The sequence below is a fragment of the Scyliorhinus torazame genome, chromosome X, assembly GCF_047496885.1.
Source record: "Scyliorhinus torazame isolate Kashiwa2021f chromosome X, sScyTor2.1, whole genome shotgun sequence".
NCBI lineage: Eukaryota > Metazoa > Chordata > Chondrichthyes > Carcharhiniformes > Scyliorhinidae > Scyliorhinus > Scyliorhinus torazame.
The window spans coordinates 27,367,126-27,439,214 of NC_092738.1; the positions used below are offsets into that span (position 1 = coordinate 27,367,126).

The 72,089-nt window shown below is 47.0% G+C and overlaps 1 protein-coding gene across 2 annotated transcripts; it reads right to left on the reverse strand.

Annotated features, from left to right (window-relative positions):
• Nucleotides 1–29,743: 29,743 nt before the first annotated feature.
• Nucleotides 29,744–55,686, reverse strand: pa2g4a (proliferation-associated 2G4, a). Of its 2 annotated transcripts, none has more exons than XM_072493848.1 (13): nucleotides 55,554–55,686; nucleotides 47,880–48,008; nucleotides 46,953–47,058; nucleotides 45,245–45,314; nucleotides 43,766–43,858; nucleotides 43,168–43,231; nucleotides 41,051–41,129; nucleotides 40,597–40,675; nucleotides 36,211–36,344; nucleotides 35,958–36,052; nucleotides 32,798–32,925; nucleotides 31,520–31,579; nucleotides 29,744–29,964 (listed from the first exon to the last, which is right to left on the reverse strand). In XM_072493848.1, the coding sequence occupies exons 1-13, from the start codon at nucleotides 55,636–55,638 to the stop codon at nucleotides 29,899–29,901; spliced, it is 1,188 nt and encodes a 395-aa protein (XP_072349949.1). In that variant the 5' UTR covers nucleotides 55,639–55,686; the 3' UTR covers nucleotides 29,744–29,898. The 2 variants fall into 2 exon arrangements, with proteins under 2 accessions (XP_072349949.1, XP_072349950.1); XM_072493849.1 differs by lacking the exon at nucleotides 55,554–55,686 and adding an exon at nucleotides 50,447–50,483.
• Nucleotides 55,687–72,089: the final 16,403 nt, after the last annotated feature.

The following is a 72,089-nucleotide window of genomic DNA, read 5'->3' on the forward strand; positions in this document are numbered from 1 at the left end:
TCAAAGGGCAGTTAGGGATAGGTAATAAATGCTGACCTTACTGGCGGCGCTCACATGCTAAGAATACATTTTTTAAAATAATAATCTTGAAGACTCCAATTAGGCTGGTCCAATTATGTCTTTCCTTCCAAAGAGAATATTTCTTAATCTGTTGTATTTTTCAAAAAGTCACAAAAACAAGTTCTATCCTGAGCATCCGGTGGACATTGAAATAAATACATTCACACTTAAACCCAAGTCCTTGAACCAATTTAACACACAAATTATAGGTGGGATCCGAGTTCCCACCACTGCCAGTGAGAGCAGAGAATGTGGCGCTCACCCAGAACTCCATTCACTGCATTGGGACTGAAGAATCCCGCCATCGTAAACGGACAGAGAATCCTGGCCTAAATTTGCAAAGATCACTTTGCCAAAGGCCATGCACCTCGTGTGATCAAACAGACTTTTTTTTAGCCGTCGCAAAACAAAATTGAATCTTTAAATATTTTAGCAGAACATTTTTACAAATCATTTCCTGTACATCAACTACAGAAAAGTTTCTAAGTGGAACATTCCTATTGCATGTTCTTGTCTGATCTGGGGTCAAGTTCAGAATTGTTTTGAACAAGACATTTTTCATCACAATTCCACACTAGTCATTTACAGGATGTGGGCATCGCTGGCTAGGCCAGCATTACTTGCCCATCCGAGCTGCCGTCTTGAACCGCTGCAGTGCCTGTGGTGTAGGTACACCCACGGTGCTGTTAGGGAGGGAGTTCCAGGATTTTGACCCCGTGACTGTGAAGGAACGGCTGATATATTTCCAAGTCGGGGTGGTGAGTGGCTTGGGGGCAACATCCAGGTGGTGGTGTTCCCTAGTGTTTGCCGCCCTTGTCCTTCTAGATGGTGGCAGTCGTGGGTTTGGAAGGTGCTGCCTAAGGAGCCTTGGTGAGTTTCTGCAGTACATCTTGTAGATGGTACACACGGCTGGCACTGTGCTTTGGTGGTGAAGGGAGTGAATGTTTGTGGAAGGGGGAGCAGTAAAGCGGATTGCTTTGTCCTGGATGGTGCAGAGTTTCTTGAGTGTTGTTGGAGCTGCACTCATCCAGGCAAGTGGAGAGTATTTCATCTTGTGCCTTGTAGATAGTGTACAGGCTTTGAGGGATTCAGGAGGTGAGTTACTAGCCACAGGATTCCCAGCCTCTGACCTGCTGCTGTAGCCACAATAATAAAACGGCCAGTCCAGTTTAGTTTCTGATCAATGGTAACCCCCAGGATGTTGATTGTGGGGGAATTCAGCGATGGTAATGCCATTGAATATCAAGGGGTGATGGTTAGATTCTCTCTTGTAGGAGATGGTCATTGCTTGGCACTTGTGTGATGCAAATATCACTTACCACTTGTCAGCCCAAGCCTGGATATTGTCCAGGTCTTGATGCATTTGGACATGGACTGCTTCATTATCTGAGGAGTCACAAATGGTGCTGAACATTGTGCAGCCATCAACAAACAGCCACATTGATGAAGCCACTGAAGAAGGTTGATCCTAGGACACTACCCTGAGGAACTCCTGCAGTGATGTCCTGGAGCTGAGAAGATTGACCTCCAACTACCTGCCTTGTGCCAGGTATGACTCCAATCAGCGGAGAGTTTTACCCCTGATTACCATTGACTTGGGCCAGGGCTCCTTGATGCCATACTCGGTCAACTGCTGCCTTGATGCCAAGGGCAGTCACTCTCTCCTCATGAGGTCAGGTGCTGAGTCACCCTGGCGGAACCCAAACTGAGCATCCGTGAGCAGGTTGTTGCTAAGCAAGTGCCACTTTACAGCACTGTTGATGACCCCCTTCCATCACTTTATTAATGGTCCAGAGATGGTTTAATGATTCCGTGTCCCGGAGGTGTTGACGGCCACGTTGGTGCAGGCATCAATTTCCTTTATCCTGAAGAAAGACAAGGATCCCACGGAATGTGGGTCGTATCGACCTATTTCATTATTAAACACTGGCTCTAAGTTGTTGGCTAAGGTGTTGGCAATGCATTTGGAGTCTTGCCTACCTGGGGTGATTTCAGAGGAGCAGACTGGTTCTGTTAAGGGCCGGCAGTTGTCAACCGACATTAGGAGATTGTTAAACGTTGTGTTGTCGCCCTCCTTAGGGCCCAAGCCAGAGGTGATTATTTCGATGGACGTTGAGAAAGCATTTGATAGGTTTGAGTGGAGATACCTCTCTGAAATCCTTGGAAGATTTGGCGTTGGGCCAAAATTTATATAGTGGATTAGGCTTTTGTACAGGGCCCCTACCACAAGTGTGCGCACTAATGCCCTGAGCTCGGGTTATTTTCAACTACATAGGGATACAAGGCAGGGGTGTCCATTGTCCCGCTTTTGTTTGCCTTAGCAATTGAGCCACTGGCCATTGTGTTGAGGTCGTCTAACAGATGGAGGGGGATAGAGTGTGGGGGGAGGGAGCATAGACTGTCCTTATATGTGGACGATTTGTTACTATATATCACGGACCCAGAGAAGAGACCTACCCACCAAAAGTAAATCAATCTGGGGGTAAACCATGGGGGAAAGAAGAAAACTCCTTATCCGTCGGATACATAAATGTCCACGGGTACACGCCCCCCCGGCATCTGTTCCATGAACACCAATTTGCTACCCCTGATGAACTCAAGTACACCACACCGAATCTCACATTACTCTTATACTGCGCGGCCTTGGCCTTATTGAACGCCCCACACTTTCCCGCCATTCCTGCCCCAAAGTCCTGATAGACCCTGACGGTGCGGCTCTCCCATCTACAGTCTCGGTGGTCTTTCGCCCACCTCCGTACCCGTTCCTTGTCTTGGTACCTGATTGATCGCCCCTAGTGGCTCCCCAGATCAGGGCGTCTGCCACAGCAACCGATGGGCCCGGTCCAACTCAGAATGGGACGGCAAACCCCCTCCCCCACCAACTTTCCAAACATCTTGGACATATAGTCTGTAAAGTTTTTTTTTGTATAAATATTTGTATTGGGTTTGTACAAGTTATAAATACAGGTATATACCTTGCAAAGCAAAACACATAGGCTCTAGGAAATATAAGCGGGTGGGAGGGGTCTTTCCTCTCCTCTCTTCTATTCTCTCCTTTTTACAGATCATCTAACTACATTTTACTGTCTGGAGCCGTTCTCCAGATCGTCCACCTTGGCCTTCAACGCTTTGTGTTCTTCAGTCAGCAACGCCATCTCTGCCGACAGTGAGCCAATCCGGTTTTGATGGTCTGAGAGCGCCACCTCCACCTTCTGTATCACCGCACCTTACTCCTCTATCTGCCGGTCCATCTTCTCCAAGGCCACCCGAATTGGGGACAAAGCCCCCTCTATTGCCTTCTCCAGGTTCTCAGTGACCCCCTGCCACTTTTTCTTAAATTTGTCTGTCAAGAAGGTTGCCAACGTCTCAATCAACCACGGAGAGGCCAACGACGCAGCAGAAGCCTCCGCCATGTTCCCCCCCACCGAGGCGCAGTGTCTGACGATGATCCCTTGCCTGACTTCTGCCGTATATTGTACTTGCTAGGCACTACCTTTGTCAGGGGACCCTATCAAAATAAACAAATTTCCCCCCCAAACATCGCCCATAAACCGGGCAAAAGTGCTCTGGCAGGAGCCACCGCGTGTGTAACTGCTCACCGTATAGCCGCCACTGGAAGTCTTAAAGGCCTCAGTCAATGAGTCCCAGCTGGGCAGACCTCCGCTTGTTACCAAGGAAACCAGTACTCCATGAGCCCCATGGGGAGATTTATTATTGACCCCCGTATTCCTCGTAGGGATTATCACACTCTGTAAATACTGACACACTCCTCGGGGAGCCCCTGTTAAGTCTGACACACTCCCGGAGGACCCCCTGTAAATACCGACACACTCCCTGGGGACCACCCTATAAATACTGACACACTCCCCGGAGACTCCCAGTAAATACTAACACACTCGCAGAGGAGCCCCTGTTAATACCGATACACTCCCCGGGGACTCCCTGTAAATACTGACACACTCGCAGAGGAGCCCCTGTTAATACTGACACACTCCCCGGTTACCCCCTGTAAATACTGACACACTCCCCGGGGACTCCCTATAAATACTGACACAATCCCCGGGGACTCCCTGTAAATACTGACACACTCACAGAGGAGCCTCTGTTAATACCGACACACTCCCCGGAGAGCCCCTGTTAATATCGACACACTCCCAGGGGAGCCCCTGTAAATACTGACCCACTCCCTGAAAAATGTACGGAGACTCCCCGGGACTGTGTTAGCATTTACAGGAGATGATGATGCACAGAAGTGTCTGAAAAGCACTGTAGAGAATTGCTGAAAGCAATGGGGCGTTTGCCACATTATCCCAACTGGATGCTCATCCACCATCTATGATAGTTGCCTCACCAGTAGGTCCACTGTTCTGAACATAGATGTTAAACAAAATCGTAGGAAAACAGAGTCTGCCAGAATTCCCACATTTTTGTTGACTGTATCTGGGGTCTTGGTGGCTAAACATTAAGAATTATGGTATTGCAACGATGTTTGGAATCTATCGCCAGTACATTTGGATTTTTTCCCCCTACACTGCTCTGGAGCTTAAGAAATGTTATGATTTATTTCCCTCGACTATGTTTCCACTGTACAGATCCTCCCCAATCCTGGCAATTGCCCTTCATGCTGCTCTCTCTGTAGTACAGTGCGCGATTTGACCCTGATGTTCAGTAGGCTGGTTAAAACTGCACCCTCCTCCTCCTCTTACACCTCGCTGTGCTGAAAGAAACAACGTATGTTTTTTAAAATAAATTTTGAGTACCCAATTCTTCTTTTCCAATTAAGGGGCAATTTACCGTGGCCAATCCACCTACCCTGCACATCTTTGGGTTGTGGGGGTGAGACCCACGCAGACACTGGGAGAATGTGCAAATGTCACACAGACAGTGACCCGGGGCCGGGTCGAACCCGGGTCCTCAGCGCCGTGAGGCTGCAGTGCTAACCAACAACTTATGTTTCTGAAGACACTGCTGCACACAAGCCCGCCAGAGATAACTATACACAAGTTCATTCAATTCAGGGCGCAATTGCCTGCCTGACAAGGCCCCCTCACATCTTTTTTGCTTGGTTACATTATTAAATCTCCTAGCTTCTGTTAATATTTCTTCCATTGTCTAATTTGTTGCAGCAAAAGTCCCACGGGCATTTGTTACAGCAACCCAATTACTTCAGGTTCCATTTAAGCTGGGCTTCCGGCCACAATATTGGTTGTGTTTCTGAGATGGCGAGTTGGAGTTCCCACCTATGACGTCTTAAGAAAGAACTTTCACTTATATGTCGCCTTTCACAGTCTCAGGACGTTCCAAAGCATTTTACAGCCAATGAAGTACTTTCTGAAGTATAGTCACTATTGTGGAAGTGATCCTATGATGCAGTGGGTAGCAACCCTGCCTCTGAGCCAGAAACCCTGGGTTCAAGTCCCACCACAGGACTTAATGAGCAAGGAAGGTGCATTTATGACACGGCCAAACTGGTTGAGAGCAACTTATAAATCCTTTCAACGTACGCCAATGGCAGGCAGTAAGAGTGGGGGAGATTCCTTGTTAGCCAGGTGATAGAAAGAAAGTTGGGAGTCTCTACCATCACTATCCACAGCTCCAGACTACAACATGCATGTAAAAGTGTCTGTTGCCACAGCAACTCAGACTCCTTGGGGGTACTGGTTTCCTCAGTTGGCTGGACGGCCTTATGGATCAGATTAATGCCAACAGCAGGAGGTTTGATCCCCACTCTGCCTGGGTTGGATTGGGACCTGTTTCCTTGCCTTACCTGTGGTGAAGCTGGTGGCACTATACGTCAGACCTGCCTTCAGGCAGAGAATTCCAGAAGAAAGTCACAGTTGTAATGGAGGAAATGTGGCAGTCATTGTACTCATAGCACGCCATGTTTTAGTGGACCTTGATTCCAATTTTAAGCAACAAATTAATTGGCCTTGTGCAGCCTAGCCCGTTATCCTTAAAGGGACCAGTTGGATGTCATTCTTCCTAAGCCCCAAAAAACTGCTCCGGCCCACTGTCGGCCTGTGCAAGTGCAAGATGGGATTGCCTCTCACACCCATCACCACCCCCACCAAGCTCTGATGGTTGGCTGGCTGTATATGCGACCCAGCCTATTTCCCAGCTACTGAGCTAGCTGGGCTTAGTGCTGGCGAATGAGGCCAAGACCTCAAAAATGGCTCAGACCTCACAGTGATAAAAATGGCAAGCAGCAGGTACATTCTGCCAGCCCAATGTGCACCTTAAACGGAAAAGGAGCAGTACTATTCCAGGAAGCCGTGTCACAAACCAAAGGATGCAATTTGTTGGGTGTATCACAAGATGGACTTCTTCGCTCTTCAACAGAGGTGAGTGCTTCTGGTCTGGGTTGCTAATTTGCGACAACATGAGTGCCATTCTATCAATACAAAGACATCAAAGCAAGCAGCAACAGCATAGTAATCTGCAACACAGACACAATGAAATTGAGATAACTTTTTTGAAAAATCACTGGAAATCTGATATGCAAAAAATGTACCTTTCCAACTTGCCCTCAAGTGAAATAATCTTTGCTTGGTATGCAGGATTTAAAATGTATTTTTCAGTCAGTTAACTATTTCTTACCTCGTGATGAAAGCAATGCCTGTTTGAATGAAGGGACCCATTTTAAGCATTAACTTATCTTTAAGCTGGTGACTGATGAGAGACAGCAGCATAGACATTTCTGGGCAGGGCAAATCTTTTTTTTAAATCACAAAGTGTTTCAGAAATAAGCACAGTGAAGCTGGGCACCAGGGCAGGAGGGAAGAAGCTAGAGTGGGCGGGGACGGAAAACTAGATCAGCAAGGGGTTTTGTTTTTGAAGACAGAGGGGGTTAGATCGGAATTCCAACCAACGAGGATGAGGTGGTTGAAGGCTCGAGCATCGCACATGAGGTGAAGGAAGGATACAGAAAAGATTGGAGTCAGAGGAATATAACGGTTGAGAAGGGTATTGAGGGCTCAAGGAGATTGTAGGGTCAGCCAGAACCATGGAAGGATTTATCGCCAATGGATTTTGAAACTGATGCTTTTGGAGGGGTTGAGGACACGTTGAAACAGTGGAGTCCAGTGGAGATGGACAAGCAGAGCTCAGTGCAGGTCAAGATATGCGCACCAGTCCTCCCGAGATTCCTGTTTGTGTTTCAGTGTCTCCCCATCTTTATTCCGTGGTCCTTTTTTAAACGGGTCAACAAAGTGATCACTGGCTTTGTATGGGCGGGTAAGACCCCACGAGTAAAAAAGGGGGTGCTTGAGCAGAGCCGGGGAGAGGGCGGGCTGGCGCTGCCAAACTTCAGTAATTACTACTGGGCGGCGAATATAACCATGACCAGGAAGTGGGTGGTGGCGGTGGGGAGCGGCCCTGAGAGTCTGGGGGCAATGAAGGAGACACGTGGGAGCGGAGGGAGCATCGATCTGGTCTCCAATTTGTAATAATCACCGGTTTGCCCCGGGAAGGATGGATGGGGGTTTTTGGAGATGGCAGAGAGCAGGGATTGAGAGGATGGGAGATATGTTTATAGAGGGGAGCTTTCCCAGCCTGAGGGAGCTGGAGGAGTAATTTGGATTGGCGAGGGGAGACGAGTTTAGGTACCTGCAGGTGCCGGACTTCCTACGTAGGCAGGTGTCAACAATCCCGCTCCTACAACCAAGGCGGATACAGGACAGTTTCCAGAGTGTGGGTGGGAGAAGGGAAGGTCTCCGATATCTACAGGGAACTCATGGGGTCTCTAGTTATATAGAACATACAGTACAGAAGGAGGCCATTCGGCCCATCGAGTCTGCACCGACCCACTTAAGCCCTCACTTCCACCCTATCCCCGTAACCCAATAACCCCTCCTAACCTTTTTTTTTGGTCACTAAGGGGCAATTTAGCATGGCCAATCCACCTAACCTGCACGTTTTTGGACTGTGGGAGGAAACCGGAGCACCCGGAGCAGACACGGGGAGAACATGCAGACTCCGCACAGACAGTGACCCAGCGGGGAATCGAACCTGGGACCCTGGCGCTGTGAAGCCACAGTGCTATCCACTTGTGCTACAATGCTGTCCAAATGGTCAGAGGGGACGCAGACGGAAGAGCTGAAGCGCAAGTGGGAGGAGGAGCTGGGAGGAGAGATAGAGGATGGTCTCTGGGCAGACGCGCTGAGTAGAGTCAACGTTTCCACAACATGTGCCAGGCTCAGCCTGATACAATTTAAGGTCGTTCACCGGGCTCACATGACAGTGGCCCAGATGAGCAGGTTCTTTGGTGTAGAAGATAGGTGTGCGGGAGGACCAGCGAACCATGTCCACATGTTCTGGACATGCCCAAAGCTTAGGGCATTCTGGGAGGGGTTTGCAGATGTCTTGTCCACGGTGTTAAAAACAAGGGTGGCACCGAGTCCAAAGGTGGCGATTTCCGGGGTGTAGGAAGATCCGGGAATCCAGGAGGAGAAAGAGGCAGACGTTCTGGCCTTTGCTTCCCTGGTACCCAGGAGACGGATATTATTAGCTTGGAGGGACTCAAAGCCCCCAAAGTCGGAGACCTGGCTATCAGACATGGCTAGCTTTCTCTGATGGGAGAAAACCAAGTTCGCCTTGAGAGGGTCAATGTTAGGGTTCGTCCGGAGGTGGCAATCGTTTGTCGACTTCTTTGCGGAAAATTAATCGTCAGCAGAAGGGGGGGGGGTTAGCTAAGTTTAGTGTAGGGGGTTAGTAAAGGTGGGACCTGTAAGGGAGGAAGGTGGCCTTTGCACTATGTTTATAGTTTCATGTACATTGTTCATTGTGTTGTTGTTATAATACCAAAAAATACCTCAATAAAATGCTTATTAAAGAAAAAGATATGTGCACCAAGAATAATTGGACTAGTTGACATTTATTACTGGAAGTTGGGACCATTTGAATCATCAAGTCTGGATTCAAAGGTGTCAGCCGCAGACTGCCTGAGTGGATAGGGGGCCTGTAATATAAACCCCCCAAGCTGGGCAATATAGAAAGACAGGACTTATATTTATATCAGTGTTTTTCAAACTTTTTTTGCCTGGGACATATTTTTACCAACCGGCCATCCTTTGAAACCCACATCGGCCGACCTTCACGACCCATGCCGGCCGACCTTCGCGACCAATGCCGACCGACCTTCACGACCAATGCCGACCGACCTTCACGACCCATGCCGGCCGACCTTCGTGACCCACTATTTTCACTTACCTTTAATGTGACAGGTGAGTCTGCTTGGTCCTCACGATCTCACTTGCTTTGTTATTCAATGTTCCATTTCTGCTAAGGGCTTCAGCTGATGATTTAAGATCTCACTGCATCCTTTGAAAAAATCAAGCGGGTTTGGACTCGAACCCGCCATGCTTAGTCTTCAAATGTCTTTGAAGATTTGAGGGTTTTAATCTTTCACTTGCCAGTACTTCCCTGCATATATCACACATGAACTTTGAATCCTGATTTGCATTGGAACAATTAATAACCCACACCTCACATAATCATCTTTATGCTGCTTTGTTCCTGTTTTCAGCTTCTTCTCAATGGGTTGTTCACCAGAGGAGCTCACACCAGCACTGCTGGCAGCTACAAAATGGAGGACTCTCTCTCGTGTGCCCAGAACACGTGATGTCAGCGCACGGAGCGCGTGACCTGCTCTCTGCCGCCGATTTCGGTGGGAGGACTTGATCGTTTTCTGAAAAAAACTGGCCCTGGACAGTGCGCTGACATCAGGAGGAGGCGGTCCACCCCGCTGGGCTCTAGGCCTACACACTGCTTGATCCAGCACGTGTGCGTGGGATGGGCGGCAATGTCAAAGCTCCGTCGCTGCCAGCCTTTTTAAAGACCGGTCGTGGCAGCTGGGCGTTCCTCCCGCGATGGGGAACGACGCGACCGAGCCTGCCCACGACCCACCCGCAGGTCGCGACCCTGTGTTTGAAAACCCCTGATCTATAACCTACTTTTCACAACCGTATACATCCTAAAACACTTTACAGTCAACGATACATGACTGAAGTGTTGTAATGTAACAAGAACAACGACCGAATTCCGCACGGCAAATTCCCACAAAGGGTATGCGCTAACTGTGTTGATTGAGGGATAAATATCAGCTTGGCCACTGGGGAAAACTTCCGTACTCCTCTTTGGACTAGTGCCATTGAATCTTATAACTGAGAGGGCAGATACAGCCTCGATACAACATCCCATCTGTGATGAATGTAGGAATTTAATATATTAAAAGTATTTGGTGAAGAAAGAGTTAAAAAGCCTAGGTTAGAATGTGTTTGACTGCTGCAGTCATGTTTTAAAAAGAATATTAGTTTGAATGACAACAAAAGTTTTAGGAGCCAGGGGTGCAAAGCTTGGGCTAATGGAATTTTTTTTTTGATTAAGGGGATTCCCCGTGGAGTTAATTCATTTTCAGCTTGGTGAGATGATTGCTGAGTGGAGCTAAGGCATCAGGCATTTTGAGAAAGCATTTTCAGTTCAGTTCTGAGCCGAATGAAGCGATGTGCACAAGTGAGGCGGTTCTGCTCTCACTGTAAGTTAGTTAAAAGAGATGAACAGGACTTCCGGTTGCGGCTATGCCTAGGTAGGTCGCACGTTCGGCAGCTCCCGCCGGGAACGGACTTTTGGGCTCTTCAGAGAGGCCCCAATGGCAATTGTTCGACGGCTTCCAGTGTGGGAAGGTGACAGCAAGGTCCCCCCCGACATTATATGGATTGGACCAGGAGTGGAGCGGTTTAAAAAGTGATCCTGGTGCAGCGAAAAGTGCGAGGGAGGAAAAGCAAGATGGCAGTAGGTGGAGACCAAGCAGCATGGGCGCAGTGGTCGCAGGAGCAGCAGGAGTTTCTTAAACGCTGCTTTGAGGAGCTGAGGTCAGAAATGCTGGCGCTAATGAAGGCGGCGATTGAGAAGCTTGTGGAGATCCAGAAGGCCCAAGGGGCGGCAATCCAGGAGGTGTGGCAAAAAGCCTCAGAGAACGAGGACGAGATCTTGGGCCTGGCGGTGAAGGTGGAGGCGCAGCACAAGAGGTGGGCGGAAAAATTCGAGGACCTGGAAAATAGGTCGAGGAGGAAGAATCTTCGGATTCTGGGTCTCCCTGAAGGAGTGGAGGGGGCCGATGCCGGGGCATATACGAGCACGATGCTCAATTTGCTGATGGGCGCGGGAGCTTTCCCGAGGCCCCTGGAGCTGGATGGGGCTCATCGGGTCCTGGCAAGGAGACCCAAAGCCAACGAGCCGCCAAGGGCTGCAGTGGTGAGGTTCCACCGCTTTATGGACCGAGAGTGTGTCCTGCGATGGGCCAAAAAAGAGCGGAGCAGCAGGTGGGAGAACACTGAGATCCGAATTTACCAGGACTGGTGTGCGGAGGTGGCTAAGAAGAGGGCTGGTTTTAACCGGGCTAAGGCGGTGCTCCATCGGAAGGGGGTGAAGTTCGGGATGCTGCAGCCAGCGCGATTGTGGGTCACGTTCCAAGATCGGCACCACTATTTTGAAACGTCTTTTTCCCGCGTTAGGGAAGGATGGGGCCAGGGGGGGGGAACGGGCGATGCTGGAGGGGGGCGCACACTGGCTGCCAAGGGGTGGGGGGATTCTCACACTGGGGGGGTCGATGGAATGGCGGGAGAGGCTGGGATCAGCAGGAGTCAGCTGACTTACGGGAGTGTCATGGGAGGGAGCAAAATGGCTAGATGGGGATCGGGTGGGGGTGGAACTGGGTCGCTGCTGCATTGGCCAAAGGGGAGCTGGAAGTAGGAGAGGTAGTCGGGGCGGGGGTCCGCCGCCTGGGGGACTGGAGGGTGCGGGAGGCGTGGGCACGTGGCTGGACTAGAAAAGGAGATGGCTAGTCGGCGGGGGGGGGGGGGGGGGGGGAGAGCAGCCCCCCGATCCAGCTGTGTGAGGGGCCTGAACGGGACGGTCAAGAGTGCCCAGGTGTTCGCGCACTTAAAGGGACTGATGGCTGACATGGTTATGCTCCAGGAGACACATCTGAAGGTGGCAGATCAGGTTAGGCTGAGAAAGGGATGGGTAGGGCAGGTCTTTCATTCAGGGCTGGATGCGAAGAACAGGGGTTGCAATACTGGTGGGGAAGCGGGTGTCGTTCGAGGCACTGAATATTGTAGTGGATAATGGAGGTCGACATGTGATGGTGAGTGGAAGGTTGCAGGGGGTGCGGGTGGTACTGGTGAACGTATATGCCCCGAATTGGGATGATGCCGGATTTATGAAACGCATGCTCGGTTGGATTCCGGATCTGGAGGTAGGAAGTAGGACTTCAACACGGTGCTGGACCCAGCACTGGACCGTTCTAGGTCCAGGACGGGTAAGAGGCCGGCTGCGGCCAAGGTGCTCAGGGGGTTTATGGACCAGATGGGGGGAGTGGATCCATGGAGGTTTTTGCCAGGCCGCTGGCCAGGGAATTTTCCTTCTTTTCCCACGTCCATAGAGGCTACTCCCAGATAGACTTTTTCATTTTGAGTAGGGCGCTAATCCCGAAAGTGGAGGGAACGGAATATTCGGGCATAGCCATCTCGGACCACGCCCCGCATTGGGTGCAGCTGGAGTTGGGGGAGGAGAGGGACCAGCGCCCGCTGTGGCGCCTTGATGTGGGACTGTTGGCGGATGAGGGGGTGTGCGGGCGGGTGCGGGGGTGTATTGAAAGATATTTGGAGGCCAACGACAACGGGGAGGTGCAGGTGGGGGTAGTCTGGGAGGCGTTGAAGGCGGTGGTCAGGGGAGAGCTAATCTCCATTAGGGCCCACAGGGAGAAGAGAGAGGGGGGGAGAGGGAGAGGTTGGTGGGGGTGATTTTAAGGGTGGACAGGAGGTATGCAGAGGCCCCAGAGGAGGGGCTACTTAGGGAGCGACAGAACCTCCAGACGGAATTCGACCTGTTGACCACGGGGAAAGCAGAGGCACAGTGGAAGAAAGCGTGGGGGGCGACGTATGAGTATGGGGAGAAGGCAAGTCGGATGCTGGCACATCAGCTTCGTAAGAGGGAGGCAGCGAGGGAGACTGGTGGAGTTAAGGATAGAGGGGGGAATACGGTGCGGAGTGCGGTGAGAATAAACGAGGTGTTTAGGGACTTCTATGGGGATCTGTACAGGTCTGAGCCCCCAGCGGGGGAGGAGGGGATGCGACGATTCCCAGAACGGCTGAGGTTCCCGAGGGTGGAGGAGGAGGAGGTGGCTGGTTTGGGGGCACCGATTGGGCTGGAGGAGCTGGCTAAAGGATTGGGGAGCATGCAGGCGGGGAAGGCCCCGGGGCCGGATGGGTTCCCGGTTGAATTCTACAGGAAATACGTGGACCTGCTGGGCCCGTTGCTAGTGAGGACTTTTAATAAGGCGAGGGAGGGGGGGACCTTGCCCCCGACAATGTCCAGGGCGCTGATTTCTTTTATCTTGAAGCGGGACAAGGATCCATTGCAATGTGGGTCGTATAGACCGATCTCGCTCCTCAATGTTGACGCGAAGTTGCTGGCGAAGGTGCTGGCTACGAGAATCGAGGACTGTGTCCCGGAGGTGATTCATGAGGACCAGACGGGATTTGTGAAGGGTAGGCAGCTAAATACAAATGTGCGGAGGCTCCTCAATGTGATTATGATGCCCTCGGTGGAGGGGGAAGCGGAGGTAGTGGCAGCTATGGACGCGGAGAAGGCCTTTGATCGGGTGGAGTGGGAGTATCTTTGGGAAGTGTTGCGGAGGTTTGGGTTCGGGGAGGGGTTCATCAGTTGGGTCAAGCTGCTATATAGAGCCTCAGTGGCGAGTGTGGCTACGAACCGGCAGAGGTCGGAGTACTTTCGGCTGTACCGGGGAACGAGGCAGGGGTGCCCCTTATCCCCCTTGTTGTTTGCACTGGCAATTGAGCCGCTGGCCATGGCACTGAGGGAGTCCAGGAAATGGAGGGGACTGGTCCAGGGGGGAGAGGAACACCGGGTGTCGTTGTATGCTGACGACCTGTTGCTGTATGTGGTGGATCCAGTGGAGGGGATGGCGGAGGTCATGCGGATCCTTAGGGAGTTTGGGGACTTTTCGGGGTATAAACTCAACGTAGGGAAGAGTGAGCTCTTTGTGGTGCATTCAGGGGACCAGGGAAGGGGGATAGATGAGCTAACGCTGAAGAGGGCGGAAAGGAGCTTTCGGTACCTAGAGATCCAAGTAGCTAGGAGTTAAGCTCAATTTGACGCGGTTGGTGGAGCAGATGGAGGAGGATTTTAAAAGATGGGATATGCTGCCACTCTCACTGGCGGGTAGGGTGCAGTCGGTCAAAATGACGGTCCTCCCGAGGTTTCTCTTTGTGTTCCAGTGCCTTCCCATTATGATCCCCAAGGCCTTTTTCAAACGGGTAAGCAGGAGCATCATGGGTTTTGTGTGGGCGAATAAGACCCCGAGGGTGAAGAGAGTGTTTCTGGAGCGTAGCAAGGACATGGGGGGGGGGGGGGGGCTGGCGCTGCCGAATTTGTGTGGCTATTATTGGGCAGCCAATGTGGCCCAATGATGATCCGTAAGTGGGTAATGGAGGGAGAGGGGGCGGCGTAGAAGAGGTTAGAGATGGCGTCCTGTGTGGGCACGAGCCTGAGGGCGCTGGTGATGGCACCGCTGCCGCTCTCGCCGACAAGGTACACCATGAGTCCGGTGGTGGCGGCGACGCTGAAGATCTGGGGGCAGTGGAGGCGACACAGGGGCGAGGTGGGAGCCTCGGTTTGGTCCCCGATTCGGGAGAATCATCGGTTCGACCCGGGAAGGATGGATGGGGGGTTTCGGAGCTGGCATCGGGCAGGGATTAGAAGAATGGGGGACCTGTTCATCGATGGGACGTTTGCGAGCCTAGGGGCGCTGGAGGAGAAGTTTGGGCTACCCCCGGGAAACGCTTTCAGGTACATGCAAGTGAGGTGGCAGGTGAGGGAATTCCCGCTGCTTCCGGCATGTGGGATTCAGGACAGGGTGATTTCGGGTGTATGGGTTGGAGAAGGCAAGGCTTCGGCGATTTACTAGGAGCTGAAGGAAGAGGAGGAGGCCTCGGTGGAGGAGTTAAAGGGCAAGTGGGAGGAGGAGCTTGGGGAGGAGATAGATGAAGGGTCTGTGGGCTGATGCCCTGAGTTGGGTTAATTCTTCCTCCTCTTGCGTCAGGCTCAGCTTAATACAGTTCAAGGTTACTCACAGAGCGCATATGACGGGCGAGTAGGTTCTTTGGAGTGGAGGACAGATGTGGGAGGTGCTCGGGGAGCCCGGCAAATCACGTCCATATGTTCTGGTCGTGCCCGGCACTGGATGTGTTTTGGAGGGGTTTTGCGAGGACTATGTCCAAGGTGGTGAACGCCCGGGCCAAGCCGAGCTGGGGATTGGCATTATTTGGGGTATCAGACGAGTCGGGAGTGCAGGAGGCGAAAGAGGCCGGTATTCTGGCCTTTGCGTCCCTGGTAGCCCGGCGGAGGATTTTGCTACTGGGGAAGGATGCGAAGCCCCCTAGTGTGGAAGCTTGGATCAATGACATGGCAGGGTTCATCAAGCTGGAGAGGATAAAGTTTGCCTTGCGAGGGTCTGTGCAAGGGTTTTCCAGGCGGTGGCAACCGTTCCTAGACTATCTCGCGGAGCGTTAGAGGAAGGTCGGACAGCAGCCCAGGGGCGGAGGGGGTTTCTTTTGGGGTGGCGTTTGGGTGAAGGTGTTTTTTTTTCCCTATTTGGGCTTTTAAATGTTATATGGGGGGTTATTGTATATGGGGGAAATCCAATGTATAATTTCTGATTGTTGTGTTCTTGTTTCTTTCTTTTTGTTGGGGGGGGGGGGTTTGTTGAAAATTTGTTGAAAAATATGAATAAACATTTTTTTTTTAAGAAGAGATGAACAGTCTTTAAAGCAGTGCAGACTTGTCTGAGAACAAGGGCGAGCTGAGACAAGCCAGCTGAAACAGCTTTTGAAGACATACAGCCAGAGTTTCTGCATGGGTCTGACAGGAGTCAGATCGTTTCTGTAAAGCAGTGTCAAGTGACCTCTCTTTCTCAAAGGGCATCTCTGCACAGCAAATATTCCGGAGTGCCAGTGGTATTTAATGGTGGATTGAGAGCTGAGATTCTTTTTCTCCCCCCTTTTGTGTAAGTGGGAATAAAAATAGCAATTAAAGGTATTGTATTCACTGTATTGTTTAAGGGGTAATTGTACACTATTTTCTGGTGTGATATTAAAGATTTTAATACCGTGTTAGTAATAAAGTTTGTTTTAAAATACCATATCCATATTTCTTCGCGTAATCACTCCTGGAGCAAAGTATACTTTCTTCACAGTCTTAGAACATTAAAAAACATATTAGGGTTTCTGTCCAGTATCCCAGCACTGTTGGGGTCTGGTCTGGGATCACAATACATCTGAAAGATGACACCTCCGACAGTGCAGCACTTCCTCAGTACTGCACTGGGGGAGCCAGCCTTGATTATGATCTCAAGTCTCTAGGGTGGGATTTGAACCTACAACTTTTTGACTCAGAGGCAAGAGTGCCACTCTAGGAGGCATGGCTAACAATACAAACAATGTGATCTAGCTGGGGATGGGGGAATGGTATCAGCAACAAGGGTTTGAGGAAGGGGTGAAGACAATGGCTTCAGACTTCCTGATATCAGCTGGAAAAATATGTTTGCCTCATCCAAAACCTGACTTTAGACAAGTAGGCAGATAATGTGTTTGCATTCTTTGGCCATGAGAAATGGTGACAAGATAGAGCTGGCTGACATATGAAAGCTGACCTCCACCTGCAGATTGGCCACCATTCAGCTATTGACGGACGTAGCCTTGACAACAGTCTAGGAGCAGGTCATCCTGCCGACCACGGATTGGCTTAGGCTCCAAAAAGGCCTAAAACATGATTTGTTTTAACAGAAACAAAATCTAAGACCTGGTTCTGCCTTTCTTTTGCAAACAAGTATCACTCAAAAACGTTTAAGTCCAGTCATCACTTTTGTGGTCACTTTCACACATTATTTCTCCTGACAAGGCAATGATATTCAACTTCTTTGGAAGAGAACTAACATACACAACTTTAATTTCAGAGAAGCATTGAGAGCCAGCACTGAGAAGCAGAGGCCGCACAGCAATCTTTCCCTTTGCAATAGTTTGTTTGATAAAGTGAACACCAGCACATGGTTTATTAAGGTGTATAAAATTTCACAACTCTCTGCACCAATATACAATTGCATCAATCATACTCATGTACGATTAAGTTAAAATCCCACTGGCTAACAATTTACAAATCTTACAACACAGACCATTAAATTGGGCCCTTGGCCAAAGAACACTTAATGTGTTTTACTGCAACGTTCATCTTTGTTGATCAACACAGGCTAAAATTCCGTACTTTTAGCAATCAATAACACTCACTAGAGGATGGGAAAGTAATCTGACCCTACCCTTTTAAGGACTGGGTCATATACAATCTGTATCTTGTCCAATATCCAGACCAGCCTTTTGAGAGCTTCCAAATAATTTTATACTGAGAAAGATTTGAAATAGATCAGACAACATGCTTAGCTGTTTCAAAATTTATTATCTCATTTACAAGGATGATACCAGAACTGTGATGTCATAACTTTGAGGAAAGGATGGAGAGGCTCATTATCTTTCCTCCTGAAAAGGGAAGGCTGTAGAGGTCTTTAAAATTCTGAAATAACTTGATCGAATGGATAGAGAGAGAATGTTTCCTCTTGTGGGAAGAGCAAAACTAGAGGCCATCAATCTAGGATAGTCACCAAAGAAAAATCCGAGAAGGAATTCAGGGGGAACTTCAAAAAGTGGTGAGAAAGTGGAACTAACTACCAGAGGGAGTGTTTGAGGAGAACAGTGTAATGATGATCTTTATTATTGTCACAAGTAGGCTTACATTAACACTGCAATGAAGTTACTGTGAAAATCCCCTCGTCGCCACATTCAGGTGCCTGTTCGGTTACACAGAGGGAAAATTCAGAATGTCCAAATTACCTAACAGCACGACTTTCAGGACTTGTGGAAGGAAACCAGAGCACCTGGAGGAAACCCACGCAGACACGGGGAGAACGTGCAGACTCCGCGCAGACAGTGACCCAAACCGGGAATCGAACCTGGGACCCTGGCGCTGTGAAACAACAGTGGTAACCACTGTGCTGCCATGCTGCCCATCAGATGCATTGAAGGGGGGAGCTGAATAAACACGAGGGAGGAAGGAATCAAATGATATGCTGATTGGGTTAGAAATGAGGAAGGACGAGAGGAGACTCGAGTGGAGTATACACACCTGTATGGACTGTTTAGACAAAATGGTCTATTTTTGTGCTTTATATTCTATGCCACCTCTGGCCTCAGGTAGGTTGGCAATCTGCCCATGTCTTTTTACCATTCCTGGAATAATCACATTGCATAATTCACAAGGGAATTCATCCGCTTTGAGTTTTCTCTGGTGAAAGTGCTTTGACGCTTTAGCTCTCCTTTGTACCACATTCAGCCTGCTCAGCTAAATCCAAGGGCTCATCATACCCTGCAATCCTCATAATATAACCTGGTAGCCATTTCATGGTCTGCCTTCCATCAGGTGGGGCCCCTCTGCTTTTGGATTCTGCCTCAATAGAGCTTAACCTGCCAAAGGCCCTGTTTGCTGCTCATTTGGGTAGTTTAAGAGACAATCTTGAAAAGTATTTTCAAAATTCCCATGGGCGGCACGGTAGCACAGTGGTTAGCACTGTTGCTTCACAGCGCCAGGGACCCGGGTTCGATTCCTGGCTTGGGTCACTGTCTGTGCGGAGTCTGCACATTCTCCCTGTGTCTGCGTGGTTTTCCTTCAGGTGCTCCTGTTTCCTCCCACAAGTCCCGAAAGACGTGCTGTTAGGTGAATTGGACATTCTGAATTCTCCCTCTGTGACCCGAACAGGCGCCGGAATGTGGTGACTGGGGGATTTTCACAGTAACTTCATTGCAGTGTTAATGTAAGTCTACTTGTGACAATAATAAAGTATCCTTCCAAGTTATAGTTAAAGATTTTGTTTTTAAATACAATTTATACATTCATCATAAGCAAGAGTCCAAAAACTCTTAATTGCCCAGCATACTATTAACTGAGATGGTTTGGAGAGTCTCACTACCAACGGTTCCAACAGTTTACTCCTCCTGATAGAATTCCTTTTCTTATTATTTTTCATGAAGTAATACTGAATTGAATCCAAAATGATTCTGATACTTCAAATCACTTTTTCCACACCAGTTTCCAGTGCTGGCAAATTCACTGCAGTTCAGCCCCATGAAGTGAGTGGGAACAGGGAAAGGCAGCAAGAAAATGCAGACTTCCTGCAGTGTGATTCTTCAATACATGACAACCACAGCTTTATACATGATGGCAGAGCCACTGGTTATGCTGCCTGCTGGCCAACTGTGACCCCTCAAAGCCTCTTGTGGCTTTCTGACAGTGCTGTTTCCAGTCTCACTTGTTTGTTTTATTATTCTTGCACGAGGTATGGGCTTCGCTGGCTTGGCCAGCATTTACAGCCCATCCCTAATTGCCCTTGAGACGGTGATGGTAAGCCGCCTTCTTGAACCGCTGCAGTCCGTGGTGTGCAGGTACACCCCACATGCTGTTAGGGAGGGAGTTCCAGGATTTTGACCCAGCGACAGTGAAGGAACGGCGATATATTTCCAAGTCAGGATGGTGAGTGACTTGGAGGGGAACCTCCAGGTGGTGGAGTTCCCATGTATCTGCTGCTCCTTCTAGACGGTAGTGGCCGTGGGTTTGGAAGGTGCTGCCTCAGGAGCCTCGGTGAGTTGCTGCAGTGAACCTTGTAGACGGTACCCTTGGCTGCCACTGTGCGTTAGTGGTGGAGGGAGGGAGTGTTTGTGGATGGGGTGCCAATAAAATGAGACTGCTTTGTCCTGGATGGTGTTGAGCTTCTTGAGTGTTGTTGGAGCTGCACTCATCCAGGCAAGCGGAGAGTATTCCATCACACTCCTGACTTGTGCCTTGTAGATGGTGGGACAGGCTTTGGTGGGGGGGGGGGGGGGGGGGGTCAGGGGGTGAGTTACTCACCGCGGAATTCCCAACGTCCGACTTGATCCTACAGCCACAGTTTTTATATAACTGGTTCAGTTAAATGTATGGTCTGATGGATTGCTGTTACTAAGATTACACAGAATAATGGAAATGTTACAGTGCAGAAGGAGGCCATTCAGCCAATCATGTTTGCAACTGCTCTCCAAACGAGCATTATGACTTCATAGTATCTACAGTGCAGAAGGAGGCCACTCGGCCCATCAAGTCCGCACCGGCTCTTTGAAAGAGCACCCTACCCAAGCCCACACCTCCACCCCATCCCCATAACCCAGTAACCCCACCCAACACTTAGTGCCATTCCCCTGCCTTTTCCCCATTGTTGCTCGTTTTAGCCTCAGTTTAATTGCTCTTGTTCTATCACCTTTGCTCTTGAGTCGCCAGGTATCTTTCTGATACCGCCACGTGGTTCAAGTCCGAGTAATGATCAATTATCCAACACACCGCTTATTCAGAGTTAAATCAACGCACATTTATTATATGCAGTAATCAATACTTATACATTAATTCTACTTCTAAGCTACTTCCTACAACTAACAGGCCAATACTTAACTTTGGAAATGGCCCACCAGGTCAGGGAAACGAATGGCCTTTCGTATGGGTTCTGAGCCTGCGGGATTCGAAGCTGGTACAGGTCGATAGCCAGGAGCGCCTATCTAGTAGCGAGCGTTGAAGTAAGATTTACGATTTTAGCGGCTGTTGCAGAAGGCAGCAGGGGTTGCAGCAGGGTCGATTTGAACTTGGACTCTATTCTTATAGTCCCCAGGGGCTTCCCGCCTTTCGGGGCGGACCCTGTACCTGGTTCCAAGTGATTGGACTTCGTCCGAATCACTTGTTTCGATATTCTCCAATGCTGGAGCGATTCCTTGATCAATGGGCCGTTTTGGGGTGGTCGTTCACCTCTCTTTGTGTAGGCTCCTGCTGGCGCCGAAAAGTCTGGGTTGGCTTTGTGTCTAATATGTTGCACATTGTTCCCGGGGATTGCTACTTAATATTCAGATGGCTGGTGTGTTGTTATGCTGATGGCTGCAGGTATCGATTCTGTCTGGCCTCCCCAGAGGCGAATACAGTTTTACCTGCAGCTGCCTGTTTGAGTCCTGTTGGCTGATTTTCCAATCAGCCTCTTCCGTTCGCCATTTTTAAATCGGGGTTTGGCCATTCTAATCGGGAGATAGCCATTTTAACTGGCTACACCATTACCTTGCACATTCAAATAATTATCTCATGCCCTCTTGAATGCCTTGATTGAACTTGCCTCCACCACACTTCCATGCAGCGCATTCCAGACCCCAACCACCCATAAGAAAAATCTTTTTCACACATCACATTTGAATCTCTATATCTGTGCCCTCTTGTTCGCAATATATTTGGTAGCATATCTGAACCATTGTGCTATAGCAAAGATCTCACTTGATTCACAGTCCAACCCGTTCAGATTCTCACCACTGACTTGGTGATAAAGATAGGCAGGTGATATTGATACAGGGATCTAGGTATTTATGTATATAACCATCTAAATAGCTGTAATTACATGGATAGATTGGAGATGTTGGGACTGTTCTTGGAGAAAAAGTTTGGGAAGGAGACTTATTCAAAATGATGAAAGATCTGGACAGATAGGGAGAAACTGTTCCCATTAACAGACGGTTGGAGAACCAGTGGACACTGATTTAATATGAATGATAAAAGAACTAACATGAAGGGGAAAATCATTGAGTGATTCGAATCTGGAATGCACAGCCTGACAGTGTAGGGAGGCATTCAAAGGGGAAATGCATCATTATCTGAAGAGAAATAAATTGTGGGACTATGGAGTCGGAGGAGGTGAGTTGCTCTTGCAGAGAGCAACATGGACTCAATGGCCTCCTTCTGTGCTATGCTGCTCTATAAAAAGATATGCATATACTATACAAAATGTACTATATTATGTAAATAAAACAATCTGCCATGTTTTGTCCATCACATTTAATGTGTCGGTCTCAAATGCAAATGACAATTAGAGTGAATGTCTTTGAGCTATGATTGTTTTCGGTGTTAAACACACTGTTAGATACTTAATAACTCACAACCTATCCTTGCCCCAAACTGACATGATCAGCAGTAGTGTACTTATATACAAATTCTAAGTCAATCCAAATCAGAAAATATTTACCTAAATGATATGCAATACATACACTGCAGTGCAGCGAATTGTTCTGGAGTTCAGTAGCACTGAGGGGATATCATGTCCCCATTCACTGGAAGAGAACCCTAGGAGCGTTGTTGCAATGGGGAAGGGGCTTTGGCAGTACTGAGTGGACCTGGAGTTTGGTAGATCGAGATTGGGTATCTTGGGATTTGGTAGCACAGGCATCCAAGTGTACAGCAGCGCGGCACAATAGAGGACCTTTCAGCAGTAAGAAAGTGATCTGGGCTGTAAAAGCACCAGAGAGTAAAAAGTCTGCTATGACTAAACGGTGTGGCATCACTGGAAGAGCTGGACAGAGAACCCTGGACCCGTGTATCCTCAGACCCAAGAACTCTTTTCTCTCCGTAGCTGCCACCTGACCTGCTGAATGCTTCCTGCTTTTGTTTTAGATTTCCAGCAACTACCATTTTTTTTTTAAACTTCAACTCGGCTTCATGTTCAGTTTTTGTTCGTGGTGCAAGAAACACAACTGAAGTGATCCTGCATGGTTCTAGGGTCCAACGTTTGTTAGTTTAACCATGGCATTAACATATTTTATGAAGGAGGATGTCGTACACACTGTTAAAATGGGTAACATGATGGCAGCACGGTGGCGCAGTGGGTTAGCACTGCTGCCTCACGGCACCGAGGTCCCAGATTCGATCCTGGCTCTTGGTCACTGTCCGTGTGGAGTTTGCACATTCTCCCCATGTTTGTGCAGGCTAGGTGGATTGGCCACGCTAAATTGCCCCTTAATTGGAAAAATGAATTGGGTACTCTAAATTTTTTTTTTTAAATGGGTAACATGACATCGTTCGGAGTTAGAAATGGAAGGTGCACTTTTAATACTGGGAAGGAGAGGGTGCTACATAGGGAAGGTTGTCACAAACAGTTGCAACAAAAATCAGGGCCAAAAATTATAAGTGAAAATTGTAACGGGGGGCATATTATTAAAGGGGAGTGTTACAAACGGAGAAAGTGCTGTTCAGGAAAAAGGCATTATTCAAAGACAAGTGTTATAAGAAGGATGATAAAATGTTACAAAAGGGAGAGCATATTTCATAGTATCCACTTATTCTTACTAGCAGCATTGTTGGAAATCCGTCTCCCAAACAAGGTCAGTTAATCATTCCTCAAAACTGTACACTGCGACAATGGATGAGGTGCAGTTATGGCTGCCTTCCTTCGAATTGCTAATATGCCGGATTCTTAGCTCAGCTGGGCCCTCTGGTGGAGTTAAGATACGGGTCTCTTCCTCACAGCATGCAACCAGGCAGGAGGGAAAAACTGAAGGCAGAAACCTTTCCACACACTTCTTTCATGACTTTCACAGCCACCGGACTTCTCAAAGCACTTTGCAGCCCAGGAGGTAAATTTGATGTGTGGTTATTCTAGTAACATAGGAAATGCAGCAGTCAATTTTCACACAGCAAGATCCCACAAACACCAATGGAAATGACACCATTTGTTTGAGTGATGTTGCTGAGGGGTAAAATATTGGCCAGGACACCAAGAATTACTCCTATGCTCTCATTTTAAATGATGTGGAGATGCCGGCGTTGGACTGGGGTGAGCAGTACGAAGTCTTACAACACCAGGTTAAAGTCCAACAGGTTTGTTTCGATGTCACTAGCTTTCGGAGCGCTGCTCCTTCCTCAGGTGAATCCTCAGAATTCCCCCGAGGAAGGAGCAGCGCTCCGAAAGCTAGTGACATCGAAACAAACCTGTTGGACTTTAACCTGGTGTTGTAAGACTTCGTACTGTGCTCATTTTAAATAGTGACCATGGGATATTTTACATCCACCCAGGAGGGTAGACAGGACCTTGGTTTAAGCTCTCATCCGAAAGGCAGCAGCTCGGACAGCACTGCACAGGAGTGTCAGCCTTGATTTTGGTGCTGTCTCTGGAGTGGGACTTGAACCAAGAACCTTGTGACTAAGAGGGAAGAGTGCTACCAACCGAGACGTACTGGATACCCATAATCCTGGAGTATGACAGCTTCTAGAATTAAACAGCAACAGCCTATCACATCTGCTTGACAGTAAGCACCCCTAATTCGGAGGCTTGAAATCGTGTGACACGAGAAACCAGCACAACTGACACGAAAGAAACCTACTGCACTAGTTAGCGATATTTATCTGAAGTAAGTGTCATTTTTCTTGAGATCTTATTTCATTCCTGATTCAGTTTAGGTTCAGTAACATGAAACAACCAGTGCATATTTAGCACTCATCATTTTTGAACATGAACACACGTCCAAAGATGTTAAGGTGGATTGGCTATGCTAAACTACCCCTTAGTGTACAAAGATCGGCAGGTTAGGTGGATTGGGCATGCTAAATTACCCTAGTGTACAAAGATCTGCAGGTTAGGTGGATTGGGCATGTTAAATTACTCCTTAGTGTACAAAGATCTGCAGGTTAGGTGGATTGGCCGTGCTAAATTACCCCTTAGCATCCACCGATGTGGTTAGGTGGATTGGGCATGTTAATAAATTGTCCATTTATGTTCAAAAGATGTGCAGGTTAGGTGGATTGGCCATATAAAATGCCCCTTAGTGTCCAAAGATGTGGTTAGGTGGATTGGCCATGTTAAAAAATTGCCCATTAATGTTCAAAAGATGTGCAGGTATAATGTGCCGATTAGGTGGATTGGGCATGTTGAAAAATTGCCCCTTAATGTCCAGATGTGCAGGTTAGGTGGATTGGTTATGCTAAAATTGTCAGTGTCCAAAGATGTGCAGGTTAGGTAGTTAGAGATAGGGTGATGAGTAGACCTAGGTAGGGCGCTGTTTCAGTGGGTTGGTGCAGACTTGATGGGCCGACTGGCCTCCTGTACTGTAGCGATTCTATAATTATGCAATCACTGTGCTAGTCAGCACATTGTCCCTCTCCGCCCCATCATTGGTAGCTGCACCTTCAATCGTCTAAGACTCTGGAATTCCCCTTCCGAAGCCCCTCTCCTTAAAACTTCATGTTGGATTTTGGTCAGCGGAGTGTCACAAAGTTCATTTGTCTGTGATTCTGCTGCCGTTTGCTACAAATTCAAATTTATGTGGCTGTAGACAGAGGAAACTCTCAAGTGTGTAGCCATGGACCTGGTTTAAAAAGGACATTCTAAAATCTGGTAAACAAATCAAAGTGACCCATTTCAGTGATTTTGTGATGCTGCTGGGCAGCTGAACTTTCACTCCACTCTAGTCAGGTGAGTTAACCACCCAATCCATATTTTTCCCAGATAGAGCAATTTTGATCCAATGGTTTTATATTTTTGCCGATACCAATAACTTTTGTTATCAGGACTCGAGTGAAACTCCCAGTGTTGCTTTACCAAATCTCTGTACTTAATTGTTGTGTAGTGTGCAAGAATAAAGCTTTTGAACAGTTGAGGGTAAATAAACAGAACACAGAATGAAGGCGAGTGGCTTAGATTTGAAATGCACTGCCTGATGGGATAGTGGACACAGATTCAGGATGGTGCACACAGATTCAATAAGTCTTCAAAAAGGATGGTGCACACAGATTCAATAAGTCTTCAAAAAGGGAATTGAATAAGTATTCTGATGTGAAACAAAAGCAAAGCTATGGCAAAAGAGCAAGTGGGATGGGCGTAACAGGACTGCTCTTCAAAAGAGCCAGCAGACTCATGGGCTGAATGGCCTCCTGTACCGTACATTTTTTTTTAATACACATTGCAAGCGGTGTGATGTACTGATGGGCCAGGCATTGTGTACACAACACAGGTTTGGGAGCGTGCCTGGTCTCAGCAGGTGAAAGTGTGGGGAAAATGCCTAATGCATCGACATCAGATTGTGAAAACCCTTCCTGCCACAATCTGTCTCGAGTACTTTACAGTGGGTTCAACTAATAGCCCACGGTCCAGATAATGTATTTTTAATTTGATGAGAAAACACAAAAGTATGACAATTCCTCTGCAACCGCAACTTTGCAATCGAGTCAGCACATACTAAACATTCCTCAGATGAAGATTAATTTGTGCGATGTTCGCCTCTAGTGGGAAGATCGGGTTTAAAATCATGTAAAACTGTTACTGTACAGTGATTAGTTGTATTTTGCTTTATAATTGTGAGCTTTTCTAGACCAGCATACATACTAAATTCACTTTCTTGCATAGGTTTTCTGTTGAGCTTTCAATTTGAACAAACCTTTTAACGGAGAATGTTGGCAGTCAGCATTTCATGACCCTTGTTGGACAGTTCAGAAAAAATGAAGTGGGTTAAAAGACTGCTGCAATTTTCTATTAAACATGCATTTGGAGTTTCCCTGGCAGCTAGACATTTGGTCATTGTCCTGAATAGGACTCTATCTTGTCAGATACTGTTCTGACATGAAGCTGGTGCACAATTCACTTAGAAAAAGCTGCAGTTCTGCATGTGGACCTGCCCAGGGGCCCATTCAACTGCTTCCAACATTTCAATCCCTGCAGCACTGGCAATCAGACTACAAATCCATGAATGGTGGATACTGCCAAGATGCCAAGCGCTTCATCAGTCAGCATCATGGTGTGCTCTGCCCAAATGCAGGTCCAAGGCTCTCAGCCTTTTCCATGTCTTTCTATCCTGTGTATTTTCCAATAACTTCTTTCCATTTTCAAGCCATCCAGTATTAATGTCCTCGTTACCCCCTCCCCATGACATCTTTTACTAGCCATTTCCTCTCAAGATGTGCCTAGCCAGTGTCTCTGCCTTTTCCCAATTACATTCATCAAATCTATTTGAGAGTGCGCTTGCCTCAGCGCTGCAGGTTACTTTCAGAATGACCGATTCTTCCCATCCTCCTCCCAATCCAGACAGCAGACTGGTGAGACTTAATGCAGCCAATAATGTTCACCCAATGACATTTGTACAATTAGTCCAATTGCCCATGCATCAAAAAGATGAGTTGAGGATTGTATAACTTTTGGCTAAGATGAGCGTGAGGTCAGGTGTAATGTCTGGATCTGGTATGTCTCTCTTGTGGGGATCATGGATTCAATTTGAATTGATTTTTGGAGCAGGCAAGAAGCTGGATTAGGGGTTTGCCCCCATCCACACGCTCTGGCTTCGAACTCTGAAAGTAATAAAATAAGTGGATGAGAAGGCTCAGAACTACATCAGATAAAGGACATGTAGTTTCGATTTCAGGGACAAAAGGAGCAATGGGCATAAAATTAATGAGCAAAGTTCTGTGGAAGGGTCACATGAACTTGAAACATAACTTTCTCTCTCCACTGATGCTGGATAAACTCCGGTTTGGCAGCAGTTTTTATTTCAGTTTTGAGTTTTGCAGATTTTGGAAAGCATTCAATCGGGTTTACATGAAGGTGGTCAGTGCTGAAAGACATCTGAATAAACGATATGACGACTCACCAAAATCTACATGGGGCAAACAACAAATGACGAGTTGGAACAATGTGCAATTGGAAGAAAATCAGTGATATTGCTTAGTCCTCTTCAATGTCTGCAGAGACGGTGATTGGAGGATGTGCGCGCAAATGATATCAGCTAGATTTGCAGCTGATAAAACTGCTTTATCAGTACTGCTTTATCAGTACTGCACCATCAACTCAAATTTAGATTTAAAGTGTAGATTTGTAAAGAGAAGCTGTTTCACAAATTTAACAAAATTTTGGAATTGACTGGATAATAAGAATGATGTAGTGCAACAAAGGATATATTATTAAAGCAAAGGAAGACATACTGGGCAAAATTGACCACTGATATGAAACTACCCTTAAAGGATAACTAGACAAAGCCAAGAGGATTTTTAAAAGACAAATTCTGCAGCATGGAGAGAGAGAAAAAGAGTATTTCCCACTGGTTGGAGAATTAGTGATGAACGGTCATGAATTTAAAATGGCCTACAAGAGGTTAAGAGAAATTCTTATATACTTGAGAGAGTAGTGGCAGGCTAACTACAGCTGCAATGTCTCAATTTCGGTTAAGTGCCTCAAACAATTCCTTCTGATGAGCATAAACATTATCTCTCCTTAAAATGACAAAAATTCACATTGCTCTGAATTAAAAGTCTCAAAATGAATAGCAAAATAGAATTGCTAGAGCAGAAAGTACCCAGCTGTGCCACACTAATATTACCAGTTTGCTGCCAACAGCACCTCCAGGGCCAGTATCTGGCTAAAATACATGAACAAGGAAGCTTTGCTGCTTGCAAAGGCCATGTGCAAATAGGTAGTTACTGTCCAGTTTGGGTACAAACACAAATGGAAGCATTACAATGAGCAACATCATCTTTCAATGGTAGGAACCATATTATCAGAATCACCCAAAACCAGCTTTAACAATCAGAAGTCATTGCAGCAGTGATGGGGAAGTGACAGTGGACATAAAACAAGACAAACCAAGTGCAGGATTAATATTCAGTTATTTATTTAATCCCCACAGTGACCCAAAACAAATCATGGTATTACACTGAGCTCCTATCTCACACAAACACAAATTCATTGACGGCAAGGGCTAGCACAACAAGAGTCCTTATACCAGCTTTGTATGCAAGCTGCATACTTCTTTTTTGTTAAGTAAAAAGGTTGGGGCAGTATTTTCAAATGTCAACAGAACGAGCGCCATTCTTTTGTAAGACACAAACAAAATCAGGCAGAACCACACAATTAATTTTGTCACAATATAAATCTCATCAATTCAGCCTGCATCCACAAGTGCGCTTACAATCCTGCAAATCACATCAGCAAAAGTGAAAGTTTGCCCTTCCCCCTAAAACCAAAAAAAAAAAAATCTCAGTTCAGAATGCAGAGAAAATGGACGCGGACTCTGAACTGGTCTGGTGCCAATGGTTACTTGGCCCAATCTTCACATAGGGCGAGAGGATATTTTTTATTCAAAAGTTGCCCAATCTTGTGGCAATTTACAAATCATTTGGAATAGTCTTGGATAATTAATAATAGTTTGCAATGTATGTTTCAGTTTATCCTGAGCTGTTTTGAGTCTACTGAAAACTCTACTGGAGAAAAGACCACCCAAATTTGCAGCATTTTATTTCCTTTATAACCACAATAGATATTTGGGAAAACTGGCAACATTTCATAAAACAGGATACAAAAAAGGTGGAAACTAACTTCTAATAATCTATACAGTTTAAAATGCGTTCAGGACCCCCCCCCCCCCCCCCCCCCCACCCCCCCCCCCCACACCCCCAACAATCTCCAGGTCTGATCAATCAGTCCCAAGTGGCTATAATGCTGTCTCAATGAACAGTATCAGCTGACAGTTGGGTGACTGTACCAACACTTGAGGCAACCTATTGCAAACAAATGAAGCTTGGGGTTTGAGTCGACCGGGAAGAATATAAATTTTACAGATACCTTTCAATATTCAGTACCAATTACTTTCACGTCAGTATGCTCTCATTTGGATAGAAAATATAAAACCATACAAATAGCACAAAGTTTTTTTTTTTTGTTTTTATTTTTTGGAAGTAGTCTGCAGTCATAAATGCGAGTCCTGTGGTCCTCCCTCAGTGTAAGAATATAGGAGCTGGTGAAAAGGTCCCACGAGCTGCACACTAAACAGCGCTGGGGGATGGGGCTCGCTGTCAGGTACAGACAACTATGTCAAAGGTCAGGTCAGTTCTGGGGTTACAGGTTACAAGAGGTCAATCTCCAGCTTCATTCTCCTCATTGGTGCTGCCAGTGGTGGCACTGAGTGCAGATTGGGAAGCCTGGAGACGGAAAACATACAGGTGTATTAAAATATTGCTTTGACCAACACATTCCATTAATCACCACGCGCCAAACCTTTTGAGGAGCCAGACTCTTTTTTTAAATAAATTTAGAGTACCCAATTATTTTTTCCAATTAAGGGGCAATTTAGCGTGGCCAATCCACCTACCCTGCACATCTTTGGGTTGTGGGGGTGAGACCCACGCAGACACGGGGAGAATGTGCAAACTCCACACGGACAGTGATCCAGGGCCAGGATTCGAACCCGGGTCCTCAGCGCCGTAGGCAGCAATGCTAACCACTATGCCACCGTGCTGCCCAGTGGAGCCAGACTCTTAAGCGCACGTCCTCGATCAGGAAATGAGGGGTATCAGTTACTTTGCTGGCTACAAAGAGAAAATCCCAAATGCGCTAAAATTAACTTGCTAATAGCAACACCTTGATATAAACATATTTCAAAAAGTGGCTGTGGCTCATTTGAATGTTTGTTACATTTGTTACTGGGCTAATTGGTCTGAAAACTTTCCAGTATGCTGTGGGGGTCAGAGAGCAGAAGACAATGACCGTGTTTCCCTACCATGGAAAGAATTAATAGAATCGGGGGGCACGGTAGCACAGTGGTTAGCATTGTTATTTCACAGCTCCAGGGTCCCAGGTTCGATTCCCGGCTTGGGTCACTGTCTGTGCGGAGTCTGCACGTTCTCCCCGTGTCGGTGTAGGTTTTCTCCGGGTGCTCCGGTTTCCTCCCACAGTCCAAAGATGTGCAGGTTAGGTGGATTGGCCATGTTAAATTGGCCCTTAGTGACCAAAGATGTGCAGGTTAGGTGGATTGGCCATGTTAAATTGGCCCTTAGTGTCCAAAAAAAAAAAAAGGGTTGGGTTGGGTGGGGTTACAGGAATTGGGGTGTGGGCTTGGGTGGGGTGTGGGCTTGGGTGGGGTGCTCTTTCCAAGAGACGGTGCAGACTCGATGGGCCGAATGGCCCCCTTCTGCGCTGTAAATTCTATGCTTTCAGTGATGCATGAAAGGTACCTTGTGCTGTCACACTGCAATTCTTAAATACCTTGCAAAACATACAAAGTAATAGTTCTTCAGTCCATTCAGAGATTTGCACCAGGTGGAATACTCCACATCTGGAGGCTAATAGATCACACTTCCATTTTCAATCTTGAGAGACTGCAATGGGGATGTGACATGCTTTATACATAATGTTGTTAGCATTTACCAAATATTTGCTTCATATTTCCACTCAATGAAAAAACAATTACAAATTATAAAGCCTGCCTGAACTCGGATGTGTGTACAGGCTTCACCTGCCTGAAGGTGTGCAATATGACAAGACTACACTGACCTCGTAAGCAGATTAATACGATCATGCCACTAAGAAAAAAAGTCTATAAATCTGCAAACTTTAAAACCCCCATAAGGAAAGATTGAGTAGAAGACACAGAAACAAGATCCAATGACAGCTTTGCTGCAGTCAGTGAATTTTAAGGGAAAGATTGGACAAGTAGTTTCTGGACAGTTCGCTCCATTGTGAAAACACACTACTTACCACCTTCTTCTTCTTCCTCCTCTTTTGGTTCCTTCGGCTAACAGAACTTTGAAGTAGGGCCTGAAAAAGGACAAGAAAGGAAAACAACTTCAATGTGCACCACATGGGTAGAAAGGCAAAATATGAAAACTATACAATTGTGTTTGTTCATCAAAAATCCTTTAAGAGCAGAGTGGTCATACGCAAGAACAGCTAAGAAACATTTATTGGAATATTAAAGAGGGAGATTCATGGTTTAATGTGTATGCAGTCACCCACAAGACTCAATAGAAGTGATAGATTTGACTTGCAGACAGTTAGGTTTGATATCAAACACTTGTTCGTTTTTTTTTTGCTTTTTTTTTTTAAAAAGCACCTAGCTTGGAAATGAGTTGAGCTTTATGAAATAGTATTGAGACACTCCAAAACAGATAGCTTAAAGAACAAATCTGAAAATTCCCATGGAAACTTTCTAAATGTGCTTTTTAAAAATATTCTGTCATGGGATGTGGGAGTGTTGCTGGTTAGGCCAATATTTTCATTGCCCTTGAGAAGGTAGTAGCGAGCTGACTTCTTGAGCTGCTACAGTCCATGTAGTGTAGGTACATATTTCAGTTTAGGAGTGCTGGCTGTGATTTGCTGATCATGGTCTTCCAAAAACAAAAGTAATGCTATTAACAGACCAGTTAACACTTTGTTGACACATAACATTTGGCATAATTCCCACAGACTGCTCAAGATTTGGGGTGTTGCCAGACTGGGTGCTCTAAAACAAACAGAAAACGCTGGAGATACTCAACAGGTCAGGGCAGTGAAAAGAGTTAGCGTTGCTGAAAATCTAACTTTTGTTTCTCTCCCCAGAGGCTGCCCTGACCAGAGTACTTCCAGCATTTTCTACTTTGCTTTCAGAATTTTTGCATCCATAGTATTTTGCTTGGGCATTCAGGAATTCTAATTGGGAACGGCAAGACAGCAGGTCACATTGCAAGAGCGTGCAAAACCTCCTAAAATCTCTTCGAATTAAAGGACCAAGCCAGTGCACCCATGTTAGGTTGTGTGCTTCAAGATTAACAAGAGGAGGTGCAAAACCATGGCATTAAAACTCGATAACAAAGAGTTTGATGAAACTAAGGAACAATGAACTATCCGGCCCGGACCAAAACTGGGGGGGGGGAAAGAGATGAGAGAGAACCAACCAAAACTTATAAAACAGTTTGTACTATTTTGTAATCTGTGTTTGATTACAGAAGGAATTGAAAACGAGGGTCAGCATTAAAGGAGCTTCTTTATACGACTTACCTTTAGGTCAGGGTCCTTCACATCCAATTCTGATTTGTAGAGCTCATTTTCAAATGTCCCACTGGTGATTCTCATTGGACCATTGGGCATGAGTAACACGGTAAACTTAAACTGAGCCACATACTCTCCTGGGAAAGCACAAAGAAGATACCAGGTAAAGAAAGAGCATCATTTCGAATTCAGATTGCAAGTGAAAGGTACAATGTCACATCAGCCTTAATAGAGTGCTAAATATCCCCAATACTTCAATCAACCAAAAATATAATCTAGTCACTCGTGTTGAAACAAAATTTCAAAATAGGCATGTGGGGGAGGGGGTGTTAAGAGAGGAGTCTGCATTGAACAACCTGTTCATTCACTGAAAGGTCCCACACACACACAAATAACAGTCACCCACACGAGGCATGAAAAGGTGCCCAAGCACTTGTAGAACCTCAGCCAGCAGGTTGTGGTTGTGGTTGGGGGAGGGGGGGGGGGGGGGGGAAATCTGGAGGAGGGGGAAAAGAAATAGCCTCAAGACACTCAGTGCTAGTGGTCAGCAGCTTGTGGGGAAAATAAGCTTCTTACGGTTTGCAAGATAATATATTTAGTTCCCTCGCCCAAATCATTAATGCAGGTTGGAGGAGTTCAAGAAAGCAATTAGTAGACAAAGAGGGGGTACGAGACAGCTCTGGTAAAAGTAGGGGAAAAATCCCAAGATATTCTATAAATAGATCAATGGGAAGAGGATAACAAGGAAAAAGAGTACAGCCCATTCGGGAACAATGGGTAAATCTGTGGGTGGAGCCAGAGGACATTGGTAGGGTATTGAATGAATACTTCATGTCTGAGGAGGTAGATATAGAACTCTGGGAGAGAGACTAGAGGTTCTTGAGCAAATTGTCATAGGGAGTGACAAGGTATTGTGGAGGTGTTGGCAGGCTTAAAGTGGACAAATCTCCAGGTCCGCTTGAATCATGTCCCAGGATGCTGTGGGAAGTGAGGAAGGAGATTACAGGGGCTCTGACCCAAATTTTTAATTCCTCCCTGGCCACGGGGGAGATGCCTTAAGACTGGAGAACAGCTAATGTGGTCCCACTATTTAAGAAAGATTGTAGAGATATGCCAGGGAACTACAGACCAGTAAGTCTCATGTCAGTGGTCAGGAAACTATTGGAAAAACTTCTGAAGGAGAGAATCGATCTCCACTTGGAGAGGCACAGTTTGATCAGAAATAGTCAGCATAGCTGATAGGTCATGCCTAACAAATTTGATTGAATTTTGAGGAGGTGACCAGGTATGTCGATGAGGATAGTGAGTTAATGTTTACATGGATTTCAGCAAAGCCTTTGACAAGGCCCCACATGGGTGACTTATAAAGAAGGCAAATGCACACACGATACAGGGCGACTTGAAAAGATGGATTCATAATTGGCTTAGCTGTAGGACACAGAGGGTGATGACAGACAGCTGCTTTAGTAACTGGAGACCAGTGGCGTACCGCAGGGATCAGTGTTGGGCCCCCTATTTGCCATTTATATAAACGACATGAAAGGGCAGCACGGTGGTACAGCGGGTTAGCACTGCTGCCTCACGGCGCTGAGGTCCCAGGTTCGATCCCGGCTCTGGGTCACTGTCCATGTGGAGTTTGCACATTCTCCCCATGTTTGCGTGGGTTTCGCCCCCACAACCCAAAGATGTGCAGGGTAGGTGGATTGGCCACGCTAAATTGCCCCTAAATTGGAGAAAAATGAATTGGGTACTCTATATTTTTTTTAAAATAAATAAATAAATGACATGAATGACTGTGTGTGTTTGGAAGGGGGGGGGGGGGGGCTGTGCGGATGACACAAAGATTGGCCGGGTGGTTAACAGTGAGGTGTTTTTTTTTTTTTTTTTTAATGTAGAGTACCCATTCTCTTTCTCTCTCCTCCCCCCCCCCCCCCCCCCCCAATTAAGGGGCAATTTAGCGTGACCAATCAACATAGCCGCCTGCAAATCTTTGGATTGTGGGGGTGAGACCCACACAAACACAGGGAGAATGCGCAAACTCCACACGGACAGTGACCCGGGGCTGGGATCGAGCCCAGGTCCTCAGCACCATGAGGCAACAGTGCTAACCACTGCACCACCGTGCCGGTTAACAGTGGGGTTGAGTGCCTTGGGTTACAGGAATACATAGATGGGATGGTCAAGTGGGCGGATAAGTGGCAGATGGAATTTAACCCTGAAAGGCGTGAGGTGATACATTTTGGAAGGAGTAATTTAACAAGGAAATATGCTACGAAAGCTGACACGGGGAAGTCCGAAGAACAAAGGGACCATGGTGTGTTTGTCCACAGATCTCGGAAGGCAGATTGGCAGGTTAATAGGGTGGTGAAAAAGGCATATGAAACACCCGATTCTATCAATCGGGATTATAGATTACAAAAGCAGGGAGGTCATGATGTAGTACTGTGTGCAGTTCTGGTCACCACACTATAGGAAGGATGTAATTGCATTGGAGGGGGTGCACAGAAGATTCACCAGAATGTTGCCTGGGATGGAACAGTTAAGTTTATAAAGAGAGGTTGGATAGGCTTGGATTGTTTTCCCTGGAGCAGAGAAGACTGATGGGTGACTTGATTGCCGTGGACAAGATTACAAGTGGCGTGGATAGGGAGCAGCTCTTCCCCTTAGTTAAAGGGTCAGATATGAGGTGACGAGTAGGAGGTTTAAGGGGGATTTGAGGAAAACCCTTTTTCACCGAGAGGGTGAAGGTCTGGAATGGACTGCCCTGGAGGTTGGTAGAGGCGGGTTGCCTCACATCCTTTAAAAAGTACCTGGGTGAGCACTTGGCACATAACATTCAAGGCCATGGGCCAAATGCTGGCAAATGAGATTAGGTAGGCATGTCAGATGGCTTTCATGCATCAGTGCAGACTCGATTAGCCAAAGGGCCTCTTCTGCACTGTATTATTCTGTGATTAATATAGTGTGAACAGTTGGGGTCCTGTTACAGTCCCCAAGATGCTAGAAAACAGGTTTTAACTCATCCACATATCCATGTGAGGAAGCATCGCAGGCAGACTGAATATGGGAGTAAAATGGCGCATTCTACAACTTTTGTTTACTTAACGATCGGAAGTGAAATTCCTCTATTAATTTGCTCAGTGGATATAAACAGTTCAGAGGATCTCACCTTCCTTCTCATACAGCACATTGAATGGCTGAAGCAGCTCATGCTTGGCACATTCCATAACCCCCATCTTGGCTTTTTTCTCATCTTCAAATGCCCTTTGAAAAGACAAGCCGTGATTTTACAAGCATTCTAATAAAGTCTTCATTGTGAAGCTCAATGTTCCAAGGTTCAGGAGAAAAACAAAGTAAATCTGCACATTAAATTCAATCAATCAATTTAACCCGATAAATGAACAGTCACATGCTAGACATACCTCAGAGTGAAGGGCATAGCATCAAACCGCCTTTCAACCTCACTAAAAAAGGCACGAGATGTTTTCATTTTTAAACCATATTGCTGCGTTGGGTCTCTCTTGTACACAGTTGTTCTCTGACCTGCATCCTTTGCCTGAAAACAAACCATTGTTAGGAGGTGTTTATAACACAGACACAAATATTGACACAAAGAATCAACTAGATGTCATTCCTTTGAGTATTTAAAATCCATTTTTCCCTTCACACTAGTCCAAACTATTTGATCAATTTGACACGGTTTTCACATCCACTGTGCAATTTTGTCTTCCCTTTTAACAAAGGCCACCTTGGAGTTTGGATTGCACAGTGTCAACGACTGGTTATATTGTTCTAATGCTAAGCCATTACCATAATTAAACAACATCCCCTGGAGTAGGAAATCAGAAGTGCAAAAGACAGTAAAGGAGTATCCAGGCACCAATGTACACGAAAAAGAAAAATTAATGGGTATGAAGTTAGGTCTTTGCAACAAGCGTTTGTTCCAGCTAGGCGAAGTTCCTGTTACAGAAAACAAGAAAGGGGCACGGTGGCACAGTGGTTAGCACTGCTGTCTCACGGCGCCGAGGTCCCCGGTTCGATCCCAGCCCTGGGTCACTGTCTGCGTGGAGTCTGCATTCTCCCCGTGCCTGCGTGGGTCTCAGCCCCACAACCCAAGATGTGCAGAGTAGGTGGATTGGCACACTAACATTGCCCCCCTAATTTGAAAAAATGAGTTGGGTACTCAAAAAGCAGGAAAGGGTAGTATCCAAATATTCAACCATATAACTTGCATAGAAAATTGCTCTATCATTGTGGAACCCGAAGATGAAAAGCCATTACAACCTCAGGAGGACAATGAGAATTCAAGAGTGATTAATTTGAGAGTGTATAGAATTGACACACTATTGACCGAGAATTTGCTTGGCCAGGGACCAGGATAACTGATCAACAGGCCCCGCTACTTCAAAAAGATCTAGGGGCAGTGGTTAGCATTGCTGCCTCACGGCGCCAAGGGCCGTGAACAGCTTGTGATGGAGCCCACGAGGGGACAGGCCATTCTGGACTTAGTGTTATGTAATGAGCCAGACTTGATAAAAGATCTTAAAGTAAGGGAACACTTAGGAGGCAGTGATCATAACATGGTAGAATTCAGTCTGCAATTTGAAAGAAGAAGGTAGAATCAGATGTAAAGGTGTTACAGTTAAATAAAGGTAACTACGGGGGCATGAGGGAGGAACTGACGAAAATCGACTGGGAGCAGAGCCTAGTGGGAAAGACAGTAGAACAGCAATGGCAGGAGTTTCTGGGAGTAATTGAGGACACAGTACAGAGGTTCATCCCAAAGAAAAGAAAGGTTTATCGGGGGGGGGGGGGGGAAAGAAGATTAGGCAGCCATGGCTGACAAAGGAAGTCAGAGAATGCATCAAAGCAAAAGAGAAAGCCTATAATGTGGCAAAGAGTAGTGGGAAGTCAGAAGATTGGGAAGGCTACAAAAACAAACAGAGGATGGCAAAGAGAGAAATAAGGAGAGGATCAAATATGAAGGTAGGCTAGCCAGTAACATTAGGAATGATAGCAAAAGTTTCTTTAAATACATTAAAAACAAACGGGAGGCAAAAGTAGACATTGGGCCACTCCAAAATGACGCTGGTAATCTAGTGATGGGAGACAAGGAAATAGCTGAGGAACTAAATAAGTACTTTGCGTCAGTCTTCACAGTAGAAGACATGAGTAATATCCCAACAATTCAGGAGAGTCAGGGGGGCAGAGTTGAATATGGTAGCCATCACAAAGGAGAAAGTGCTAGAGAAACCAAGAGGTCTAAAAATTGATAAATCTCCAGGCCCAGGTGGGCTACATCCTAGAGTTCTAAAGGAGATAGCTGAAGAAATAGTGGAGGCGTTAGTTATGATCTTTCAAAAGTCACTGGAGTCAGGGAAAGTCCCTGAGGATTGGAAAATCGCTGTTGTAACCCCCCTGTTCAAGAAGGGAACAAGGAAAAAGATGGAAAATTATAGGCCAATTAGCCTAACCTCGGTTGTTGGCAAGATTCTAGAATCCATCGTTAAGGATGAGATTTCTAAATTCTTGGAAGTGCAGGGTCGGATTAGGACAAGTCAGCATGGATTTAGTAAGGGGAGGTCGTGCCTGACAAACCTGTTAGAGTTCTTTGAAGAGATAACAAATAGGTTAGACCAAGGAGAGCCAATGGATGTTATCTATCTTGACTTCCAAAAGGCCTTTGACAAGGTGCCTCACGGGAGACTGTTGAGTAAAATAAGGGCCCATGGTATTCGAGGCAAGGTACTAACATGGATTGACGATTGGCTGTCAGGCAGAAGGCAGAGAGTTGGGATAAAAGGTTCTTTTTCGGAATGGCAACCGGTGACGAGTGGTGTCCCGCAGGGTTCAGTGTTGGGGCCACAGCTGTTCTCTTTATATATTAACGATCTAGATGACGGGACTGGGGGCATTCTGGCTAAGTTTGCCGATGATACAAAGATAGGTGGAGGGGCAGGTAGTATTGAGGAGGTGGGGAGGCTGCAGAAAGATTTAGAGTTTAGGAGAGTGGTCCAAGAAATGGCTGATGAAATTCAACGTGGGCAAGTGCGAGGTCTTGCACTTTGGAAAAAAGAACAGAGGCGTGAACTATTTTCTAAACGGTGACAAAATTCATAATGCTGAAGTGCAAAGGGACTTGGGAGTCCTAGTCCAGGATTCTCTAAAGGTAAACTTGCAGGTTGAGTCCGTAATTAAGAAAGCAAATGCAATGTTGTCATTTATCTCAAGAGGCTTGGAATATAAAAGCAGGGATGTACTTCTGAAGCTTTATAAAGCATTAGTTAGGCCCCATTTAGAATACTGTGAGCAATTTTGGGCCCCACACCTCAGGAAGGACATACTGGCACTGGCGCGGGTCCAGCGGAGAGTCACACTGATGATCCCAGGAATGGTAGGCCTAACATACGATGAACGTCTGAGGATCCTGGGATTATATTCATTGGAGTTTAGGAGGTTGAGGGGAGATCTAATAGAAACTTACAAGATAATGAATGGCTTAGATAGGGTGGACGTAGGGAAGTTGTTTCCATTAGCAGGGGAGACTAGGACCCGGGGGCACAGCCTTAGAATAAAAGGGAGTCACTTTTGAACAGAGAGGATGAGAAATTTCTTCAGCCAGAGTGGTGGGTCTGTGGAATTCATTGCCACAGAGGGCGGTGGAGGCCGGGACGTTGAGTGTCTTTAAGACAGAAGTTGATAAATTCTTGGATTTCTCGAGGAATTAAGGGCTACGGAGAGAGAGCAGGTAAATGGGGGTGAAATCAGCCACGATTGAATGGAGTGGACTCGATGGGCCGAATGGCCTTACTTCCGTTCCTATGTCTTATGGTCTTATGGCCCGGGTTCGATCCCGGGTCACTGTCTGTGTGGAGTTTGCACATTCTCCCCATGTCTGCGTGGGCTTCACCCCCACAACCCAAAGATGCGCCTGATAGGCGAATTGGCCATGCTAAATTGCCCCTTAATTGGAGAGAAAAAAAGAATTGGGTACTCTAAATTTATTTTAAAAGATCTCTAATCACATGCCATTAGATTTACAGAAATATTATTTATTGCAGGATTGTATATTTTCTAGAAAAAGCTTTAAATCTCATGAAACTAATTAAGGGCAGCAAGGTGGCGCAGTGGTTAGCATTGCTACCTCACAGCGCCGAGAACCCGGGTTCGATCAGTGTGGATTTTTACACATTCTCCCAGTGAGTGCGTGGGTCGCACCCCCACAAACCCAAAGATATGCAGGTTAGGTGGATTGGCCACACTAAATTACCCCTTAATTGGAATTTGTTTTTTTTTTTTTTAAAAGGGGTGTGAGGGGAATAGGGTTATAGTAGTACGAGATTTCAACTTTGCCAATATTAACTGGAATCACTTTAGTGAAAGGATTAGACAGGGTGGAATTTTATTTTATTTTTTATATGAAACTAATTTAAGTCATAGTTTTGGACAACCAAACTTTTAAAACGCAACAATGCAGCATGCTCAAATGCAGGACTATAAAGGATCTCCGTGAATGCTTTTGAAGCACAAGGACACACATTCAGTAAACATCAGTACCCCAATCTACCCATTACCAGTTATTTAACTCATGACATCACTCCACAGTGGATTTATATACACATCATGGCTGCTCCCATTTTATTCAGTAGCAAAAAGTGACGGTACAAGTTCACACTATTACCACGCACTCATGAGCAAGATATGATTCACAGCATCATTCCTTCATAATTCCAACCATCAGCACACCTTTCACCTCCTCAACAAATGGAAAAAACAAATTAAAGAGCAATAATGAGACAATTCCTCACCTTGCCTTCTCCAGTACTTATTAACACATCGACAGCATAAACTTCATGAACTTCAAACGCAGTCTTTTCGTGGTCTTTCCTGTACAAGAAAAGGAACATCAGTCACCACCACCCAAACAGCACATCCAACACTGCTGGATTTCCCCAGGTTTCAGTAAGCGGTCTGCTGTGGCTGTATAGATTAGGATGCCCCTCAAGATTAGACCGAGCACAGACTACAAACCCAACCTCCAAATGTCAATATGAATGCATCAAATTCTGTGGCACAAAGTTCCTGTGTAACATCCAAGTCATTTTGCAAAATGTTGAGGTCCCAGCACGGATCCCTGTGCCACACCACTTGTTACATCTTGCCAACCAGAAAAATACCCATTTATGCCAACCTAAATAAATATAATGAAAACCCAAGCTTTGAGCAGGCAAAGAAAACCCGTATCCCCCTGATCAGACTTACTTTTGCTGATCTGTGGGGTTCTGAATGATAGTCTTCTCCCCATCAATAACATGCTGTTTAAGTTGATGTGATAACATGCCTGGAAGAAAAAAGAAATTGCAGCTCAAATTCTGGAGACATCAAAATCTAACCTGCATATGTATAGCATTTCAATATCCTCCCAGGACATCAGGGCTCCATTGACTTACTTTTGAATGTCAACATTGTAGTTATGCAAGCAAGAACCACAAGAGGCTATGATCAGGAAGTGAGATGCATGACTAGCTAATCTAGTTTTGGTGGTACTGGTTAATGCTGGAATATTGGCCAGGAATTTGGTCTCTGCATGGTGCCGTGGCATCTTTAATATCCATTTAGATGGGGCTTCAGCTAATTATCTCATCTGAAACCACTGGGCATACTTAGTTGGTAGCATTCAAGTTCAAAGAATATGGGTTCAAGCCTCAGTACAAGATGTGAGCACATAATCTCGGTTGACCCCTGCACTGTGACACCAAAGGAGTGTGGCATTGCTGAAAGGATCATTTTTCAGCGAATACAAGGCCCCAGCAGATTGAAACATTCAATCTGGTTCGGAGTGGTTGAGCTGTACTGACTAGGAATGCGCCAGGTTCTATCACATCTAATCTCGGCTGAGGCTACAAACTGGTCTTCGCACCTCAAACAGCCCAGGATCCTGCCCTTGCCTGTTATTCCGTGAATCCTAGTAGCAATCGGCAGCTGTACGCAGCTTCAGGCTCATCGACAATGCCTGTTGGTGAATCCCATCAAGGCTCAGGCCTGACCATTTGGATGAGGTACTCGAGAACCCCAGCATCCACATCCAAAGAGTTGACACTTTCTAGATAAGCTGGGGAGTGATGCCAAGAGCATTTAAAAAAAAAAAAAAATCTGGCGAATGATTTCAGAAAATGTATCTGAAAAAAAAAAGAATCTCACTGTTCCTACCCTGTGAACAAAATAGGATTCATGTATTTATACTCATCCCAAACCACAATTCAACATTAACCATTATGAAATTGCAAACCTCAACACCAACTTTATTACCAGACATGGTTAATCATCATTCGGTTCTCTGCCCGAAGTCAAGTCTGACCCACACAGTGCCATGACCTCTATCCCCAAGCAGAGCAGGAGATCAAACCTTATGCTGTTGGCACCAACAAGTATGTTGCAGTCTGGAGCCATCAATAGTGATGGTAGAAGCTTAAAGTTCTTTCCATCACATGACGAGAAATTTCCCCCACCAGCTGCCTGCTATTGGCATAAATTGGAAGAATTGGTTGATATTCAAGCCGTTTGGCTGCGTTACGAAAGCATCTTCCATGGCCATCAAGTCCTGAGTGAGACTTGAAATTGCAGCTTATGGTTCCAAGGCAGCGACGCTACCCATGGTGCCACAAGGCCTCCTGTTAAATGATGCATTTCAAACATCCCCGGTTTATTGGTTTGAACACTTGCATTTGGAAAAAGGCCACAAATGCACCTATCTTTTTCTCCGAAATGGAGAGCAGACTACTGCTTTATTGTAAAGCACTCACCCTTGCAGGTAAATACCAATCATGATTACTTAACTCAGGCCTAAAATCTCTCCATCCACAAGCCATATATACAGACAACACAAGCACCAGATGGTCTGCTAGAGCAACGTAGACAGCAGGATCTTCCTGCATCGTGTCCATACCACATAACTGTCAGCAGTCCTTTTTGCCTCCTTTGTCAAACAATGTGGCTGCCAGTAATTGTTCTCCTTCAGGCAGAGTATATGCAGTATACTGGAAAGCACATTAACTGCTACCATGCCCCTTGTCAACTGGGGAGGTTGGCGGCCTGCTACCAAGAATTTTCCCAACCCATCCTGAATATGGCCCAGGGCACACAACCTCCCAATTCCCCGTAATGACCCACCTTGAATTCATCGTGTACTTAACGAAAAAAGTGCAATCTCCTCCCAACTAGCCAACAGTGGATTTGTTTCAGTTGAATGTGATATTCCCTGCACTGAAGGGTTGCTCCAGTTTACAAAATGCTTTAAATAGTTGGGAAAACTGGGATTTTCTTTGGAAGTTGGAAGTAGCACGTATATTCTCTCAGCAAATCAGAATCGGTCACCTCACCTTCTATTGGAGTGCAATTAAAGGACTGAGCAATCTTATTCCAAGCTACTGTCACTTGAGTGTTCTGAGGCAAAAACGAAAAAGAAAATTCCCGTTAATATCAATTTTAAAAAGTACATTTCTGACTTCCATCAATAGTTTGTGTTCCTAGCGTTTTCTCTGCCCTTTCAGGTCCATGCTGGTTACTCATGGCACCACCCGATTAGAGAGGACAGAAATCACTGCTCTACGATGGTCCAACGCAGATGCCTCCCCTGGGCTTCAAATTGGCCTCCAAGTTGCCCCTTTCCCCAAGTTTCAAACAATGTAGCCTCATACAAGCAAACTCACCCGTCCCCAATCAAAGAGGAGAGCCAAGTCAATATCAGACCTAGGTCTGAACTTTGGCATAGTTTTGGCAACCTATAGCTAAACTACTGCCACCCTCATCATTGGTGGATGGCCCCAATAAATAATTTTAACTAAAGTCAGGAACTTGTGCTTCTCTCGGGGTGAAGCGAGGGCAGAAACTTCAATAGGTAATTTCAGCTGCTACTGTGAATGGGCTAAACAATACCATTTACCATTGTAATATTGGTTTTCTTTTCCAGTTCTTTACCTGATTGCCTGGCTTCACGAGCCGCAGGGCCGCCTCTGCGCAGTAGTGTGCAGCTTTAACGACATCAGCTTTGCGACCAGACACTGGAGTATCCTGGAAAATAAAGTATTTTGAATAAGTGCGAAAAGATGAAAGACATTTAGTCTGAATGCAACATTAACCTAGAACTCTTTTCTCCACAAATAAAAGCAAATACTGTGGATGCTGGAGATCGGAAATAGAAACAAAGTGCTGGATAACTCAGCAGGTCTGGCAGCATCTGTGGAGAGAGGAGCGGCAACGCGGAAACCAATGGCTCTTCTTTGGAATGCAAAAAAAAAAGTGTCATTTAGACTCGAAACGTTAACCAAATGATTTTGTTCTAAATGAAGTAGTGGAAAAGCTGGTCCAGTCCATTTTTAAAAGGGAGAAATGAACTCAAGAGCACCAATGAATCAATTACCAAGTTGGTAAATTTAATGCATTGTGGAGGTGCAATAGAATGCCAGTTTCTGGTGCTGTACTTTTCTTTGTTCTTTGCCGAGGGATAGCAGAACACAGACCGGTACCCATGATCATAGTGTTGAATAACTGACCTTGGTCAGTGTGGTGGAGAGGTAGGCAGCACTTCTGCCTCACGGCACCAAGGTCCCAGGTTCGGTCCCGGCTCTGGGTCACTGTCCGTGTGGAGTTTGCACATTCTCCCAATATTTGCGCGGGTTTCGCCCCCACAACCCAAAGATGTGCAGGGTAGGTGGATTGGCCACGCTAAATTGTCCCTTAAATGGGAAAAAATGAATTGGGTACTCTAATTTTTTTTTAAAAACGTGTTGTGGAGAGGTTCTGGAGGAACACAAGAGCTTCTTCTATTTCCCCTCTCTGCTTGAGGGGGGCAGGTCACTATTCATCTGCTAATGGGTAGTTTCAGACTACTATTGGAAGAGGCCTGTAAAATATTGCCTGCCCTCCCTGTTTGGTGGGAGGCGTTTTAAATTTTGAAAATTACTTCTTTGGACAAATAGATTACAGCATTTTTAAATTTAAGGCAGTAAAATATCACTTCAGTTTGCATCAAATGGGCACTGATTACACGCATGTTGCTAAAACCAAATTCAGTGTCACCACTGTGGATTCACTTCTCATTATTCTAAGTGGCATCGTTTTTTTTTTTTTTTTTAATTCAGAGCACCCAATTCATTTTTTCCAATTAAGGGGCAATTTAGCATGGCCAATCCACCTAGCCTGCACATCTTTGGGTTGTGAGGGCGAAACCCACGCAGAAACGGGGAGAATGTGAAAACTCCACATGGACAGTGGCCCAGAGCCAGGATCGAACCCGGGACCTCGGCGCCGTGAGGCAACAGGGCTAGCCCACTGCGCCACCGTGCTGCCTCCTAAGTGGCATTATTGACCACCAGGCTTGGGAATACCCCCCCCCCCCCGCTCCATACCAGGCAGAACATTACTTCTCCAGAAATAGTGCTTGCAAAATAAACGTACCTTATTAACACCAATAATAAAAGTGTGTGCCACATTAGCAATGAATCCATCTACATGAACGCCCAAGTCACTGCAAAACAAAATTGGCATAAATCTCATCTGTAGCTCGTACACACATTGCACCTGTAAATATGCTATTCGTTCACAGCTTTGAAAGCTCCTCCATCACTACAAACACAGGTTTATGGATGAAGAGCTTCCTCCAACGGTATCAGCTGGCGAAAGCATACAAGCCAAGAATACCAGAGTCATTCCCATCAGTCGAGGCAGGGTAGGCATACTGCAATTGGCTTCAGCGTGCCTGGATTGAGGAAGCAGGGAAGAGAAAAAAAAGTGAAAAGAATCAAGCAGTGTTGCCACCCTTAGATCAGTCTGCAGTGACCACTTCTGGAAAGTGAATGATGAGTAGGAAATGGATTAGAACACCTTGTTCTTCCAATAGCATTATGTAATCTTTCATGCCTATCCGAGCACTCAGATTCTCATCAAATAGGCAGCATCTCTGATCATGCCACCGTCCCTTAATTTTGACATTTAAAATAGCTTGAAAGTTTTCTAAACTTCACTCCTTTGCTCAGTGAACACTGTTACACCACAACAAACAGCAAGTTCCTGTTTTAAGTTGCCCGGCTGATAGTCATTTGTAGCGTAGCTTTTAGCTATCAGCATTCCCGATTTGCGCCTTCAATTTTGATTTGCTGTTATTTCGCGCCTTTCGCGGGTTGCTTCTGCGCCTTCTCACTGCGTGGCTTTGCGCCTTTTGCGGCATTGCGTTCCATGACCTGATTGCCGCCATTCTGAAGCGAGTGCAACCTGAGATTGGCGCCATTCTGGAGCGAATGCAACCGAAGTACTCATCTGCACAAGAGGGAACCACAATATTTTTCAAAAAATAACCTCTGAAGCCAAGTTCTCAATGAAGAATATCCAAACCAACGGCTACTATTATTTTTCGAGGAATAAGTTGAAGCCTGAGCTACTTATTTTGGTGCAGAAAAGGTCCATACCGTCGCTATGTAAGCAGATTTTAATTAGAGCCCCAGGTGTGCGACTGCTGTGGAGGTTTACATTTGTGTGAGGCAGTGAGGCCATTTTAAAATCAGGAAGAGGGGCATTTGCCACGGGAAGCAAGTAAAATTGTTTTCCTGGTCTCAGGGCTTGTTTGAGTGTAAAGGGCAGGCAGTATTTACCCTTCAGGAGTTTGATTATGCAATCTTCTGGTTAATTTTGGAACCCCAAGTCTGGCCTTTTCAAATTTACAGCAAATGAGGTAGAGGTGCCATTTTAAAGCCGGTGCGAGGGGCATTTGCTGAAGATGGCAAGCCAACATGGAGATGCTAATCACTCAAAGCCACCTCCGCTGAAACTTTGGAGATGCCCTCAAAGCATCTCCATCAACCAAAATAGGAGATGGCTCATTCAGGAAGGCAGAGGAGTAAGCCTTCAAGAACACAGACAAAAATAGCAGAGAGCGCAAAAACCTGCAAACTCAACTAACTGGCCTTTCAAAAAAAAAAACACGTGACCAATATGTATTTATTTGCAGTCTGCAGATCGTGCATTGAAACTGGAGTAGAAGTCAGCCCCCTTACTGACAACACTCCCAGGTATCCCAACGTTCTATCCAATTGCTAGACAATTTCACATTTTTATGAAGAGACTTAACACACTAAAATCAAACACAATGCGAGCTTGAAAATGTACTTACACTTTAACAAGATCTTCCTCCTTCAAAATGTAGTCAGGGTCACTCTTGAGAGGAGAGTAGTGGCAAACACAGTTGTTCACCGATATACAGGTGGGAAAGGCAATTCCTTTAAATAAAAAGGGGCACATGAGCCACGACCAGAATTAAATCTCTCACGGCCTCACAAATAGATTGCCATTAGTGTTGACTTTGACGCCTTTATAACAGAGGGGTTAACTGAAGAGACAATTAAAAAGACCAGGCTGTTGTGTTCATTCTACATGGTTACTCATTGATCAAAACACAAGGTCTTTCTGCCCCATTGGACAGACTGCATGCCAAGGACAGCGACAAGATGGAAAGCAAATCTGGTATATTGTAGCCAAGAAAATTAGCTTACTTTGAATTTGTGGAAAAAATGAGGCATTCACCACTGATCAATTTCACAATCACCTTTATTTACTCAGGAAACATGAGCACCTTTATTGGAGTCTTCATAACGAAGGTTAATCACTTGAGCAAATGTAAGTTTTGGTATCTTGATATAAATCCTGCCGATTTTCTGTTAATACTATCCATCAGTATGGCAGTCCAGTCCATTACAATGTACCTTAACCATACATGACATTCATTCATGACATTCACGAAGAGTATAATCAGCTTAAGCACATAATGCAGTGGATCACATAACATACAACACGCTAGGTTTAAGTGAGGCAGTAACAGTTTAGATGCTTCATTATTGTGGGCGATTTACATAAAGCATCGCTTCCAGTTTAAGGCAATTTTGTATCTGAACCTGTATAAATCCTTCATTGCACCATTTACATCACGTTTGCTTCAGAGCAAAACTGAAAATATTAATGCAAAAGCACAACCTCAAACGCACACTGGTCTCTCATACAACATACCACACTGACATTAAAGATGGGTTTGAGTGTCATTTACCTTTTTTCATTTCTTTCTCCTTCTTGAAAATTTTTCCCGTTTCTTCCATGATCATTTCATCGCCTTTTTCACACAGGGATACAACAGACATTCCCACCTTTGCTGCATCCACCACCATCTTCAGAACACCTGCAGCAAAAACACACCTATTAATGTTACGATCTTGAACATACAAGTAAATGAATTAGGTGTAGGTCATTCAGCCCCTCAAGCTTGCTCGACCATTTGATAAGATTGTGTCTGTTCGGATAGTGGTCTCTAATTTCCCGTCTATCCCGCTATACTTTCAGCCCCCTGGTCAGTCAAAAACCTATCCAACTCAGCCTCAAAAGTATTTAATGCCCCAGCCTCCACTGCTCTCATGGGGAGAGAATTCCAGACTGAAACTTCACAGATAATTTCTCCTCATCTCAGTCGTCAATGGGAGACCCCTTATTTTTAAAACTGCGGTTTTTTTTTGACACGCACTAACAGATTCTTCCCTGCTGTTTCCAGGCTCCTGAATGACCCTCTTATGGACTGAACTGGTCTTTCTACACATCTTCTCTACTGTGTAGCACTACACTCCGTATGCTTCACCAGATGTCTGCGTATTTACATTGTGTGTTTATCATATGTCCTATGTTTTTCACGTTTGGAATGATCTGCCTGGACTGTACGCAGAACAATACTTTTCACTGTACACGTGACAACGAATCCAAGTCCTAGTCTCTCCCACAAGCTGAAACATCAACCCTGTCAAATCCCCTCAGCATCCTATGTTTCAATACGATCACCTCATTCTTCTCGACTCCACTCTGGATACAGGCCCAACATGTCCAGCCTTTCCTCATAAGATAACCCCTTAGCCAGAGTCAGTCTAGTGAACCTTCTCTGAAGTGCTTCCAATACCTTTTTCCAAATAAGGAGACCAAAATTGTACACATCCCTCCTTTTCTACTCCCCTTGCAATAAGCACCAACATTCCATTTACCTTTCTCATCACTTGCTGTACCTGCAAACTAACTTAGTGTACCAGGACACGCAGATCCCTTTTGTATCAGAGTTCTGCAACCTCTCTCCATTTAACTAATATGCTGCGTTTTAAGTCTTCCTGCAAAAAAAAAAAAGGACAAATCCACATTCTCCCCCACGTTTTTGTCCACTCTTTAAAACATATCTATATCCCTTTGCAGACACCTTGCGTCCTCTTCACAACTCACTCATCTACCTACCCAGTCATCAGCAAATTTAGCAACTATACATTCGGTCCCTTCAAGTCATTTCTATATAAGGCCCCAGCACTGATCCATGTGGCACTCCACACATCTTTCCACCTCAGACAAGACTATGATCTTGGTAGAGACCAGTGACAATTTTTAAAATCCAAAAAAAACAAGGTATTTACCAAAATAATGAAGCCACATGGTTTAAAATCAAAAGAATTTATTACTCAAAAGTCAAATAACATGAATGGCAAAGTTAAAGACAATAAAAAAGCACAATAACCTCACTTACTTTGTTCTAAACCACATTGCCTTCTCCATCCATTAAATTTGCATCCCACCAATAAACTCAAGTCAAGATACTCATCACAAATTGGAAGGTTCACCACCTAGTCTGGGTACTGCTTCGAGGATTCATACAAGGGTTGAGATTTATTTTTTCCCCTAAAATTTTAGAGTACCCAATTACTTTTGTCCAATTAAGGGGCAATTTAGCGTGGCCAATCCATCTACCCCGCACATCTTTGGGTTGCGGGGGCAAACTCTACACAGACAGTGACCCGCAGGGTTGAGACTTCTTGGGCTTTGCATTTACTTCCGGGAAGGGTCACCCTCCAAATGTCCTACCTTTATAAATTCCCCCATTCAACACCGGTGTTTCAAATGTCTTAAATGACCGTGGGTCAGAACTCCCCTGGTTCCAATATTCTTTAACTCTGGAATTTTGTATCTAAAACTTGGCTATACCAGAAGTTCAACTCGCTGGAGAAGTCCTGCAATTAACAAGATTTTAAACTCTTAGCTAACACAGAACTTCAACTGAACATGTTTTCTCGTCTACACTCAGCTTGTTCTCAAACTCTTAACTGCTTGAGCACAGAATCACATCCCATAGTTAACTTATGTTAACCAATTTTCTCCTGTATTGTTCATCTCCCAGGCAACTGGTCACATCATTTACGAAAAGCCAGGTGCTTTCCCAGAAATCATATCCTGGAGAAACCCAGTTCTTAAAAGGGGCCATCGGTTCAGCACCAAATGTTGGCTCACCCTCCTCACCAAAGCACGTTAGTAACAGTAACACTTGACCAGGGCGAATCATTAGCTTTAAACCTTCAATATCCAAAAGATATGAAGCCAGCAAATCAGCATCCTAGAGACCAAAGCTAGTATTTGCTAATTATACATCATGGATGGGAAGCACTGATCGGGAACATGAATAGACTTTGCTTTAGCATTGTCTGAAATAACTTCACGACTAATGGTACAGACTCCCCAATTGTACTTTTGAGAATAAATCATTTTGTTGCAGCCGCAGGGAATAAGAACAATTTTATGCATGTTAGAGCCATATTAACTCACTTATAAAATTGGACACCTGCATGGTTTGGTCAACTCTTGGCTGTACCACAAGAAAAAAAAAAGATTGATGAAATTATATGCTGAAATAAAAATAAATCTCGACTTAGTTATTGGAAATTGGTGCACAGAAGTTTCAATTTTATTACAAAATGCTTACACGACACACATTCGGAAGTAATACCATGAACTTGAATTTTCCTTTTATCTTGCGCCTTTTTAAATTCTGAACAGGTTTGGCACTCAATTTGGACAGGAGCATCAGCGAGCAGGTGACTGGTGAAAACATTCTGCTTGATAGCACTTTCGACAACTTCTTCCACTTTTCTCGTTAGGCGTAGGCAGATAGAGCAGCAATTGGCCTGGTTGGATTTATCCTACTTTGGGAACAGGACATACCAGGACAACTTTTCCATTGTCTGATACATGCCAATGTTGTCATTGCAGTGGAACAGCTTGTTCTGGAGCTCAGGTACAACATTACAACCAGAATGTGGCCAGGACTTGAAGTCTTTGCTGTGTGCCTAGTGCACTCAAGTGAATCGAATTTTGGGGTTTCAGAGAAGCCGGAGCTCATGGAGAGGAGGAAGGCCAATGAAGTGGCCTTTGCCTCGGACTGCACGTCAGCGAATTTTGCTGGAGTGGTGGTCGGCATCGCCGCCAGGGGTAGTGGCATGGTTGGGTGACCTGCACGACTTCCTGTGGTTGGAGAAGATAAAGTATGAGTTAAGGGGCCCAGCAGGAGGGGTTGAGAAAAGGTGGGGATGTTTGTGACCGTGTTTGAGGAGCTGTTCGTCACGGGGGGGGGGGGGGGGTTTAAAAAGGGGGGAAATCTGTCCAAACTGTATAGTTGATTGTTGGGATGTATGTTTCCCAGGTTGTTTATTTGCTGTAACCTGCTTTGATACATGTTTGTAATAAAATACATTTTTAAAAATAGAAGATGGGCAACAGTGCACGGATAGGGACCTTAGGAGTAGGTAGAGAAGGATCATCCACTTGGCACTTCTGACAGAAAATGGTTGCAAACCAAGTCTTTTGCACTTGGATGCTTGGACTCGGCTATCGCTGAGTACGCGGAGCTTTGCAAAGCCACCTTTCTCCAGTTATTGCCCAATTGTCCGTTATTATTCAATGCCTAGATTGCGACAGCATTACCTGGAACATGGGGGCTAACCTTAGGCTCCACCGGACTATATGCAACTGAAATACACCTGCCAATTTTGGCAAGTTAGGTACCATGATTTTAGAAATGCAAGTTGCACCACGGTTTCAACACCGCTCTCGTGGAGTGAAGAGCTCTGAGCACTCATAAGCCCAAGCATCAGACTGGAGTTGACTTTGAATTCTCAGAGAGAACAATGCGGTCTGCTCTTTAAATGGAGAATGTAATGGTGATCATGCAGCCTGCTAGGCAAATTCAAAAGTTGGCTTCACACGAGCTGCAGTGCCAAAGCTATCTCCTTCACACAGTTTCAAAGTAAATACTGAATCCCCAAAGTCATCTAGTTTAGCTGTACTTATCCTGCTCAACTGCATCATCAACTCAAGTTAGTACTGATAAGAGTGAAGAGCTACAAAAGCAGTGACATTTCCATCCAAGACAGTAAGTTTCATTTTTAGTTAAACTTAAAACAAGGCAGAAGAATGGGGATGAGAACCATATCAGCCATGATTGAATGGCAGAGCAGACTCGATGGGCCGAATGGCCCAATTTTCCTCCTATCTTATAGCCAGTCAGTGACACAGGTCCAGGCGGTCCACTCCGTTCCAAATTCTTGATCACAGCCATTAGTTGTTGTTGATCTCAAGCTAGGTGCTCTCCTCAATGGTGCCTACCAAGCCTGCGCTAATCCAGATTCCTTATTTAGACCTACTACTAATTTCTCCAGCGATCTGTGTCGTAAACCTGGCAGCGCTTGGGAAACTCTTACAAATTGCCTCTCAGGTCATTCTCCGCACAGTTCGACAGGCATAACTGTCACCCACTTGGTCTTTAACCTGGGATTAATCGGGGTGGTGGTGGGGATTTCTCAAATACCTTTGTTCTAAAATTGTCACTTCTATTCCGTTTCTACAGATTACAACCGGATACACATTAAGCCAATGTATTAAAAAATATTAGGGTTTGAGTCACTAGTCAGAAACACATCCATCTTAACACCTGCATCCAAATTTTGGTCTCAAATTATATGGATCTTGCCATTCTTAACACGACTACGGAGGTCATCTGGACGCATATATGCAACAATGGATTGCAGCACTCGCGTTCAATTAAACTCTAATTGTTAACATATTATCCCAAAATAAAACTCTCCCTGAAGCAACTCCAGGCAACTGTTGAATGGACATATGCAGAATAGAGAGATGGAGCATGAATACCATAAAAGTTTATGGAACAAGCTTAGTGCATACTCAGCAAAATGTTCAATTTCTACAATGCAAACAGCTGCTCAATTACTGAGCAGTGACTATATTTTGCCAATTTTCAAGTCTTCCCTCCTGCCACAGTATAGCTTCTACAAATATTGGCAGCTCTCCACTACCTTCCACAAATGACCACTCTTCACAAAGGCCTAAACAGTGCACACTGAACATCAGACTGATCTTGGTGGCATCACAGCCATGGCATCCGTATTTGGCATTCAGGCATGAACACAAAGCACGGGACACTGAAATTACAAATAGAATGCAAGACAGGCTGCTCTTCTACACCCAAGAACAGGGGTGCTTCAGCAACTTGGAAGCTGCCATAGTGAGATCAACTATCTGAGCCCAGATCAGGAATTAAAACAGGAACCTTCTGATCTGTATGGCCCAGTTACACAAGGGCTAATTCTCCACAATGGTTTAAGTTAAAAATGGATTGTTTTTCTTCACTCTTCACATCCTCCTCCCCTTAAGGCTGCTGCTGGAATACCCATGGCACTTTGACCAAATTGTCAAAGTCTGCATGTGAATAATGACTATGATAAGCATCAGCCAATTTGACTCGGTGAACCATGATGGGGAAACAAATCGGGTCCTTATTTAATATCCATGCATAGATGCTTCCTGCATCATCCTCAAGGACAAGGAGAATCGTGGACTCCTTCCAAACTTCCGCACACAATTTGTACAGAGTATCAAAACCGGAGACACGTGTAGTCATTTGTAAATTAGCACTCCTTAGATCAGATGATTTGGGAACACCAGCAGTGAACTGGCTTACTGCTTATAGATGGCTAAACCTGGCTCCCTCATCCTGAACACAGAATCATAGACCCGTAAAATAACTGGGTCTGTAATTTTACCACTGGGATATGGGTGCCAAAAGTATTAAAAACATAGGAGAGGAAATCCAATTCCCAGAATCGGATCAATTTACACTTAAATCTCACTCTTCATAAATTGTGCTAAACTGCTCTACCCAGAGAATAAAATACATTGGTTAGGTGGCACAGTACTAAGCCAGTATAGTAACATGATCTAGAGATCCAACAACTTTATAAACTAACCAGGATGGCAGGATCATTTTACAGGATTTGAACTCAGAATGGAATTACAAAACTAAAACAAACTCCAAGTCTACAATCAGCCAAGAACACAAACATTAATAAATAAAAAACACCGGCAGATTGTCCGACACATGATTTAATGTTTTTTTTTAATTCACGAGAGTATACAGAATGCATTACTTTAGCATACAGATTTTTGTTTTATAAATAAAAATAATTCACACAGCCACCTTCTTTTATTGGCACCCGAGTCATAAAAGTTACACCATCAATTCAGACCACAAGCAAAGATTATTTTATTCTCCACTTTCAATTATTCTGTGATACCACACAGACACTTCCTGTCCCTCCATTTGTCGGGTCCACATACAACTTCATTTCAGAAGTAGGAATTTGATCAAAAGCTCAGTTTCAGTCGCAAATTAAAGTTGTCTACAAGTTCTATATAACTGTAAACTTAACATTAGACTACAGGACATGAAACTATTTTTGGAGCAGTTTGCTGCAAGTGCCCCACATACGTCTAAAATCAATTTATTTTTAATTATCTTAAAAGATGCACACTGAAAATTAAAATTTACCCTCACCATATAAAATGATTTTGTTTATAAAAATGTATTGCATCACTCAGGAAAGTCAGTGGTTAAGTGGGTATCCATGTTAGCTGGTTGATTTCAGCAGCAACCATAGGTGAGCTACAATTAGCCTGGACCATCAAGTGCAAAGGACACACGTGATGCCCATGTGCTCGAATAGCCCATGGCTATTCACCATTGCGGCTCACAGGCAACCGTGGTGGTAGCAATAGCAATGCCTTAAACAGGACATTTTGGGAAAGAGAATAAAGGTATTTTTACATCCGCACATCCTGGGTTCAAACTGCAACTTAACACCTTAACAGAAACGTTAGAAAATGTGATCAGAATCGGAAGAGAAAAAAATGTGAACAGAAAATGCTCCGGAATACTGAGCAAGTGATATAGTTTCTGTAGAGGAAGAAAGAGTTAACGCTTCAGGTCCCTTCCACGATGAACCGGGTCATGAACCTGAAACTCTTTCTCCCTTCACAAAGGCTGAGCATTTCCAGCATGTTCTGTTTTTTTTTTTCAATCCCATCTGGAAGCCTGACCCCGCTGGGTATTTCCAGCATTTTATTTTTCCCTCAGATTTCCAGCATCTGCGGTATTTTACTTTTGGGTTTGTGATTTTATACAAGCCAACCCAACTGGAGCGGTCGAGATGTTCAAAGCATATCGCCTTTAGAAAAGGCATTTTCGTCCTCCGTAATCCCTCATGGTGGGGAGCATGGGGACACGCTGGCCGCTGCCAGAAGGCGCCCTTATCCAAGCTCTTTGGCCCCATCTCCTCGTGGTCGGACAGAGAGAGTGATTCTGGCGGGGAGAAAGTGGCCACCCCGTACTTCACCGCAGCGGATGGGCCGAGGAGCCGCTTGGCCGAAGCGGAGCCCGTGTCGGTGCCACGGCCTCCCCGCTCCCCATGCGCCCACATGGCAACGCTGCGCTCACGCGGCGCGATTTCTGCTGAAGGCCCCGCCGCCCCGGTGCCGCCTGCCTGCCTCCCTCCCGTTCCTTCCCTGAGAGCCCCACACTCACGGTTGGCGATGTCTCCGCCCATCTTGTATTTGGTGACCACCAGGTCTTCAGCGATGGTCTGTTCCTGGCTCTCATCGTCCGACATCTTTTCCCTCCTGTTACCCACAAGCCCGCACGGTGGTTCTCCCGCCCACTGCCTTTCCCCACACCAACCAGCACCGCCATGCTCCCTGGGAAATGTAGTCCAGCGCCGCGGCCAACCCAGGCATTTATATTGGTGGTGGCATGGCTGGGTGACTACCTCTCCCGGCGGGCACCGGGTAACCGCGCATGCGGAGAAGTGTGCAGTGCCTTTGTACAGATGGAAAATATTTTTTTGTCAAATTTGAAGTTGGAACTCCTCCTCCATCCCCCAGAAAACAGTAAACGGCCTGCACAAGAGTGGAACAACCATCAAACTGTAAGATCAATTTGAACATTATAGTGCTGTTATTTTTAAATCTAAACCTGTTTCTGTGAATGAAGAGAAACATTAAAGGAGAAAAAAAACCCAGCAAGTAGCTTGGTCATAAATATTCAGAGGAGAAGCTGCTTGATATCAATAATATTTTGGTTTGTGAATAAAGCTTCAATGACAACTGATTTGCAAATCACCACTTTGCCGAAGTGACATATTTAATAGGTAGCTGCAACAATTATTTTCAAAACTTTTCTGTGGGAGATCCACCTGCAAACGTAGAGCTCCTGTCCTAATGCCCAACAAGTTGGTGTCAGGATCCCAGAGGTCATTTTTAATGAAGCAAGGAAAGTAATGTGCTGGTAAATCCAGAATTACAAAAATTCTGACAACTTCAGAGGCTAAGGACTCTCACTTTGAAAATCTGTTGTAATATTCAATAAGGTGACTTACGCTGCCAGCATCAAAATGTGTCATTTTTCAAGCCATAATTACAATTTTGCTTCTTTGTGACAATCATAAGAACTTCATAATAAAAGCGTGTTATCACATTGTTTATAGAGTGGACATAGATTCAGATCCTGGAACAGTCTGTTCCATAAACTCAGCTACTGCAAGTTTGTGTTGCAAGATGTACCAGATCTGCTACAGTAAAACCTGTCAATGCTTTTTAGAAGTTTATAAATGGTAAACATTTTATTATGCTACTAAATAGTCTGATCTGAGTGGTGCCCATACACCAACTGGGCATCATATAATTCCCCATTTAACTCTTTTGTTCCGTTAGTAGTTGAAAAATTGATATTTTCTCTGACTTCCAGGAAAGGGGGACTAGGGGGCATAGCCTCAAAATAAGGGGAAGTAGATTTAGGACTGAGTTTAGGAAAAACTTCTTCACCCAAAGGGTTGTGAATCTCTGGAATTCCTTGCCCAGTGAAGCAGTAGAGGATCCTTCATTAAATGTTTTTAAGATAAAGATAGATAGTTTTTTGAAGAATAAAGGGATTAAGGGTTATGGTGTTCGGGCCGGAAAGTGGAGCTGAGTCCACAAAAGATCAGCCATGATCTCATTGAATGGTGGAGCAGGCTCGAGGGGCCAGATGGCCTACTCCTGCTCCTAGTTCTTATGTTCTTAAAGCAACCATGAGCATCAGTAAGCATCCAGAACCACATTATCAAGATGTTTATGCTCCTGTAACCATCATTGCCATACCACTAAGGGTATTCAACTCTGGTTTAATATTCAGCAAATCAGCTAAGACTCCCATGAGCTGGACCAGACGTCACTGCCACTGAGGTGATGTTCAACTGTAAATTCTGTGGAGTTGTCATGGGACCACTTGAGAACAGGAGGTGGCCATTTAACCCGTCAATCAATGACAAGATGGCTGGTTTGTGGCCTAACTCTATATAGCTGCCTTTGCCCCATATCCCTTAATACCTTTGTTTATCCCTTAATATCTTTGTTTAACAAAAATCTATCAGTCTCAGATTTAAAATTAACAATTGATCCAGCAGCAATTGCCATTTGTGGAAGAGAATTTCAAACTTCTCTTACTCTTTAGAGTCTAGACAATAAAGATTATTATTAGAAGTGTCATAGTCATAGAGTCATACAGCATAGAAAGAGGCCCTTCGGCCCATCCTGCCTGCACTGGCCATCAAGCACCTTTCTATTCTAATCCCACTTTCCAACACTTGGTCCGTAGCCTTGTATGCTATGGCATTTCAAGTGTTCATTTAAATGCTTCTTAAATGTCTTGAGGGACACTGTCTCTGCCACTCTTTCAGACAGTGAATTCCAGATTTCCACCACCATCTGGGTGAAAAAGTATTTCCTCAAATCCCCTCTAAATCTCCTGCCTATTACCTTAAATCTATGCCCCCTGGTGATTAAGGGGAACTGTTTCTTCCTATGTACTCTATCTATGTCCTTCATAATTTCGTACACCTCAATCAGGTCCCCCCTCTGCTCTAAGGAGAACAACCCCAGCCGAACTAGCCTCTCTTCATAGCTGAAACACTCCAGCACGGGCAACATCCTGGTGAATCTCCTCTGCACTCTGTCTTGTCAATTACTTCCTTCCTATAGTGTGGCGATCAGAACTGCACACAGTATTCTAGCTCTGACCTAACAATCGTTTTATGCAGCCCCATCATAACCTCCCTGCTCTTATAGAATTTCATAGAATTTACAGTGCAGAAGGAGGCCATTCGGCCCATCGAGTCTGCACCGGCTCTTGGAAAGAGCACCCTACCCAAGGTCAACACCTCCACCCTATCCCCATAACCCAGTAACCCCACCCAACACTAAGGGCAATTTTGGACACTAAGGGCAATTTATCATGGCCAATCCACCTAACCTGCACATCTTTGGACTGTGGGAGGAAACCGGAGCACCCGGAGGAAACCCACGCACACACGGGGAGGATGTGCAGACTCCGCACAGACAGTGACCCAAGCCGGAATCGAACCTGGGACCCTGGAGCTGTGAAGCAATTGTGCTATCCACAAGGCTACCGTGCTGCCCCAAAATCAAATTGGAGGATGTGGGCATATTCTATGTCTCGCAGGTAATAAAGATAAGTACCCCATATGCTTTTTAACACCTTATCTACATGTCCAACTGCCTACAGGGACCTTTGGACATGCACCGCAAGGTCCCTCTGGTCCTCTGTACCTCCTAGTGTCCTACCGTTCTGTGGTGAAACCACTGTTGTATTGTGCTGCCACAGTAGTGCGTGTTGTACAGTTTTGCTACTATATTACATGTTGTACGGTTTTGGCTCTGCCCATGGCTCCTCCCCCTAGGGCCTGGGTATATAAGCTGCGACCTCTCACACTGCCTCATTCTGGGGCACGCTGCCAGCTCTGTTGTAAGTCAATTAAAGCCATAGTTAATTCACTCTGCGTTCTCAGTCTTAATTGATGGCATATCACGTTCATTGTGTATTCCCTTGCCTTGTTAGTCCTGCCAAAATGCATTACCTCACACTTTTCAGGGTGAAATTCCAATTGCCACTGTTCTGCCCATCTGACCAGCTCGTTTAGTTTAGACGGGCAGCATGGTCGGCGCAGGCTTGGAGGACCGAAGGGTCTGTTCCTGTGCTGTACTTTTCTTTGTTCTTTGTCTATATCGCCGTGGAATGTAAGGCTTTCCTCCTCGCAATTTACCACACCACCAATTTATGTGTCATCTGCGAACGTACTGATTATACCCCCCACATTCCCACCTAGATCATGAATGTACACTACAAACAGCAAGGGATCTAACACTGATCCCTGAGGTACACCCCTGGACACAGGCTTCCAGTCACAGAAACAACCTTCGACCATCACCCTCTGCCTCCTGCCACTGACCCAATTTTGGATCCAATTTGCCAAATTGTCCTGGATCTCACCGGTTCTTACCTTCTTGATCAGTCTCCCATTGGGGATTTTACCAAAAGCCTTACTGAAGTCCAACTCCAACTGCACTGCAGTCATCTACACACCTAGTCACCCCTCAAAACATTTGATCAAATTTGTTACATATGACGTCCCCTTGACAAAGTCATGCTGACTATGCGTGATTAATCCTAGCCTCTCCAAATGGAGATTAATTCTGTCCTTCAGAACTTTTTCCAATAATTTCCCTACCACTGATCTTAGACTCACTGTCCTGTAATTACCTGGTTTTTCTCTATGTCCCGTCTTGAACAATGATACCACATTAGCTGCCCCCAGTCCTATGGCACCCCACCTGTGGCCAGAGAGGATTTGAAAATTAACATCAGAGCTCCTGCAATCATCTCTCTTGCCTCACACAGCAGCCAAGGATACATCTCATCTGGGCCTGGGGATTTATCCACTTTTAATCCCACCAAAACCACGAAACACCTCCTCCCTCTCAATGCTGATCTGTTCAAGTATATATATATTTTAAATTCATTTACGCGATGTGGGCAGCGCTGTCTGGGCCAGCATTTATTGCCCATCCCTAAATGCCCTCCATTTCAGAGGGCATTTGAGAATCAACCACATTGTGTGGGTCTGGATTCACATGTAGGCCAGACCGGATAAGGATGGCAGATTTCCTTCTTTTTTTTATTTAAAGGGCCCAATTCTTTTTTTTCCAATTAAGGGGCAATTTAGCATGGCCAATTGACCTAACCTGCACATCTTTGGGTTGTGGCGGTGAGACCCACGCAGAAACGGGGAGAATGTGCAAACTCCACACGGACAGTGACCCGAGGCCTGGATCGAACCCGGGTCCTCCGCACCGGGTGGCAGTCTTGCTAACCACTGCGCCACCGTGCTGCCCTCAGATTTCCTTCCCTAAAAGACATAAGTGAACAATGGTTTCATAGTCATCATTTGACTTTTAATTCCAGATTTTTAAAAATTGAATTCAAATTGCTCCACCTGCCGTGGATTACCAGTTCAGTGACAATACCACTACACCACCACCTCCCCTTGTATATCACAGTCCCCTCCCTGCTTTCTATGCCTACATTGTCCTTCTCCATAATGACCAGAGATGTAAAGTACTCATTTAATTCCTCACCTACATCTTTCGGCTCGACACAGAAGTTGCCACTTTGGTCTATAATGGGTCCTACTCTTTCCCTGATTACCCTCTTGCCCTTAATATACTTACAAAACACCTTGGAATTTTACTTTATTTTGCCCGCCAGCGTTCTTTCCTGCCCCCCTCCGCTCTCTTAATTTCTTTTTAAGTACCCGCCCCTGCACTTTCTATACTCTAGGACAGCCTCTGTTTTCAGCCCCCTGTATCTTCCATATGCCTTCATTTCTTTCCTTATCCAATCCTGTATATCCCGTGACATCCAGGGTTCTCTGGACTTTTTGGTCCCACTCTTTACCTTTACGGGAACATGTTGGCTTTGTACTCCATTTCCTTTTTAAATGTTTTTTGAGTGTTTCCGAATTTCACTCCTGAAAGGACTGGCTCTTATTCTTAGACTATTTGTCGAGTTCTAGACTTCCCAAACAGTGGAGATAATTTCTCCTCATTATGTAACCTTTGGAGTCCAGGTATCATTCTGATAGACCAACAGTCCACTCCTTCAAGGTCAATATTCCACGAACCTTTTTCTGCACCTGTTTGTGACATTTTAAGGATCGATGCACTTGAACTCAGAAAGAGTGAGAGTGGATACTCATTGTTTACACTAATTGAGAAAATCTGTTGTTTTGGAGAAGAACAATGAGTTTGTCAAGATTCAGGAAAGGTTACATATAGGATGTTAAAGGGGCAGGAAGGCAGACATTTGTGGAGAGGATAGCAGTGAGTAGTTCATCGAATTTACAGTAGAGAATGGGGCCATTTGGCCCATCGAGTCTGCACCGTCCCTTGGAAAGAGCACCTTACCCAAGCCCACACCTCCACCCTATCCCCGTAACCCAGAAACCCCACCTAATCTTTTTTAGACACTAATGGCAATTTAACATGACCAATCCACCTAACAAGCACATCTTTGGACTGTGGGAGGAAACCGGAGCACCCGGAGGAAAACCACGCAGACACAGGGAGAACGTGCAGACTCCACACAGACAGTGACCCAAGACGGGAATCAAACCCGGGTCCTTGGCGCTGTGAGGCAGCAGTGCTAACCACTGCGCTACCGTGCCGCCCTAGTGGAATACTTTTTCTTGCATAGCTGCAATTAAGTAGCCATATTTACAACTACAACTGATGGTCATCACAGGCCTTTGTTTCCATGAAAACTTTATAAAATTAATTTAATTTACTCAAATTAGGATGAGGAAAGATATTATCCCTGCATTGCTGAGTGTCTCTGAACTACGCCAACCCTTTGCACATTAAAAGTTGTTTGAATGGGACTTCCGGTTGCAGCTATGCGTAGCTAAGTCGCACATTCAGCAGCTCCCGCAAAAAATGGACTTTTGGGCTATTTTCAGGGCCCCCAACGGCATTTTTTCGACATTTCCCGCTGTGGGAAGGAGAGTACAATAGTTCCCCGACAGTATATGGCTTTTACCAGGAGCGGGGCAACTAAAAAAGTGGTGGTGGACCCGAAGAAGGTGCGAGGGAAGAAGAGCAAAATGGCGGCGGGCGGGGACCAGGCAGCGTGGATGCAGTGGGCGCAGGAGCAGCAGGAGGTTATCCAGCGCTGCTTCAGGGAGATTAAAGCGGACCTGCTTGAGCCGATGAAGGCTTCTATCGATAAGCTGCTGGAGACACAGACGGCCCAGGGGGTGGCGATCCGCGAAGCCCGACAAAAGATCTCCGACAACGAGGACGAGATCTTAGGCCTGGCGGTAAAGGTGGAGGCGCACGAGGCGCTCCACAAGAAATGGCAGGAGCGGTTCGAGGAGATGGAGAATCGGTCGAGGCGGAAGAACTTGCGGATTCTGGGCCTCCCGGAGGGGCTGGAGGGGCCGGACGTGGGGGCCTATGTGGGCACCATGTTGAACTCGCTGATGGGAGCGGGGTCTCTCCAGGGGCCCCTGGAGCTGGAAGGGGCCCATAGAGTGTTGGCGAAGAGGCCCAAGGCTAACGAGCCTCCGCGGGCGGTGCTGGTGCGGTTTCATTGGTTCGCTGATCATGAGTGTGTGCTCAGGTGGGCCAAGAAGGAGAGGAGCAGCAGGTGGAAGAACGCGGAGGTTCGAATATACCAGGACTGGAGTGCGGAGGTTGGACACAGATTGAGGGTTGGGATGGGCGTTTGGGGATTGCGGTTGATATGTTTCTTTTTGAGGGGGGGTCCTTTGCTCTTGTTTTTTTCTTTCTGGTTCGGTGAGGGTGGTTAGGGCGGGTTGGGCACTGTTTTGGTTGGGTTGGTCGGGTGGGCTCTTCGAGGGGGGTAAGCAAATAGAACAGGGGTGGATGGCCGGCAGTCAGATGGGATCCCGCAGGGGAGGGGGAGGCCCGAGTCGGGGGTGAGGGGACTGGGCCTGTAAAAGGAGCTGAGTCAGAGGTGACGGGGCCGGGTAGGTGGAAAGCGTGGGCTTTTTCCCGCGCTGAAGACTAGAGGGGGCGGGGCCAGGGCGGGGAAGCGAGGGTTGTTTCCCGCGCTTGGGGTGGAAGGGGGAGGTGGAGAGCCTGCGGATGGGGAATGGAAGAGGAGGGTGTGTCACACAATGGGAGGAGTCGAAGGAGAGGCGGGAGTGGCCGGGGTCAGCAGGAGTCAGCTGACTTGCGGAAGTGCAATGGGGGAAGTAAAGCAGCTAGGATGGGTCCTAGCCGGGGGGAGGGGGGGATCGAGTTGCTGCTGCTGCTATGGTCAAGAGGGAGCTGGAGTGAGTGGGGGGGGGGGTCGAAACGGGGGTCTGCCGCTGTGGGAAACGGGCCGGGCGTGGGGCGCGGGCGCGTGGCTGGCCGAGGAGGGGTTATGGCTAGTCGGCGGGGGCGGGGGACGGGTAGCCCTCCCGATCTGACTGATAACCTGGAATGTAAGGGGACTGAACGGGCCGGTCAAGCGGGCCCGCGTGTTCGCGCACCTGAAGGGGCTGAAGGCGGATGTGGTCATGCTCCAGGAGACACACCTGAAGGTGGCAGACCAGGTGAGATTGAGGAAGGGGTGGGTAGGTCAGGTGTTTCATTCGGGGCTGGATGCCAAAAATCGGGGGGGGGGTGGCGATCTTGGTGGGAAAGAAGGTGTCGTTCGAGACGTCGAGCATTGTGGCAGACAATGGCGGTAGGTACGTAATGGTAAGTGGTAAGCTGCAGGGAGAGAGGGTGGTACTGGTCAATGTGTATTCCCCGAACTGGGACTATGCGAGTTTTATGCGGCGCATGTTGGGTCGGATCCCAGACTTAGAAGTGGGGGGCCTGATAATGGGGGGGGACGGGGGGACGGGACGGGGGGGGGGGGGGGGACCGGGGGGGGGGGGGGGGGGGGGGGGGGGGACTTTAACACGGTGTTGGATCCGGCACTGGATCACTTCAGGTCTAGGACGGGTAGGAAGCCGGCGGCGGCTAAGGTGCTGAGGGGGTTTATGGACCAGATGGGAGGGGTAGACCCTTGGAGATTTGCAAGGCCGGGGGCTAGGGAATTTTCATTCTTCTCACATGTCCATAAGGCTTATTCCCGGATTGACTTTTTTATTTTGAGCAGGGCGCTGATAGCGAGAGTAGAGGATACTGAGTACTCGGCGATAACCATTCCGGATCACGCTCCGCATTGGGTGGACTTCGAGCTGGGAGAGGAGAGGGACCAGCGCCCGTTGTGGCATTTGGAGGTGGGGCTGTTGGCGGACGAGGAGGTGAGTGAGCGGGTCCGAGGAAGCATAGAGAGGTACCTGGAGGCCAACGACAACGGGGAGGTCCGAGTGCGGATGGTATGGGAGGTGCTGAAGGCGGTGGTTAGGGGAGCGCTGATCTCCATTCGGGCCCATAAGGAGAGGAGGGAGCAGAGGGAGAGGGAGAGGCTGGTGGGGGAGATGGTGAGGGTAGACAGGAGGTATGCGGAGGTGCCTGAGGAAGGACTGTTGAGGAAGAGGCGCAGCCTCCAGGCCAAATTCGACCTGGTGACCACCAGGAAGGCGGAGGTGCAGTGGAGGAAGGCCCAGGGGGCGATTTATGAGTCTGGGGAAAAGGCAAGCCGGATGCTGGCGCATCAGCTTCGGAAGCGGGACGCAGCTAGGGAGATCGGGGGAGTTAAGGACAGGGGAGGGAGTGTGGTGCGGAGTGGGGTTGGTATCAATGGGGTCTTCAGGGACTTTTATGAGGAATTGTATTGGTCCGAGCCCCCACTGGAGGGGGAGGGATGGGCCGCTTTCTGGACCAATTGAGGTTTCCGAAGGTGGAGGAGGGACTGGTGGCGGGATTGGGGGCCCCGATTGGGCTGGAGGAGCTGACCAAAGGGATAGGGAGCATACAGGCGGGGAAGGCACCGGGGCCAGACGAGTTCCCGGTCGAATTCTATAAAAAATATATGGACCTGTTGGGCCCGTTGCTAGTTAGGACCTTCAATGAGGCAAGGGAGGGGGGGCTTTGCCCCCGACGATGTGCCGGGCACTGATCTCCTTGATCCTGAAGCGGGACAAGGATCCCCTGCAGTGTAGGTCTTACAGGCCGATTTCGTTGCTAAACGTAGATGCCAAGGTGCTGGCGAAGGTCTTAGCCACGAGGATTGAGGATTGTGTGCCGCAGGTCATCCACGAAGACCAGACGGGGTTCGTGAAGGGGAGACAGTTGAACGCGAATGTGCGGAGGCTCCTGAACGTTATCATGATGCCGGCGAGGGAGGGGGAGGCGGAGATAGTGGTGGCGATGGACACTGAGAAAGCCTTCGATAGGGTAGAGTGGGGGTACCTGTGGGAGGTGCCGAAGAGGTTTGGATTTGGGGAGGGGCTTGTCAGGTGGGTTAGGCTGTTGTATGCGGTCCCGATGGAGAGTGTGGCCACGAACAGGAGGAGGTCTGAGTACTTTCGGTTGCACCGAGGGACGAGGCAGGGGTGTCCCCTGTCGTCCCTGCTCTTCGCACTGGCGATTGAACCCCTGGCTATGGCACTGAGGGAGTCAAGGAACTGGAGGGGGTTGGGGCGGGGTGGGGAGTAGCATAGGGTGTCGCTCTATGCGGACGACCTGCTGCTGTATGTGGCGGACCCGGTGGGAGGAATGCCGGAGGTAATGAGGATTCTTCGGGAATTCGGGGATTTTTCAGGGTACAAGCTCAACATGGGGAAGAGCGAGTTGTTCGTGGTTCACCCAGGGGACCAGGAGAGGGGGATTGGAGAGCTCCCACTAAAAAGGGCGGAGAGGAGCTTCAGGTATTTGGGGTTCCAGGTGGCCAGGAGCTGGGGGGCCCTGCATTGGCTTAATTTCACAAGGCTGGTGGAGCAAATGGAGGAGGAGTTCAAGAGGTGGGACGCGTTGCCGCTGTCATTGGCGGGTAGGGTGCAGTCAGTCAAAATGACGGTGCTCCCAAGGTTTTTGTTCCTGTTCCAGTGCCTCCCCGTGTTTATCCCGAAGGCTTTTTTCAGGCGGGTTAACAGGAGTATAATGGGGTTTGTGTGTGCGCGAGGGACTCCGAGGATGAGAAGGGTGTCCCTGGAGCGGAGTAGAGATAGGGGGGGGGCTGGCGCTGCCCAACCTCTGTGGGTACTACTGGGCCGCCAATGCGACGATGGTGCACAGGTGGGTGATGGAGGGGGAGGGGGCTGCATGGAAGTGGCTGAAGACGGCGTCTTGTGTGGGCACGGGTCTGGGGGCGCTGGCAACGGCGCCGCTGCCGCTCCCTCCAAGGAGGTATACCACGAGCCCGGTCGTGGCGGCTGCCCTCAAAATCTGGGGGCAGTGGAGGCGGCACAGAGGGGAAGTTGGGGCCTTGGTGTGGACCCCAATACGGGGGAACCACCGGTTCGTCCCAGGGAGAACAGATGGGGGGTTTTCGGGGTGGCACAGGGCAGGGATACGAAGGTTGGGGGACCTGTTTGTGGATGGGAAGTACGCGAGCTTGGGTGAGCTGGAGGAGAAGTACGGGCTCCCTCCGGGGAACACCTTCAGGTACTTGCAGGTAAGGGCGTTTGCCAGACGGCAGGTGGTGGAATTCCCGCGACTGCTGCCACGCACAGTACAGGACAGGGTGCTCTAGGGAGGGTGGGTGGGAGTGGGGAAGATCTCAGAAACTTACCAGGTGATGCAGGAGGAGGAGGAGGCCTCGGTGGTGGAGTTGAAAGCTAAGTGGGAGGAGGAGTTGGGAGAGGAGATCGAGGAAGGGACGTAGGCAGATGCCCTTGGGAGGGTGAACTCTTCCTCTTCGTGTGCGAGGCTCAGCCTCATACAGTTTAAGATGCTGCACAGGGCACACATGACCGGGACAAGGATGAGCCGGTTCTTTGGGGGCAAAGACAGGTGTGTTAGGTGCTTGGGGAGCCCAGCGAATCACTCCCATATGTTCTGGGCATGCCCAGCACTGGAGGAATTTTGGAGGGGTGTAGCGAGGACGGTGTCGAGGGTGGTAGGATCCAGGGTCAAACCGGGCTGGGGGCTCGCAATATTTGGGGTGGCAGAGGAGCTGGGAGTGCAAGAGGTGAAAGAGGCCGGAATTCTGGTCTTTGCGTCCCTGGTAGCCCGGCGGAGGATTCTTCTTCAGTGGAAGGATGCGAGGCCCCCAAGCGTGGAATCCTGGATCAACGATTTGGCGGGGTTTGTTAAGTTGCAGAGGGTGAAATTCGCCTTGAGCAGGTCGGTACAAGGGTTCTTTAGGCGGTGGCAACCGTTCTTAGACTTCCTGGCAGAACGGTAGACAATGGTCAGCAGCAGCAGCTCGGGAGTGGGGGGGGTTACTTTATTCTTGTTTTTGTTTATTTACACTGGGGGGTCTGAAGGGGTGTATATATTTGCTATGTTTGCTTTGTGTTAAGTCGGGGTGTTAATTTATTATTTATGTACAGGGGGGAGGGGGGTATGGAGGGTTGCTTTTTTGGACTGTGTTTTGTACTTAACCCTGTTGGGTTCCTTTTTCATTTTGTTATTGATATTTTATGAAAACCTTAATAAAAATTATTTTTAAATTTAAAAAAAGTTGTTTGAATGTTTTCATGGCGTAACCATTAAATTGTATTACTCAATGTAAAATTTGCTGGAAGAAAACACAGTTGTTACATTAAAAAAATTGCGCAGAGAGGGCAGCACGGTGGCGCAGTGGATAGCACTGGGACTACGGTGCTGAGGACCCGGTTCAAATCCCGGCTCTGGGTCACTGTCCGTGTGGAGTTTGCACATTCTCCCCATGTCTGCGTGGGTTTCACCCCCACAACCCAAAGATGTGCAGGGTAGGTGGATTGGCCACGCTAAATTGCCCCTTAATTGGAAAAAATGAATTGGGCACTCTAAATTTATAAAAAAAGAAAACAAAATGTGTGCTGCCTGGACATGTGGATGGCCACCTTGGCCAGACCCAGAGCGGTCCTGTGAGGAGGCCCCTCTGACCTGCGTGTTGTCCTGTGGCCCAGATACATGGGCCGGGATTCTCCAAAAACGCTTGGCCAAGAGGCCCGTTGACGCTAAGTATTGATGCCGGCGCAAACACCGGAGTATTTCACACCAGCGTCAACGGGCCTCTTAGCCCAGCGATTCTGTAGCCCATAGGGGGCCAGCACGGCGCCGGAGTGCTCCGCACTGCTCCAGCTGCCGTACACGGCCCTGCACTGCTCGCCACAGGCTTGCACATGCGCGCGGCGGCCTGCTGTGGGTCCACGCATGCGCGCGTCGGCTGCTTGTGCGCCAGCGCCACGCAATATGGTGAAGCCACACAGCGGGTCGGTGCGGAAGAAGGTAGGCTCCCCCCAGATCACGCGTGGCCCTCAATCGCGGGCCTGGCTGTCGTGGAGGCCCCCCCTCCCAGAGACTGATCCCCCGCCCCCTACCAGGAAGGCCACCGCAGCCGCGATGCCGAGCTCCCGCCGGGTGGAACCATACGTGAACCACGCCAGCGGGAATCGGCTAGTCGACCACGGAGAATCACCACGGGGGACTCTTTCAACGGTCCCCGACCGCCGCCGATTCTCCGGTCGCGGGTCTGAGGCCCCATTCTCCGCCCCTGCGGCGAGCGCGATTTTGGCGCGGAGACTCGGAGAATCACGGCCATGATCTATGATCGTACCTAACAGCTGATAGGTGTGAACTTAAGCTGAGGTGTGAACTTAAGATGAAAATTCCAAAGAGTAATTTTTAATACTTTATCATGTTAGAAACCTTATTTGCAGCCAATACTTGGCCGCCTGAAGTCAAAATAAGTGGTGGACAAAAAGTTTCAAAGAAGTGAAATGTGATTATTTGGCCTTATTCATGTTAGAATGTGTATTAGACAGCATCAATTTCAATCAATTGATAAATTGTTTTTAGCCCATCAACTGAAAGTAATTTGTGTTGAGCTAGGACTAATCTGTACAGCAGCCAGTCTGTTGCGAACATTTTGCAGAACATGCAGATAAGAAAGTGGTACTCAAATTTTATGAAACTTAGGGCAGGATTTTTTTGGATGGTGGGGTATCCCACCCTGCCACCCAAAGAGTCGGTGGGGAACGCATCCACATCAATACTGATTGCCCTGCACCATTTAACATTCAACAGGGTGTTAATTCGCTAAGGGCAGAGGGCAGCATAGTGGCGCAGTGGTTAGCATTGCTGCCTCACGGCGCCGAGGTCCCAGGTTCGATCCCGGCTCTGGGTCACTGTCCGTGTGGAGTTTGCACATTCTCCCTGTGTCTGCGTGGGTTTCGCCCCCACAGCCCAAAGATGTGCAGGGTAGGTGGATTGGCCACGATAAATTGCCCCTTAATTGGAAAAAATGAATTGGACACTCGATTAAGTTTAAAAAAGAAAATTAGCTAAGGGCAGGACTTCTGTCCTTTAATGACCAAGGAAGCCAGCGGTAGAAAGGTAAACATTTATTTACTATCAAACAATGATTTATCCGTATGGAGTTTGAACATTCTCCCCCTGTCTGCGTGGGCCTCACCCCCACAACTCAAAGATGTACAGGGTAGGTGGATTGGCCACACTAAATTGTCCCTTAATTGGAACAAAATACTCTTTGGAAGATTGCCAGAGCCAACAAGAATCCAAATGGGAGGCGGGCGTACTCAAACAACCCTCTAAGGGTATTTCTAGTTGCGTTATTTCCTGGATGTGGAGTCCAGTTCCACCTGCAAATAGGCATGTCTCATATCAAGCTTTGTAAAGGAACACCCTCCAGCCAATCTTGTGTATAAATCTTCACCCTGAGCATCGGGTAACGGTCCAGGTTATGAGTGCAGCTCACTCCGCAAACTGCACTAGGTGTAGGATTCCAAATCCTTCAGGCGCTGAAGCTCTATCAACCTTGGCGAGTAAGGCGCAGGTAACAGGTCTTGCCCAAAAATACCTGGGTTGAGCCCCTGGGTATATACGAGCCTTGGCCCCCTTTATTCTGCCCAGACTCTCCTGGAATACCTCAGGGTACTTGCTTAGGACGTCATGTAAGTTTCCAGTGCCCATCTGGAAAAGGTATTGCCAATCAAAATGGAAAACTTGTAACCCAGCAGATTGGGTCCCGGTCCCTGCATTACGACTAAGGGTAGCCTGACCGATTGCTGTCCATGTGTCACTGGAGTCACGGTGGTCCCCAAGATGCTCAGCGGTTTGCTTGTATAGGTTGCCAACCAGGCCTTGTTGTCTTGCAGTGTCAGTGGTAAGATCCCTGTACGAAGCCAGCGAAATGTCTGTTGGTCTACAGTGGAGACAGTAGCTCCTGTGTTCATCTCCATCACTAGAGGATGCCTGTTCACTTGCAATGTGACCTGGATCGGCCCCAACTTCAGGCCGCGACGCAGTTCAGCTGCATCATATTATCATCTTCTGGTGGGGCCACTTGCAAGGCCCTGGTTCGTGGTGACATCATCGGCTGCCCTGGGTGGCGTTCTCATCACCGGTTCGTCGGTCCTGACCACCACATGTCCTCCGTCCACACACCTGACAATGTGGCCGGACTTCCCCTTCATCCTCAGGGACATATCCTGCGGGTCTGCGGCGGCTCCAGACTACTGAGCCGGAGTGCAGAACTGGACCTAGGGCTGCCTCTTGGGAGGTGATCTGGCCATTCTGGCACTGCCCTGTGATGTTGCAGGAGTCCAGTACAGAGGGCGGCTAAAGCTCTGGACCTCATAGTCCATGGACCCCTGAAGTTCCTGTACCCCTTTCTCCGCATTTTCTTGGGATAGTGACAACTCAATGGCCCATTTCAAGTCTAACGTGGGTTCCGCCAACAGCTTCCTTTGTGTGGCCGTGTTACGTATTCCACAAACAAGCCTATCCCTCATCATTTCTGAGAGGGGCGCCCCAAACACGCAGCCCTCCGCCAGCTGCTTAAGGCAGGTCAAAAAGTCAGTTACCGACTCACCCGGAGACCGCACAGCCATGTTGAACCTATAACGTTGCAATATAACGGAAGGTTTCGGATTATAATGTTCAGCCACCAGTGCAACCAACTCTGCGAACAATTTGCAGTCTGGTGCAGCTGGGTAGGTGAGGCTTTTTATAATTCTAAAAGTCGGGGACCCGCAGAATGTCAGGAGAATCACCTTTTGACGGTCTTCCCCCAGGTACCTGAAAGAAGTACCTCATACGTTCTGCGTATTAGCTCCAACCCTCCAGGCCCATGTCGAAGGCCTCCAGCTTACCAAACAGCAGCATTTTCAAATGTTATATCCTCACATTTTTGCACATTAGCCATCCGGGTAGCTGGGTCTGTTGAGAAGCGAGTCCGGAGTCTCCTTTTTCCTCTCCGCCAGTTTAATGACCAAGGAAGCCAGTAGTAGAAAGGAAAAGATTTTTTTTTTTAACCCAATTATTTATTTTCCAATTAAGGGGCAATTTAGCGAGGCCAATCCAACTACCCTGCACATCTTTGGGTCGTGGGGGTGAGACACACGCAGACACGGGAGAATGTGCAAACTCCACACGGACAGTGACCCGGGGCCGGGTTCGAACCCGGGTCCTCAGCGCCATGAGGCAGCAATGCTAACCACCGCACCACCATGCCACCCCTAGATTTATTTACTTCTAAACAATAATCTGGTCATGGCAGTAACTACCTACAATCACAGTCCCCTTTGGGACAACCAACATGCCAGTCCCTGCTCGGGACGGCTTTTATAGTCAGTTCCAATGAGCCCCAGCTGGGTGGGCCTTTGCCCCCCACCTGGGAAGCTCGTGCGCCAGTAGACCCATGGGGAGATCGATAATGGTTTCCCCTGGGAGGGAGGGTTAAAGGAGGGAGTATGACCCTGTGGAGGTGCCTCTGATGGGCAACGCAGGAACCCTTTTACCAGTCTGCGCAGCTGAAACTGCTGGGCTTCCAGTTTGATGTGAGCCTCCCTCTGCAGTGGGTAAAATAGCAGTGGGGGCAGCATGAGGCACTCAAATGGTCGTTAATCGGCCACTTAAGGGCCTCAATAGGACCAAGAGCAGGCGGACTGCCCACTGCCTCCTGTAAAATGGGAGACAGGTTTGGAGCAGGCAGGCCATGTGTTGCATTTTATAAGCCCCAAACTAACCAACGGAGAAGTGTAATATTAATTCTTCCCGGTGAGAGATTTATTGGATTGTAATAGCTCCCCAGTGTTGTTTATGGATAGTTGAAGTTGTTATTTTATAACAATAGTTATAAATAGCACAACAAATC

Coding starts and splice junctions, on each gene's coding strand:
- pa2g4a (XM_072493848.1), bottom strand. CDS start 55,638: ATGTCGGACGATGAGAGCCAGGAACAGACCATCGCTGAAGACCTGGTG. Junction 36,345..40,596: donor TAAGTACTGGAGAAGGCAAG/GTGAGGAATTGT, acceptor GTTTGTTTTCAG/GCAAAGGATGCAGGTCAGAG. Junction 32,926..35,957: donor TGTGCTGTATGAGAAGGAAG/GTGAGATCCTCT, acceptor GTGCTTTCCCAG/GAGAGTATGTGGCTCAGTTT.